This window comes from Mycena indigotica, assembly GCF_014461135.1.
Source record: "Mycena indigotica strain 171206Taipei chromosome Unknown Mind.scaff0008, whole genome shotgun sequence".
NCBI lineage: Eukaryota > Fungi > Basidiomycota > Agaricomycetes > Agaricales > Mycenaceae > Mycena > Mycena indigotica.
Genome location: NW_023503007.1, coordinates 444780 through 514102, shown reverse-complemented (window position 1 = coordinate 514102; position 69323 = coordinate 444780). Strand labels below are relative to the sequence as shown.

Below are 69323 nucleotides of genomic sequence, written 5' to 3'. Positions count from 1 at the left end.
GGTAAACTTTATCCCCTTCGGCGTAATTCGGGTCCGGAGAGTGCTTTCGGTCGTAGTATCTCTTCATCGTTTCCTGGGCCTCTTTCATAGCTTCGGCCGCATCGGCCCGGGCTTCCTTCATTCGTTCGGCAAACACCGTAGCGGCCTCGGTCGGGACCTCTTGCGGGGCCTCGGACCCCTTTCTCGGGTGGAATCCCAACGTGAGGAAGAAGGGCGAGAATCCCGTTGAAGAGTTAACCTTGTCATTAAACGCGAACTCTGCTAGGGAAAGCCAGTCTGACCAATCGCTCTGCTGGAAGTTGCAGAATGTTCAAGGTATTGCTCGACCTCCATATTCGCACGCTCTGTTTGCCCGTCCGTCTGTGGGTGATATGCCGATGAAGATCGAATCTTGATTCCCAGCAATTTGCTCAAGTCGCTCATGAAATGCCCGATGAACTGCTGGCCCCGGTCGCTAGTTACCTCCTCTGGGAATCCGTAATCTTTCCAGACGTGATCGCGGTATAGTCGAGCGACTCCTTCCCCGGAGATGTTTCCCGTGCATGGGAGTACGCGTATCCCTTTACCCAGTCGATCTACGATTACGAGAATGGCGTTGTACCCGGAGGATTCGGGTAGTTGAACGATCAGATCGATTGATATGCGCTGCCAAACTCGAGTCGGCACGCTATTCGGGACCAAGGTTCCTACGGGGCGTCTCGGGAATATCTTCGTTCGTTGGCACAACGGGCAGGCTCGTACGTATGCCTGGCAATCGGCTTGAATGGACGGCCACCAGTAGTTGCGGGTCGTCAGCTCGAGGGTTCGATGCCACCCCGGGTGTCCCACGATAGGGATGTCATGGTGTTGCCGTAGCACTCGATGCCGCAGTCCCATAGCCGGGGGTACGATACCAGCCCGTTCCGAGTCTTGAAGCCGTCGTGCTGTTCCCAGCCTTCCGGTTCTCCGTCTTCCCAGAGCTTGAGGACCTTTTCCTCAGTGGCCGATTCGGCCCGCCGGATCGAGTCCATCAGCCCGTCGCCCTCCGTATGCTCTAGTGTCAGCATAGCGCGGATCGCGTGTTCCTTGAATAGCCCCGCAGGAAGTAGGACGATGTCCTGATTATCTTCCTTTCCGTTGTCGTACCCGTTTCGTCGGGATAACGCGTCGGCCCGCCCGTTCGTTTTCCCCGGTTTATGTAACAAAGAGAAGTGATACTCACTCAGTTCGAGAGACCATCGTGCCTGCCGCCGGTTCAGTTTCTTAGCCGTCATGAAGTATTCCAGATTTTTGTGGTCGGTCCAGATTTGAACGGCTTATCTCCCCCGTTCTGAAGATAATGTCGCCACTCGGTAAGGGCCCGCATGATAGCGAGCATTTCTTTGTCATGGATGTCGTAAGTTGCGCTCGGTGTCGTTCATAGCTCGGGAGAGAAATGCGATCGGGACCCACTTCCCCTCCTGCTCTTGCGAAAGGACGGCCCCGGTGGCGAAATCGGAAGAGTCCGCTTCGACCCGCCATGCCCCGTGATCCGTAGGGAAGTGTAGTACGGGTTCATCCGTGACCCGGTCTATCAAGGTCTGAAAGGCCTCCTCTTCTTCCGGTCCCCATTTCCATGGGCTGTCTTTTCGGGTCAGCCGGGTCAGTGGCTTGGCGTACGCCGCCAAGTCTTTGATGAATCGTCGGTAGAAGTTGAGGAACCCCAGGAAGCTTTGAACCTCTCGCAGGTTACGAGGCCGGGGCCATTCGCGCACGCCAGCGACCTTGATCGGGTCCATGCGAAGTTGCCCATTCCCGACGATCACACCAAGGTATTCAACTTCGTTCCGCTCGAAGTCGCACTTGTCCGGTTTCAGGTACAATTGATTGTCCTTCAGGATCTGTAGGACCTCTTTCACCGTTGCGCGATGTTCGGAGAGGTCGCTAGAGTATATGAGGATGTCGTCCAGGTACACGATCACGCGACCCTGGGAAATCAGGTTGGAAAACAATTCGTTCATCATGGATTGGAACGTGGCCGGGGAGTTGGTGAGGCCGAAAAACATCACAAGTGGTTCGAATAGGCCCCGATTGGTAATGAACGCGGCTTTCTCCTCGTCGCCTTCTTTTATGCGGATGTTGTTGTATCCCCAACGTACGTCGAGCTTGGTGAACCACCGGGCGTTACGTAACTTATGCATGATGTCCGATATGAGCGGTATCGGGTATCGGTTTTTGATGGTGATCTCGTTCAACTTCCGGTAGTCCTGTACGGGCCGTAATTTCCCGTCCTTCTTCTTGACGAAGAAGAACGGGGATGCGTCTGAGGGATTTCGAGGGCCGAATCCGCCCGGTTGCCAAATGTTCCTTGATGAATGCGTCAAGCTCTTTCTGTTCCTCTCCTGATAGGGGAATGCAGCGCCCTTTGACGGGTTCGGCGTCTGGGTGTAGTTCAATGGCATGGTCCCACTTCCTCCGTTCCGGGAGTTTGTCGAAGTCCTGTTTTTCAAAACCTCTTTGAATTCCTCGAGGTAGTGCGCGGGTACGCTCTCCTCGGTGGTTCGGGGCTTCTCGGCAGCGTGGGCGGCGGCGGCCAGTTTGGTGGCCACGCTCTGCATGGCCCGGATGTGGGCGGGCGCTTCGGACCTTCGTCGTAAATCCGGCGTGACGAAGAGGCGATCCCCTTTGCCCAGGGGTTCGTTGTCCTCTTCGTCCCATTGTTCCAGCAATCGGGCCCGCTTGCACTCGGGCGGGCATCGGGTGAAGGCGATCGCCCCTTCGCGCCAATCGATCACGGGGTTGTGCTTCTTGAGCCAGTGATGCCCGATGATCACGTCGCTGTTCCCGGTATCCGTGATGGCGAATGTCAGAAGTTCGGAGTGATCCTGAATGGTGACTCGTAAGCGGGTAACGTGGGTGATCGCCCCGTCGGCGTTGATCGTCCCGTCAGCGTTGTACACTGGGACTGGGTGCGGCAGGGCTTCGAGTTCCAGTTGCGAGTCCTCCGCGAACCGTTTGTGCATGAACTCGGAGGTGGCGCCACTGTCGAGGAGGGCGTCAACCGAGTACCCGCGGAGGTCGTTGACCCCTTGAAGGGTGACGGCTACCCGTGTAGCCGTGGTGCCCTCACTTTTCCGAAAGGGGGGAGCATCTTGCAGTTGTCGCAAGGCTTCGGCTACGTCGGGGGCGTACCCCGTTCGTATGAACTCTTCTAGTTCGGGCCCGTTTTCGGCTCGGCGGGCCGGATGTATCCATTGTTGTAGTTTCGCACGAGCCTTCTCGGGCTGGTCTCGAATTTGGGCGACAAGCCTCTCGGCGCTGGCCGCGGGCCAACTTTTCCAAGCGGGCCTTGGAGTGTCTCGTGTGGGTTTGTGCGGGTTCTTCTTGCGGGCGGAAACGGTGGTTTGCGGGGTTTGTTCGGGGTTGGTTTCTACGTCTGGTCCCACGTATCTCTGGATTGGCAACACGGAATATCGATTATGCGGGTTGTAACTAGAGACACTTGTGGTATACGTCGGCGAGGGCGTAGGTTTCACTCGCGACGATCGCCAAAATCCGCTTTATCCGCGTTATCCTTGACAAACTCGGAGAAGATAGCCCGGATCTGGTTTGCCGATGCGGCCCGGTTCGGGCACATCCGACTGATGTGCCCTTTGTGAGGGCAACCCCGGAGGCCTGAGATCAAGGTCCTGGCAGGGGAGGATCCAAAGAGTGAATAAGGGTAGACGAATACAAACAAGGCTGACCTGGCAGGGGAGGATCCAAAGAGAAGAAACTCTGAGGGTCCACCTGCCAGGTAGCCAACTATATACCGCGCTCTTGATGCGCCAAGAATGATCGTTGCTCCATGCAATATGCCCGCGCCATGTCGCATGCCAGGTCCCAGGAGGATCTTCCTGCAGATCCTGATGCATTACCTACGTTGATTCCTATCGGTGGACAAAACGACGGTCGCTTGGGCATCACGTAGGTAATTGATGGACAGGTGTCTGATGCCGAGATGCGATGGACAGATGCCAAGGTGGGGGTTCCCCTGACATCACCCCCCCCTTTGAATGCGGCGTCTCGACGCATAGACCGGAACGGAATCGAGTCGAAGGTCGCGGAGGCGATGTGTCGTGGCTTGCCAGGGTACTTACGATAGAACTCCGCAATTTTCTCCGGGGCGAAGACACGGTCAAAGCGGACCCACTGGTCGTGCGATGCGTCGTAGCCTTTCCATCTGACGAAGTAGTTCAGCCGTTTATACCTCACCCTTGCGTCCAAGATTTCCTCTACTTCCCACTCCGGGACTCCGTCCTCGAGGTCCGGAGGGGGCTGGTCGTAGCCGGGGCGTCCATCGAAGGGGTCATCCTGGGCGAGCTCGAGCTTGACAACGGGGAAGACCGGGTGGAGCTTCGAGTACCGCGGAGGGAGGTCGAGCTTGTAGGCACCTTTGCTGATCTCCGCGACTATCTTGAACGGTCCAAGGCGGCGATGGGAGAACTTTTCCGAGGGGCGAGTCGTCCTGATGTCAGAGGCATCCAGCCAAACACGGTCGCCAACCTTAAACTCCGGAGACGGAGTGCGTCTCCGGTCGTAGTAGCGCTTGTACTCCTCTTTGGCCTTAGTGAGCGCGGCCTTGGCTTCAGCAACACCAGTGGCGATCCGGTCACGGAACTCGTTCACCGACTCCATGGCGGAACGGACTCCAGGTTCGAAGCCCATGCGCGGGAGCCGTCCCGTGTCCGTCATGAAGGGGACCTGCTGCGTGGAGGAGTGAACATGGTTGTTGTAGGCGAACTCCGCGGCCGGAATCAGCTCATCCCAGTCGTCCTGCTGATAGTTGGTGAAGATCCGCAAGTACTGCTCCAACTCCTGGTTGACGCGCTCTGTCTGACCGTCTGTCTGCGGGTGGTACGCGGTGGACGTGGCAGGCTTGATGCCGATTAGGCGCCAGAGTTCTCGGGTGAAGTCCGCGATGAACTGCGAGCCGCGGTCGGAGACGTACTTCTCCGGAGTCCCATGGTGCCGCCAGACGTTCCGGTAGTAAAGGCGGGCTGCCCCTACTGCATCGACCGTCGTATGACACTCCGAGAAGTGGGCGCTTTCCGAGGGTGTCAACGACGACCATGATCGCGTCGTACCCATGGGCTTCGGGAAGCTCTACGATGAAGTCGACGGAGACGGTATGCCAGCGTTCGGGGCGTTTCCGTGGGGTGCAGCTCTCCATGGGGCAGTCTCCGGAGTGCCTTGGTGCGACAGCACAAGTCGCAAGTTGCGACATACCGGCCGATATGACGGGACATTTGGGGCCACCAGTAGTTCCGGGAGACCAACTCCAAGGTCTTGAAGCGACCTGCATGTCCGGCGACTCGAGTGTCATGACAGAGCTCGATGATGCGTCTCCGAAGGTCCTTGTCCTTTGGTACGACGATCTTCCCTCGGAAATGGAGAAGACCGCCGGAGACGGCCCACTCGTCAGACCGTGAGGAGCGGGGGCCTCGAGCTTGACCTTGAACCTTAAGAAGTTGCCGGGCCGCTAGTGCGACGGGCTCCTCCAGGTCAGGCTCACCGGAGAGGGCATCACGGATGTCGCGGAGGAGTTCAGAGCCGGGACCGGAAACGGAAACGCCCTCGAGTGCGCGGACGTGGAAGAGTTCAGGCCGCAGAAGGACGACATCGGAGTTGTCGGAATCGACTCCGTGGTCGGGTCTCCGGGAGAGGGCGTCAGGTCGACCCATGTCGCGGCCAGGCTTGTGGTGCAGCGTGAAGTCGAACCGGGAGAGGTACAGAGACCACCGGGCCTGTCTCCGGTTGAGGTGCTGCGTCTTCCTGAAGTACTCCAAATTCTTATGGTCAGTCCAAATCTCGACAGGGTGCGCGGCGCCCTCGAGGAAGTGTCTATACTCCTCGAGTGCGCGGATGATCGCGAGCATCTCCTTGTCGTGGATTTCGTAGTTGCGCTGGACATCATTTAAGCTTTTGGAATAGAATGCTACAGGGTGCCACTTCCCGTCCGGGGCGGATTGTGAAAGAACCGCCCCCGTCGCATAATCAGAGCTGTCCGCCTCGAGTCGGAAAGGCCGTGCGTCGTCCGGAATCGCCAGGACCGGTTCCGAGGTGACCGCGTCCTTGATCGCTTGGAACGCGGAGGCCTCCGCGTCGCCCCAAGTCCATTGCTGGTCCTTCTTGGTGAGCACGAAAAGAGGGCGTGCAAGGGTCGAGAAGTCCCGAATGAACCTGCGGTAGAAGTTAGCAAACCCAAGGAACTGCTGAATGTCCTTCTTGTTTTCCGGAGTCGGCCAAGCGGAGACGCCTGCGACCTTGACGGGGTCCATTTCGATGTGGTTGTGGGAGATAATGACTCCGAGGTACTCGATTGACGATTTTTCAAAGTCGCACTTCTCCGCTCGAAGGTACAACTTGTGCTCCCGGAGTCGCCGTAAGACCTCCTGGACAATCTGCCGGTGTTTCCGGAGGTCGGAATGGGCGATCAGGATGTCGTCAAGGTAGATCATGACGTCTCCGGAGAGGATGAGGTCCTGGAAAATGTCATTCATCATCGTTTGGAACGTCGCGGGAGAGTTTGTCAGGCCGAAATACATCACCAAGGGCTCGAATAGGCCTCGGTTAGTCCGGAAAGCCGCTTTCCACTCGTCACCTTCCTTGATCCGGACGTTGTTGAACCCCCAACGGACGTCGAGTTTGGTGAAGTAACGAGCGCCTTTGAGCCGGTTGATGAGGTCGTTGATCAGTGGAAGGGGGTACCGGTTTTTGACAGTCATCGCGTTGAGAGCACGGTAGTCCTGGACGAAGCGGAGTCCGCCGTCCTTCTTCTTCACGAAGAAGACCGGAGACGCCATCGGAGACTTGGAGGGCGAATCCGGCCCGTCGAAAGCCCTTCCTCGATGAACGCGTCGAGCTCGCGTTGCTCAAGGGGCGAGATGGGGTACACCTTGCAGTTGGTGGGCTTAGCATCGGGGACGAGTTCAATGGCGTGGTCCCAGGCCCTCCGTTCCGGTAGTGATCGAAGGACTCCTTGTTGAAGACGTCCTGGAACTCCTTAGCCCAGTCCGGGATCTCGGAGGGCGGAGGGGCAGAGTTCCTGGCAAAGGCTTCGGCCAGGCGCTGTGAGACGGTGCTACCTGCGCGTATCTCCTCCGAGGGACGAAACGAGGTGTAGAAGATGCGGTCACCATCTTCGAGCTGGTCATCCTCGTCGTCCGAGTCCGAGTCCGGTGTCAGATCAGGCAGGTCGGAATCGAGACCGGAGTCGGAATCATCTCCGTCCTCAGGGCCAGAGAGGTCCATAGTGCAAACCGAGGGGAACGGGCCGGAGCGGAGACGTTTCTGAAGTGACCGGAGTCGCCGTAACTCGGTCCGTTCGACACGCTCCTCCTCGCGGCAGGTCGAGCAATTGCGGGGACACCGTGTCATCTTGACCTCCTGTAAGCCTGGGGCTCACAGTTGATGGGATCACTCTTTTTTCTTGCTTCACACTTTCACTGTCTGTATCGATACATACCTCGAATCACCCCACAGACGGGTTCTATCGTCTCTCGGTATCCATATCGACACGCCTTAGTGTTTCCGGCCACAGTAGTGCGCCGGTTTCCACTTTTTTGACGATATTTCACCAATATCACGCTCTCACACAACGTCATTCCGGGCCGGTGATCTCGCCGAACATCAACGGCCTCGCCAAGCCCAATCAAAGTTCACAGTCCGCTCAGACAGTCTCGCCAACGCTGGTGGGAGAGCAAACCACGGTCCACGCCCTCACGCCCCCAACGTCCACCCACACGCTCCCCACTTCACGATCACCCCACGGAAGAACGTTTCCGCGGAACCACGCTCCACAGCTCCACTGACGTCATTCCATTCATCATCCCACCGTCACCGGAAGCAAATCACGCCACTTGCAAAATTTACCCCACGCTTTTGCTTCCCCCCCCTACGTTTCTTGTCCCCAACGACCACTGCGACGCCCCCAAAACCACCCACGATCCTCTACCCCCAACTCCTCCCCTCCGTAATATCCACGCGATCGACACACCACCATGTCCACAAGCTCGTTCCCACTGTCAGCGTACGACCAAGTCCATTTCGCGCGCGACTCGAGGACAATCGCGCGCCGAAGCTGGTGCCCCATCTCACTGGAGGGCGCCACACATTGCCTGTCCTGCGCGACTGGGCCACCGAATGCCGCGAATATGCAGATTACAACAAGGTCAAGGACAAAGACCTCGTTGGCAAAGTGATGAACGGTCTGAAAGACACGTTCCTCTCCGCTTGGGTCCGCACGCAAAGCGAGGCACTCCGGCAGCTCGAATTCGACGAATTTGTCGAGTTGGTGAAACAGCGCGCGATGGGCAATAACTGGGCTTCGGAACAAATGCGTCGCGTCCGCGGCACTCGCATGAAGGACCACGAGACGTGTGAGCGCTTCGTCGTACGCCTCTGCGACGAGAACGACTTGCTGCGCGGCAACACCCTCTGCATGGACGATGAAGCCCTCCGTGCCCACATCTTCACCAATATCGTACCACGACCTACAGACGATCCTCGACAAACACACCGACGAGCTGGCGGATGCTGCAGAGCTCGTAGATTGGCTGAAGCTGGTCTACAAGTACGACCAGGAGCGTATCCACGACAACGAACGCTTCGCCGCCATTCTACGCGCTCAACTCGGACAACCCCCTCGTATCAACCTCACTGGGAATGCCCTCAATATGGTCGCGAACACGGTACCCAATGGACCCCAGAACGCGAACGGAAAGCGTCCCCGCTACGACGATACGCGCGACAGCCCCCGTAAACGTGCAAATACCGCGGACTTCCCCTACTACGGCCGCCAGCGTGTTGGCCCGCTCGATCAGGGTCAGGGCGAGCTCATACGCGCGAACGCGGGCTGCATGAAATGCCGCCGCGTCTTTGTCTGTCACACGGCCGGAGAGTGCACCAATGGCTTCCCTGACCCCAACACGTACCGCATCCTTACCAAGGCTTTCGTGGATCAGGAGCGAAAGAAGCTTACGGCGACGGACATCTCACGCGCGTCGACGCCTTCATGCGCACTCACGAGCCCAAACCCCTTACGACCTCCAACAACTCCAATCGTTTCGCGAATAGCACCTACGGCACGGACAAAGGCAAGGCTCGCGCTGCCCACATTCCCATCCGCTCAGTCGAGAACGTCTTCGACTCGGACGATTCGGAGGACGAGGGCTCGCACGCTTCCTCTGTGAGTGTTCTCCCGCACCCCATGCACAGAGTTGCGGCCACGATCAGCGAGATTGACGCTGTTCCAGCAGCGCCAAGTTCCGCGCGCTCCCCCGCGCCGCCTGTCCCAGATCGAGAACCCCCCGTCGTGGGCGGGAATTCCCTCGTCTGGCCGTGCGTGATTGATGTGCCCAAGTACGATTTCCCGATCCTCATCGACGCGCTCATTGACAACGGCTCAGGATTAGATATGGTTGATGCCTCCGTTGTTTCTCGCCTTTCCCTTCCCACACATACTCTCTCTCGACCAGTTTCCTTTGGTCTAGCACTTGACAAAGACGAAGACTTTACCGCGACGCATTACGTTAAACTGCAGTTACATTCACGCGACAATTCATATTCCTCTCGTTCCGCTCGTTTCCTTGTTGTACCGAATTTGTGTAAAGACTTCATACTGGGCATGCCGTTTCTGAGACGTAATAAAATCATTGTAGACCATGAACTAAGGACTGCGGTCGATAAATCCTGTGCATATGACCTACTGAACCCTGTGGCGCCTACCAGGCCTAAGCCGAAGAAAAAATTAAGAGAACTTTTCAATGAAGTGCAGGCTAACCGTAAGAGTGTTGCTGCAGAATTGCGTGGAGTTTGCGAAAAGCGCAAGCAATACCTTGAAGAAAATAGTTTGTTTGAGTATGTGAAACCAGTGAACATTGTAGCGGCTGTCCAAGAACGAGTACAGGTGTTGGCAGAGTGGGAGCGTTTGAAGCTCCGCGGCGAGTCCATTAAGAACGACTACCGGAAAATCTTCGAGCCAATTCCACACGTCAACAACCTACCCACGGACGTGCTCTGCGAAATTAGTGTTAAAGACGCTACTCAAACATTGTCGAAACGTAGCTACCCGAGTCCACGCAAATACAAAGAAGCGTGGAGCACACTGATTAAAAAGCATTTAGAAGCGGGACGCATCCGCCCTTCGAATTCACCCTTTGTCTCTCCAGCAATGCTTATCCCCAAAGCTGATGTTACAGTTCTGCCCCGCTGGGTGAATGACTTCAGATCTGTCAATGAAAACACGATAACAGACTCGTTTCCTTTACCTCGGGTGGATGATATTTTGAATGACTGTGCAAAAGGAAAAATTTGGTCAAAGATTGATTTTACAGACTCATTTTTTCAAACACGCATGCACCCCGACTCGATAAAGTATACCGCAGTGGCCACCCCGCTGGGGCTATATGAATGGCTAGTGATGCCTCAAGGACTCCGCAATGCACCTTCAATCCAGCAGCGTCGTGTAACGGCTGCTTTGAGGGATTATATTGGAAAATTTTGCCACGTCTATATTGACGACGTGATTATTTGGTCACAAACAGAAGAGGAACATGAACAACACATACGCCTGATTTTTGCAGCCTTAGAAAAGGCTTCCCTGTACTGCAATGAGAAGAAGACTCAGTTATTCTGCTATGAAATTGACTTCTTGGGTCATCACATATCACGGAGAGGTCTGGAACCAGACAAATCCAAGGTGGCCCGTATAGTAAACTGGCCAGTCCCTAAGTGCTCTACACATGTAAGGGCTTTCTTGGGAGTGGTCCGTTTTGTGGCCCAATTTTTGCCTAATCTGGCTAGACATACTGAGGTCTTGACTAAGCTCACTCACAAAGAGGCGGACCTGAATTGGCCTGGTTGGGCTAGCCATCACCAGGTAGCATTTGATGCGATAAAGCAGCTGGTGATAGGTGTGGACTGCCTTACGACGATTGATCACCAGAACATGGGTGATAACAGGATTTTTGTCACGACGGACGCAAGTGATACCCGTACGGGAGGTATCCTGTCTTATGGTCCTTCCTGGGAAACAGCACGCCCTGTCGCATTCGAGTCGATGACGCTAAAGGGCGCCCGAACTCAACTATCCAGTACATGAAAAGGAGCTGTTAGCTATTATCAGGGCTTTGAAGCGCTGGAGGACAGACTTGATAGGTGTACCTGTGCAGATATACACTGACCACCGGACACTGGAGAATTTTACAACTCAGCGTGACCTTTCTCGGAGACAAGCAAGATGGATGGAGTTCATGTCTCAATTTGACTTGAAGATCATATATGTTCCAGGGGAGATAAATGCGGGAGCTGATGCTCTTTCACGTACCGAGTTTGGAGACCGTTTACCAGAAGACTTTGAAACTCTTGACCGCCGCCAGAGAGACCAGGTAGTGGCGGCTGTTTTCCCTGTGTTCCAAGCTTGTCAATCTATTTCTTCAACTAGACTGCGGGGCTTGGAACACCCTCAAAGGGTCAATGCGATACTGAATATTACCACCGATAATGAATTGCTAGACTCTATCAGGTCGGGCTATGCCATGGATGATTGGACAGTTAAGCTGCAGTTAAAGGTTGGGACACTGCCAGGACTGAAATCTGACAATGGCCTGTTGTATTTGGGTGAAAGACTGGTAATCCCAAGAGCCAATAACTTGCAAGAGACGCTGTACAGACTTACTCATGATTCCATGGGCCACTTTGGTTTTGACAAGTCCTACGCATCCCTGAGGGACTCATTTTACTGGCCAAGGATGAGAGAGGACCTGGAGTCCAAGTATATCCCTGGTTGTGCCGATTGCCAGCGGAATAAGTCCTCGACAAAGCGCAAGGCTGGTCCGTTACACCCGTTGCCGGTCCCTGACGCTAGGTGTGACTCAGTGGCAATTGACTTCATTGGACCCTTGCCTGAGGACCATGGTTTCAACGCTATTGTGACAATGACAGATAGGCTGGGGTCGGACATCAGAGTATGCCCAACAAGGACGGATATAGACGCGGATGACTTTGCGGAACTCTTCTTTAATAACTGGTACTGCGAAAATGGACTACCACTAAATATTGTTTGCGACCGTGATAGATTGTTCGTCTCAAAGTTTTGGAAAACTCTGTGCAAGCTCGCAGGGGTGAAGCTGAAGATGTCTACGGCTTACCACCCAGAGACAGATGGTTCGAGTGAACGCACGAACAAGACTCTGATCCAATGCCTACGTTACCACGTAGATGCTAACCAACTAGGTTGGGTTCGGGCGCTACCCAAGGTCCGCTTCCACATAATGAACTCTCTGAATGCCTCTACGGGTTTCACCCCATTCGAATTGAGATTTGGCAAAACAGCCCGGGTTATTCCCCCGTTGCTCACAAATGGGATGGATGATAACTCCAGAGAGGCCTTTGATGCAAAAGCATTCATGGAGCGCCTCGCAGAAGATGAAGCACAAGCTAAAGATAATCTCATATTAGCCAAGGCACAACAGGTGGATCAAGCCAACAAATATCGTATGGAAGATCCTGACTACAAAGTTGGAGATAGAGTTCTGATTGACACTGCTAAGAGGAGGAAGCATTTTCTAGGCACAGGTTCGGGCAGGGTGGCCAAGTTTATGGTCCGGTCAGATGGTCCGTTCAGGATAACTGAAGTGCACAAAGAGGCTTCTACAGTGACTGTGACCCTTCCTGCCGACTCGAAGCTACATCCTGTGCTGCACTCCTCACAGATCAAACCCTTTGTGGAGAACGACGCAGAGTTGTTCCCGGGAAGGGAGCCTCTCGAACCTGCCCCAATAACATACTCGGACGGCGTGGAAGAATACTACGTGGGACGCATTTTGGAGAAGCGCACGCGCTACCGCAAAAGTTCAATATAGAGTGCGCTGGCATGGTTATGGAAGGGAACATGACTCATGGGTCGATGCTTTGGAGCTAGAGGACTCTGACCATGTGGCGGCGTTTGAGGCGGGACTTCCTCAAGATGATATCACAGAAGATTTCTTACGTCTTCAGGCAGCTAATCCACCCTTAGCACTCGACATTTCCTCAAGTTCGACTGAAGATTCGCCAAGTTCGCTTCCGTCAACACAACCCCCGACAGCTGACTCTCGCGAACCAGCAAAACGGGCACGCAAGAAATTCGTAATGCCTCCGAGGGAGTTACCACTTCGGAGCCGGACAACGGATGGAAGGGCGACCACGTCTGCCGCATAACCAACTCCGGTTGTATGTGAAGTGCTCGCAGTTGGTCTGGTAGAGGTGCTGGGATTTTTTCTAAGAGGGGGGGAGGGTGTAAGCCTGGGGCTCACAGTTGATGGGATCACTCTTTTTTCTTGCTTCACACTTTCACTGTCTGTATCGATACATACCTCGAATCACCCCACAGACGGGTTCTATCGTCTCTCGGTATCCATATCGACACGCCTTAGTGTTTCCGGCCACAGTAGTGCGCCGGTTTCCACCTCCTTGGTTTCCCAATTGATCTCTGGGTTGTGTTTCCGCAACCAGGAGTACCCCAGGATGAGGTCTTGCTTGCCAAGATGGGTGACGGCCAGTTGAACTCATTCGGCATGGCCTCTGTAGCGCAGGACCAAGTCTGCGATCTGTTTGATGGAGCCGGCATCATTAGGGGTGCCGTCGACATTGAAAACCGGGATCGGCTGATCAAGAGTGCGGACCGGAATGCCATTCCGAGCAACATAGTTCGTGTCAATGAAGTCGGAGGTGGCACCACAATCGACAAGCCCAGAGAGCGAGAGCTTCAACGCACTGGTGGTGGACTCTAGCTCCAACGGGAGGTGGAGGGAGTTCGCCCCAGGGGCAGCGGCAACAGTGTACTGCTTGGGCAGTTTCTTTTCCCAGGCAGTAAGGCGGCGAAGGACAATGACCGGAGTCGCGGACGGAGTCGGAGACGGAGCCGGGGTGGGGGCAGGAGAGGGTGTGTCTTTCGTTTCGGGCTCATTGTAGGGCAAGGAACTGCATTCATCATACAAGGAGGCAAAACGATTTATAGACGCGAACGAGGGCACACCAGTCACTCGTCGCGGGGGACAAAATCCTCTCCGGCCATCGACTCCGCTGCCGTCACCAGCAGGGCAGCTGTGTCCGTGTAGCGGGCGATCAACTCCGCTAACATCTCGTCACCGAGTTGTTGGATCACCTCGTCGAGGATGTCCATCGAGCGGACATCGGCGGGGAGGGGGCAATCCCGGCGAGATGGTTTGGGTCGCCGCACCTGAAGCAGGCGCGACGAGGGGCACCCCGAGCCCTGGTGCGATCCAACTCCATAGGGACGGGAGCTGGAGGCGCCGGAGCGGGGCGCGGGCCGCGGTGGCACAACCGGAGCCACCGGGCGGAAAGGGGCCGGAGCCGGGATGCGGTTGACCGGAAACGGAGTCCGAATCAAACCGCCAGGCGTCTTGGGGGCGGCTGACTTGATCAGCTTGGCCCGGACCAGGGCCTCGTATTGACGGAAGGCCCGGGTGCGCCAGCTAAGGTAGTCCCGGAGGTCCGGGGGGTCGTTCGAGGACGTGATTCCGTTATTGATCAAGGGATCAAGTCCATGGCGGAACTTGGTCACCTTGACCAACGCGTCTTCGAATCCGGCGAGGTCCATCAGGTCCTCGAAGTCGTCAGTGTACTGGTAGACATCCTTTGTGCCCATGTGATAGGCGGAAGTCTCCAGCTTGGAGAGAGCGTGATCTTGCTCGTTCTCCTCGACGAACCGGAGTTGAAACTCGGAACGAACGAGCCCCAGGACGGAAACGGAAACGGGGCTTTGCTTCCGTGGCGCTCCGCCCATTGCTGAGCGGGTCCTTCTGCCATAAACGACATGGCATAGCGGACGGCCTTTTCCTCGCTCGCCTCTCCGTTGACCACGAAGGCCTCAGGGGCAAGGCGGGCGTAGGTGCGGACCGCGTAGAGGAACGCTGGGCCGCGTTTCCGGTCACCGTTGAAGGTGAACGGGGGGTTTGGTCGCAAGACCAATTTTGAGGCGAGGTTAATGTCGCCAAAAAGGGCTTCGAGTCGCCCTGGACCGGAGTCGGAGTCGGAATCGACGTCTCCGGCGATGGTGTTTGGGGTCCGCCAGCATTATTAGCGGCGGCAGCGGCAGCGGAAGCCTGGTTGGTGAGTAAAGCAAGGGCCTCAGTTAGGCTGTCAATTTTCGCCTCGAGTGAGTCCAGCCGGGCGTCTGCGGTAGGAGTGACTCCGGACGGCATGACAGGTGCGGGGACCACAGGAGTAGAGGAGGAGGGGACAAGTGGCAGGGGCGGTGACGAGGGCGGAACGGACTCGTACTCCGAGCCTGAGTCAGCGCCGAACCTGGCAATCTTGTCCGGTTGATCCCGTAGAGAGTTTCTTCTGCTGTGAGGGCAACCCCGGAGGCCTGAGATCAAGGTCCTGGCAGGGGAGGATCCAAAGAGTGAATAAGGGTAGACGAATACAAACAAGGCTGACCTGGCAGGGGAGGATCCAAAGAGAAGAAACTCTGAGGGTCCACCTGCCAGGTAGCCAACTATATACCGCGCTCTTGATGCGCCAAGAATGATCGTTGCTCCATGCAATATGCCCGCGCCATGTCGCATGCCAGGTCCCAGGAGGATCTTCCTGCAGATCCTGATGCATTACCTACGTTGATTCCTATCGGTGGACAAAACGACAGTCGCTTGGGCATCACGTAGGTAATTGATGGACAGGTGTCTGATGCCGAGATGCGATGGACAGATGCCAAGGTGGGGGTTCCCCTGACACCCTTCCTGGCCGCAGTTGTAGCAGCGAGTGCTGCGGGCCGTAGCGGGGGCCTGGGCCCGGTCGATCTCCATAGGTGCGGGCCCCGTCGAAGGTCCGGCGACCGTGGTTGCCCCGTTTCCTCGGGGTGCGGCCACGGCCGGTCCGGCGGCGCTGATTGCTGCGTTTCTCGGGCCCACCCGTTGAACGGGTTGCGGTTGCTGAGCCCGCTCTTGGCGGGGGCGGGGGCCGTCGGGGGCGTTTTGGCCCGAGGGTGGTTAACCTTGTGGCTTTCGTCGAAAATGCGGTAACGGCGGAGTGCGCCGTCCTGCTTGATGGCCTCTGCCTTCCAGGCCTCGTAGGTGTCGGGGAGCGTGTCCTTTCGGTAGACCGCGTTCGTAACGCCCCGGAGCATACAGTTCTTGGCAACGCGAATAAGGTTGACGTCGTCGTAGTGCGCGACTTTGTTGAGAGAGTCGAGGACCGTGAAATAACTAGTTGCGTCCATGTCTTTGGTCTGGACGAAGGTTTCCATCTTCTGCTGCGCGATTTCGGCGTGAGCTTCCCCGCGGAAGGCCGCGATGAAGGCTTTCTCGAAGCCTTCGTACGTAGTATAAGCTGCGGCGGTACGGAGCTTCATGGCTTGGGAGACGTTTTCCTTCCACGTGACCGCGTTCCCTCCTTTGATGTAGGAGAGTGCGTACGAAATCTTTCGTACCTCGTCGTTATAAACATTCGGGTTGGCTTCGAAGGCCAACCAACAATCGGCCAGGAAGGCGTCTACTTCGCTGGCGTCGCCCGTGAACTCCTTAGGGGGAGAGACGGTCACTCGTGTGTTTCCCCCGTGGGGCCGATGAGCCAAGTCCTCTCTGGCTTGGCGGAGCAGATCGTAACTCTGCATGACTCCCTGCTGTACAGCTGCGTATTCCCCGTTTACTCGGGACAGCTCGGCCTCGAGGACCACTTGTCGATTCGTCAGGGCGGTGTTTTCCGCCTTGAGTTGCTCCATCTCCTGACTCGTTCGGAACAGATGGGCGAACAGGAACTCCTGTTGTTCGCTATGGCCCAGGGCCATGAATCGGGCACGTTCGTCCCCCTGGCTTGCGGGGGTGCCCATCGTACTGTCGTGCTCGGTAGACATTTGTCGCGCTTCTTGCGTTCGTGGGGGAGGCTAATATTCTGTCAGCGTCGGGCTCGGGCCGTATCGGGGCGTCGGGGGGTCCGACTTCGGAGAGGTCTGAGGAGCACGAGAGATGGGTATTCGCCCGGAGAATAGACGATATTAGCCTAGCGACTACATCTTGTAAGTACGACTTTTATACGCTACGGTATTAGGGATGGATCGGATGGGCGCTAGGCCCCAGGGCGGATCGGATGGGCGCTGCGCAGGGTCGTAGGGGTGAACGGAAGGGGTTGGAAGAATGAGGGGGCGTCCAGGAGGACGGCGGTATACGGGCCCGTGCGGGCCCGTTCGGGCCCGTGCGGCCTTACGGCCCGGACGGCCCGACCCGAACCGTGACACTTAGTACACTTGCAACCTACCAATTATTGCAAGTTGTTAACTGCATCTTTTGTTTTTATGACTGCAACCTCAATTTTTTTGGGAGCAACTTTTGTCTACTATAACTACAACTTCAAACATGTTGACTGCAACTTTTAAACAACCAACATAAACTCTAAAGTTGTTGGCTGAAACTTCCCTCCTACAACTACAACTTGAACATCTCATCCTGCAACCAATCCATGTCTTCTACTAGTAAAAAACATGTATAATACTTGGTAAAGAAGATAAACTGGGAGTTAAAGAAGCTCATTTCGTGTACCACCAAATAAAATAGAATAAATAAAATAAAGAAGCTCATTTGTTTAATCATTTTTAATAATATATTCAATTCAAGAGGTAGATAGCTTTCCTAAAAGTGCATGAGATATTTTCATGTATTTTACCTGGCATTCAGCCTCGGAGAGACTATTGCCTACCAGCCGACAACTATCTAGCCTATTACCAGGAATTTGAAATTAGCATGATTGTAGCTCAAATTGATGGCTATGACCACCTACCAATTCCACTTATCCCTTCATATTAGAATGAACGGCCCAGTGGGCCGCGCATTCTAATATGAAGGGATAACCTTGAAATGCCTATGCTGCAGTAAATACTGCTATAAAACCTCTATAATCCCAATAACTTTGAAACATAAGACCTATGCTGCAAATGCAACAACTATGCTGCAATATCTCCAATAATTTGCTTGATTATCTTAAGGTTGACCAAGACATCACCGCCTGTAGTCACATCAAACACTTACCAAATAAGGAAATTTCACAAGTTTACCTTATCGTCATGAAAGAAGTCATTTTCCATACATAGTAGGTGGGTTACCAAAAAAGGAAAGGCTTTCGCCCTCCCCTCATGTCAGAGATAACATCATTTGATTTGCAACCATTAAGACGGTGGGTACGGTAAGGAACTACGACAAAGAAAAGAAATCAAGACATCTAAGGCTAACTAAGTCCAAGGATCATGCAACTGCCCGAACACCAGGAGGTCCATTGCCTTTTTTGCCCGTGACGAAGGCACGCTTGGCAATACTCGTATTCACATTCGCGTTGGCAAAGGTAGGGCGCGGTTTGGGGCGATTCACGTTCGTGTTTGCCAAGGTAGGGCGCGGTTGGGGGCGAGCTCGGGGTTTGTTACCCTTACGCTTTCCCATCTGTCGCTCCAAGCGACGCAAGGCCGAGTCGCTCTCATCGGAACTCTCCTCCTCGACCCGCGCCTTCTTTGAACGACCACTTCTACCCTCATCACCCATGTCTCGCTTTCGCTTCGAGTTCTTGCTTTTGCCCTTGTCCTTCTCACTTGCACCCTTGTTCTCCTTCGAGTTCGAGCCTGATTTCTTGCGACGTGGACGGGTTTGTTCCTGGGCTGCTTTGCGCGCCGCTATCGTCCGCGAAAGCGCCGTAAGCATCTTTCGCTTTTGCTCGATGGACTTCGAGCGACCATCACCATCCTTCTCCTCATCCGACTCTCCCTCCTTTTCCCCATCCGACTCTCCCTTATCCAATGATTCCGGTTCGGACTCGTCATCTGAGTGAGTCACCTTCCGCTTCTTGGATCTCGGTGCGCGCGTGCTACCCATGTCGCTTCGTTGCTTGCGACCCTTCGGAGCAGGTATATCTCCACTCTTTTGCAACGCTTTCAACCGTTTCAACTCTAATGCTAGCCCCTCCTTGGTCAAGCGCTCCCATCGACAGCTTTTGTCTTGCAAAGCCGCGTAGATCGTTCGCGTGTCGGTATTATTCTGCAATGACATGCGCTTGAACGGTGTTTCCTTGGGCCATTTGATTGTTACACTGTGGAGGGCAACAATTTTGTCGGGGGAATGTGTCGAAGTTCATGCGAACAGGCTTGCCGACAATGTCATCTAACTCGGATGTTAGCAACTCAAGATAACCTTGAGATGGAGGTAAACATACCCAACCCGCGTTGTATCGTCGCTGCCGCCTCAACTCTCATTTCCGGGACAGTCGGCGCAGTGATTTTCCCTGGTACTGCGCATGAGTTTCCGGATAGCATAAGGCGATAGAAACCCACCCTTCTGGCGAGCAACGGCCCATAACTCAAGTAGCGCTGAGATTTGGGGCCCATCCTTCTTGAAGATCTCCATAAAAAAGCGAAGCGCGCCCCCAGATTCGATGACAACCGGGACTGTGGTGTCGTTGATGTGTCCCCTTGAGAAAAAAGGCAGCCCCAATCATGCCCGTACGCTGCTGGAGACTCTGGAACTGCGCGGGTTAGCAATGAAATGATATAATGGAGATGGGCTTCAGCATACCTCTTCTGAGAACCATTGAAGAGTATCGAGCCCATCCATGGCCGCCGACTTGTTGTCGGCCCGAACGCCCGACTGGTTAATCTCTCGTTCTTTCGCAATCCGCGCAACAGCCTCTGTCACTTCTTCCTCCGTAATATCGTCGAGGAGCGAAGGATCGTTGGCAATCATTCGGTGAATATCCTTCAATTTATATTTTTCTCCAACGGCGCGACCTTTTCATGAAGTCAGCTGTGTGCGAGTTGAAGTCAGGAGGACGTTGACACCATACCTGCATTAAGCTCTTCCATGATGAGCTTGACCTTAGCATTGTGACGGCTAACGGCGCGGGGTTTCTTTACCCTTCTTGCTGCGTTGGTGATACGACGAAGAACCTCCGCTTGCACGACACCAAACTCTTCCGCGAGCCGTGGAACAGCTTCCCCGCACTGGTCGAAGCAGCAAGTTGATTGCATCGTTAAGACTCTCGCTCTTCTGCGCCTTTAGAGCCTTGCGAGCTCGTGTCGAAGCGCGATGATTGGCGGCTTTCTTGACATATCCACGGGGGCGTCGGGGAATGATAGGGCGGTCAGGATGGCGGCTAGCATGGGTCGACGTGACTTCAGCAACCAGGGATATATCCTCCCAATCCTTGTCATTGTCGTCCTCGACAGGATCACCAGCAGCGTCGTCGACGTTCATGTCAGGCGGTGGTTCAGGGTTCCCAGTCGACATAGAGCGAGCCAAAGTAAAAGCACTGCGTAGTGGGGGTGAGAATGAAAGACAAGTGGCCACTCAAATTAGTACTGACCGACGTCCACAAACGTAAATGGCGCCAGTGTTTCAGCTCTGCCCTCAGGGTTCTTCCATAATGTGACTGTCGGTCGGAGAATGTGCTGATGTGAAGGTCAGCTCGAGGTGAAGACGGACAAACAATGTGATTTGACATACGGCATAGAAGGTAAGTTACTGCTAAAACAAGACTACGAAGTCACACTTCCATGACGGCGCATTCGAGCTTGGAGGCTCGCCCGGTTGTGAAACTCGATCCTTCCACTCTGAAGCTCGTCGAGGGCTGTTGCGCTATAGGCCTCTCAGCGACAGGCAGAAGTAAGATGGTAGAATACATACTAATCACGATAGATGTTGCCTGTCGATGAGTTCCATGCAAAGATTGTCTCTCGATGTGCCTTCTGCGCCTCGGACTCAGAGGCCGCGAATAGTGGAGTCGCCACGCTGCTAACGGATGCTACAGGAGTAGCGAGCGGAGCTTGTCGAGGTATAATATAACGACTTTGTCGTTGGCCAGCGGTGGAAATAGAGTCGTCGAAGTCAGATTCTGCGATCGGGGGGAGCGATAGAGTCGTTGGAGCTGGACCGGCGGTGCAGATGATGGCGGAGGCATGCTTGGAAAGTTGCGACGCAGGCAGAAGGAATCGTGCCCCCGGGGGAATGTCGTCAAGTCCAAAGGCCTTTTTGGTGGCTGTTTTTACGGACAGTGAAGAGGATTTGACGGAGGATTTGACGGAGCTTAGAGTAGCAGTCGTCGTTGCCGACTGGATGATTGCGCCAGCTGGCAGCGACTGGATTGCGCCAGCTGGCACCGAAGGAAGGGCCTCGTGGAGACCGGTTGTGAGGTTGTCGTGGTCCAACGCACAAAGAAGGTTCCAATAAGAGACAAGGCTGGCCCAAGATGCATGCCCGCTGACTTTGTCTCGAGTTGCGCCGGGGGCAGATAATGCGGCACTGCTATCGATTGCGAGTCAGCAGGACGGTATACTGCATTCGCAACACCACATACAGCACAGAAAAGGCGCCAACACCCGGGACCAGCCAAAAAAGAAGTTTATCGGACTCCTCGTGGTTCTTGAAGGAGTGGTAGTTGGGACTGGGGAAGAATGGAGGTTCGCAGAATGCAGTTTCCCAAGAACTGTTTTGAGTACTATGGAAATGTTAGCCGTAAGAGTCTGGGCTGAGGAGAGAGGGAAGTGCTAACGGGTCCGGGTCCTTGATACGCATTCCAGTCGAGGGTCGTCGCAAACGATGGTCAAGTGTCTGTGTAACGCAGTCACAAATGATCACACAGAGATGGACGACAATTTACTAAGTATTGGTAGATGCAAAGTATATGTACTTGTTATTCTAATTTAGAGAAAACGCAAGTAATATAAGCGGCACATTCGACGAGCCAAAAAAACGAGATGAGATCCATACACATATCTTTCGCGCGTACCTGCTTGGTAAAGTGAGTCGTGTTTCAATAAACCCTCCCACTCTTCGAGCAGCTCCTTCACCATGTCGCGAAGCTCGTTCATCGAGCGCGGAGTCAATCGCTTTGAGGTGCCCAGCTTCTGGCGGAGGGTCCCTTCAAATGTGTTTTCGCGACGAAGAAGAAGTCCGTCGATAATGCAGCACAAAGACTCGATATCGCAGGCCTCTGGGGGACCATCAAGCTTTTCGATAAGAGTCGTATCAAAGGGAGGGCGCTGAAGCCAATGCTGGAATGGAGCGTCGTTAAAACTGTCCTGTTGCGCGTCTCCAAAGGCGTAGCGTGTTGTATGAAGTTCTGAGCAAGCCCATGCTTCGACAAGAGCCGGAAGTGAGAGACGAGGCAGGTGTTTGGCCTTTTTGCGACTATGGCGTTGCTTGCTGGCAGTGATACGGACAGAACGACCACTGAGAAAGTAGATTAGCCTTTTGCAATGGAAAAACAATGTCCACTCGCCGTTCGCTACTGTCATATTTATGGTTGGCGAGGCGACGAGCACATAACTTTTGCTCGGGCGTGAGGTGTTTTGCTTGTCGACCCATGATGAAAGGTAGCAGAAAGGCAAGAGCGGTCTAGCGTGACCAATCACTACTACTCTCAGGACCACCAAGTAATCCAGAAATTACAAAACATCTCATTTACACCCAGAAACTAATGAAGTGTATCCGGGCAATCTATCCAAAATGTTTATCCAAATATTAGAGCTATCGCACCTCAAACGAGTGTAAACTCAACGATGTATTTGTGTCCGACTTTTATTTCGGACAGCTGATCGCCAAGGCAAAGCGTAGGGTTAGGGTTAGAAGGCAATTGATTCAAAAGCTCCGCCTGTGACGATAGGCCACAGGCACAAGTCAAAAATGAAGTAGCGGGAAGAGGAAGGAAGGGGGAGGGATGTGAGTAGGTAAAGAGACCATTGGATATGTGTAAAAGAGGCCGTTGGATATACGTAAAAGAGACCGTTGGATATATGTAAAGAGACCGTCGGATATATGTGAAGGAGAGGATTATTCCAGACCCATGTGTATGTATTTGCAGCTATGAAGGGAGGGAAGATAGAGAGTAACAGATGGATGGGAAAATGTAGGGGGATTGTCGTCGTCGTGTCGCGTCCTCGGACGGTATGCTTGTCGGTGCAAGGTGTGGTTTGGGGGAGCACTGAGGAAACGAGAAGCGAGGTTAGAGAAGATGATATAAAGAAAGGTATGAAAACACACCATTGGGAAAGCGTTGGATACTGTGCGAAGAAACGGATTCAGACGAGTAGATGAGAAGCGACTCGTTGTGAGCTGGCAGCGAGGCTGGACCGCCCTGTTGGGTTGGACAAGTACGAGGCCAGCCCAGCTAGAGAGTGGTATCAGTGGATGGTGGACAGTAAGCAGTGCCAGGCTCACCGGACACCGTCGAGGAGTTCGCAGCAGAGAAAGATTTGGTGTGACGGCGAGTCACACAGTCACCCTTGTTGCTTGCCTAAGCCACGACGAATTCGCGATGCGAAGGTCAAGGGCTAAGTCGAGTCGAGTGCTCCTTTTGGGGAGCTCTACTCCCGCCCCAGCCTTGTTCTCGGTATCCGCCCAGCGAAAGATCCTCACCACACAAGGAGCGAAGGAGTATCGAAGGAGTCTGGCCCAGCGTGTGGATGCAGACAGGGAAGGTTAGTGTATTTTGTTGTCTCAGCTGAATTCAGCGAGTAACGTTTGTTTGACTATAGTCATGGGTCGACAAGCTTTGGACACACTGCAGACCCTCCAAAATCTCGCAGACGATGACGAATTCGACCCGTCCGACCTTTCATACCAAAACGTGGTAACACTGGGCAATATTCTCGACGGCACCCAACAACCCGAGATCAGTCATGCTGGAGGAGAGTTTGAGGGGATAGAGGATACATTACACTCCAAGTGGGTCGTCATCGTCTTGCCATTTTTTTTTTTTCATTGATTCACTTTTATTCTAGCACCCCACGGCGTCGTGACTGGCGGACACGCCGTGAAAGCACGCAGAAGCGTGTGGAAGCATTCAGAATTCAAGCCCCGGCAATGCTTCGAGCTTACTATCGATTTTGCGCTGGCGACAACTCGACAATTCCACTACCCGACCAAGACGACGCAGACCTCTATGTTGCTACTATTGTCGACATGTTTGGTGAGTTTGACATTGTCTTCAGCTCAATCAGCTTCCCATCTAACGCTATATTTCTCAGAAACAAAGTTTCGTGCAGAGATATGGCTTGACCCAACAGCCGGTGGAATAGCACCGGCGCTTGTTGCTCGGGGCCTCTTTCCTTGTGCACCGTGGACCCCGACGCTAGTTTTCACCCGACAAGTGATGGAATTCTATCGTGTGGCGCATGCTCGCTGCCCGCAATACACAATACAGGCATTCGTCCGCACTTTAAGTGATCTTCATGGGGTATGATAACATTACACATCTTTTGGCGCAACTAATCTTTGACTGCTAGATTCCCCATCGCCCCTACCTATTCCAGCAATTTTCAATTGCCTATGACGTCTACCTGGACTTGCGAAGACGTGCAGAGTCGCAGGTGTTGGCCATCTTGCAGCGCAACAACAGCGCATGGCGTATCAAGAACGTCTGCCCTGCGTGCACTTACAAGCTCCACGATGAACCCAAACTCAAGTTCGGGATGCTGTTCGCAATGGACGGTAATGACTCGTTGAAACGAGTGAAGCGGAAGGAGCTGACGGATGATGGGGAAACATTCCGAAGTAAAGAGCGAGTCGAGTTTCGGAACGCGAGCAACGGCTATTTTGTGTCGCGGGAAAGAGTAAACGAGTTCGCCAAGGTTCGAGGCGGCACAACACTATCGTCCGATGGACAGGTCAGTCTTCTTATTGCTCGCTTTCCTTGATTGACTTGATTTTTAGGCCAACAAAAACCCTTGCGCGGAGAGATGGAAGAACATCAAAAATGAGGTTACGGCAAAAATGTGGGGAATGTTCGATGAGACGGGCATATTCTTGTCGCTCTGCCGCCACGGCTTTGTGATTGTCGGGGCGGATATGGTGCAAAGCGGGGAACTGTAAGTCTCATCCATATCTATTAACTATTCTGATGAATTACCATAATAGCTCGAAGTACGCCCTCGCTGTTGTCGACATCATTCTCCAACTTCTCGAAGACGACGATACAGGAGGTGGATACGACGTTGGCTGTAACCTGGAGACGACAATCGCCAATAGCAGCCTCGGACCCTTGGCTGCCGAAAAAGGGTTTCGCTGTCTCGTCGGGTCTTTTCATGGACACGCACATAACCGTCGGTGTCAGCTGAAGTTCCTTACGACGTACATCGAGGGGTTAGGTCTCGAAGACCTCGAGACTTTGGAGCGCTTTTTCTCCAGGTCCAATGCTCTTGCCCGAGCCTGCCGCAATGCAAGTGCCTTCCATCGGCAACAAGAGATCACAACATACTTCAAGCATGTCGACGCGTTCGAAACTTATGCGACTCTCAGTGGGTTTGTCCGCTTCAATTTAAATCACGCTAATATTGAGTGTAGGTAAATTCATATGCGACAAACTACACCCAAGCTCTCGCGATTATCAAGGATGAGCCTACCCTCCGAGGACTCATGGCGGAGGAAGGCATCAAGGACGTTGACGATTTCTATCGAGCACTTGAAGAGGAGAAACAATGCCTTGAGGCTCTTCAAGCCGCTTCGGTCAAGAGCGCAACACCATCGATACGTTATGTCCAAGCGCTCCAGAAGCTTGAAAGCTCAAGGTATGTACACCCCCCAATTCCTGCGTTGTCCAGCTAGCTCATTCATGTATTGTGTAGTCAGCATCTACGCGAATGTCGTAGTGCTGTTCGTCGAGCACGTTCTGACGATGCGACATATACCCCCGGGCGGACAAAGGCGGAAATCGATGCTCGTCATGCCGAGGAGCGGCACGAACGCGATATAAGGATTGTGCGAGAGCTAGAAGTCGAGCAGGGGATTTTGGAGCGGTGGAAGCCTGTGGACGCGGCGTATGTGGAGGCGGCACGAGATGCGTTGAAGATGGAGTTCACCCAGGCCCTGGATCGCCTTGAGCTTTTGCTGGTCCAACGCATTCTCGAGTTATCTAAATTGAGTCAGTCAGGTTTGTGTAAGTGGTTGGTTTACACGCTTAAGCCTTCAACTGACATTAATCCAGGTTATAAAATGCGAGCACACTTGTCGAAGGCAGTCCAAGTGCGATCTAAGACTATCAACCGAGCCCTTGAGCTGTATAACTCACTTGCGCCGCTTCAAGACCCACCAAGACCCCAAATTTCCCCAGACGACACAATCTCCCGAACATTCCTGGCCGACTTTGACCTCTTGCGGGACAGTACCACGAACATCCAAAATCAACGCTGGGCCCGGCCAGTTTATCGTGAACTAATGCACCGTTACTTCAAGACGGTTCGCGCTCGAGAGGAGATTTTGCGGCTGAATATAGAGATACGCCGACTTCTTACCTGGATACGAGATGACTACGCATTCATCAAGGAGGTTGAGCGGAAGTTACGGGATGCATCGGGGAAGTCTCGAGAGCAGGTTGCTGATGATCTTCTACTTGCTGTGCAAGTTTCGGAGTATGCGTCGCAACGACACCGCTTTGATGAGGCCCATGTTGAGCGATTCAAAGCATTGGCAAGAAAGGAGGGGTTCAGTGGCTCTCTTGAGCTGGGGGAAGCAGTTAGACCTTTCGGGACACTGAACGAAGTGGTCGATGTTGATGGACGAAGCATCACATCTTTCCTAGATGACCCAGATCAAGACCCGAGCACTTTGGTGGATGATGCGATGATGGTAGATGATGAAGTTGACGAGGAGAAGGCTGATGACTCAGATGATGAAGGTGACGAAGCCGAGGACAATTATATTTCTGACATACTGTACAATTTGGGAGGTATAGCTTTTGATGAGGAGGATCGTACATAGTTAGGTGTAGCTTTCCTTTTTTGGTAACCCACCTACTATGTATGGAAAATGACTTCTTTCATGACGATAAGGTAAACTTGTGAAATTTCCTTATTTGGTAAGTGTTTGATGTGACTACAGGCGGTGATGTCTTGGTCAACCTTAAGATAATCAAGCAAATTATTGGAGATATTGCAGCATAGTTGTTGCATTTGCAGCATAGGTCTTATGTTTCAAAGTTATTGGGATTATAGAGGTTTTATAGCAGTATTTACTGCAGCATAGGCATTTCAAGGTTATCCCTTCATATTAGAATGCGCGGCCCACTGGGCCGTTCATTCTAATATGAAGGGATAAGTGGAATTGGTAGGTGGATATGACTTAGTTATTATTATATATAGTTATCTAAAACCCTCTTTCAGAAATTCCCAGTTTCTGCTTCCACTAGAATTAAGTTAAAAAGTTGCATCATTCTTGTTGAAAGTTGTGTTATGAGAGATTATCAGGTAGGTTTATATATATATAACTTGCAACTTTCTATGCACAACTTCATGACTGAAAACTATTTGTCTTTTCAGCAATCTGATAGGAACAAGTTGCAACTTTCAAGTATCCTGTTGCAACTCTTGATATAAAACTTATAACTTTGAGCATGCATATGCATATGGAACTCAACATCTGCAAGTTGTAACAGACTTTTGGCAACTATCAACTTTATACCACTTGTTTTCAGTTCCTCCATTCATATACCATTAGAATTAATTCAGATCGTGACATTTGATTCTATGGCCAGAGTTCATCAGATCTCAGAAGTTTTGAGACCACCATTATTCATGGTCCATATTGACCAGATCTTAAATTTCAGTGATGTACTATGAAGGAAAATTTGATTACAATGATTCAATATAATCAGTATGTTTTTACACTTGCAAAAGATTATTATTACAATCTCACTTATACTTTTATAAAGCTGATCATCCCCTCTCATCTAGCTCTGTCATAACCATCATTTATAACTCCTGTCCTTGTCACAGATGTAACAGTTGATTCAAGCATAAAGGACACTTATATTGTAACACATACTAAACAATGAAATCACATCCACTTTTTGGTGCAGAATAATGGGCCCAAGAAAACATATTGGGAAATCCTTTACCAGGAACCTCTTCAGTAAGTTCAGCCATAACAACCAATTTGCTGAGGTTGAATGACAGGTTATTGCTGAGGTGGTGATTAACCATGAAGACGACACTCACAAGGGTGCCCCAAGGGGGGTTCAAGATCCTTATCAGGCACATGGGGCAGGGGGTAGGGGGGTCCCCGGGGGGTAAAAAAAAACTTTTTGTATATAAAAGATTTGGGCCTTATATTGTAAAGACACTGAAAATATAGTGTATACACTCTAGTTTCTATAGTTCACAACTCTCATACTTATATCTATATACTTTCATGCCCAAGAGCTTGGATAGCCTACTCTGTCATAGGCCCATCACCAGGTAATTGATGAGAGATATGGCCTGCCATGTGTGTTTGAAGGCTTCAGGTACATACATACCTATACATATATATATACACATACATATGTACAAAAAATTTTGCAAAAAAAGTTTCACAAAGATTGAATTTTTTATCCATTTTTGATCGCATCAGTGGTCACATGATGCTGATTGTGAGAATATATTACTATATATGGTAGGTGGGGGGGGAGGGGGGGTCCCCAGAGGGTCGGAAAAAAAACTTTCCGACCCTATATCCATGTTTTGAATGTTGAATGTCACAAACAACACCAATTCAGAGGATGCCAGTTGGCCAGTGAAGGCAAGCAAGAAGCACCGTGAAAGGATATCGTAAAGATGATGGAATTCGAAGACTGGGGTACAAGACGAAATCTACTCTACTTATATACACTACTACCATGTGTTTACCATACCTAATACAAGAGGCAATGACATCATACTTTAGCCATGCCTTTACGTGCTGTCTGCCTCATGTCCAACTCCACGCTGTCAATCAACATCAACATCGACATCTGATGATCCAATCACCATCTTATCGTCCATCTTATCTCCTCCTTGTCTTATCTTATCAACCAGGGCCAAAATAAAAGGTTTAAAAGGCGAAGAAAAAGGTTTCTTGAACCCAGGGTTTGACATTGAGCCCCTCTTGGGGTGCCCACAGGAATTTTGCCACCTCCATACTAAGGCAATTTTGGATGTATGAGTGGGCACTTGAGAGCGGGTGCTCGTGGGAACGACAGTGGGGGGGGTCCAATCAAGTGTATATAGCTGGGGAGGAGAGCTATATACTTATTTATATAATTGGTGAGCAGTTTGTGAGCAGTTAGTTGTTTGATCGTGCAATATAATAATTACATGGTGAATGGAATTTCTCAACAGAAATGTATTGGGATCAAAATCTCAAATGAGGTTGGCAGACCAATTTTTATTATCAACCCACAGAACCTTCTCTGTTTCACAGAGTTGGGGATATTATATTGGTCTGGAGAAACTATTGAATCATTTATCAGGTTTACTTAGTACCATGATCACAATATAACTATGTCTACTGAGTGGAAGGAGAAGTGTAGTAAAATTTCTCAGACACCTTATAGCTCCTGTAAATAAATTTAAATTCCCATAAAATAACTTTTCTTACTTCCTCTGTAAATAAGTATCCTATATAAGAGGCTACTTGACTACTTGGAAACATTACATGTATTTACACTTGTAGTCATGGAGGAGAAAGTTGGAATCAGCAACTGAAAAGCTGTAGTGGCTAAGGGAAGAATTGTAGTTGTAAAGTTGAATATTATAATAGGAGGATAAAAAGTTAGAGCCAATAAGTTGTAGATTGTTTGCATAGATAGCAAGTTAAATCCATTCCTTGACTTTGAGCATGTTGGAACCCTTGATTGAAAGTTATACCAAAGAAATCTGAAAAAAAAAAATCAAAGATGTAAAATTCTTTTTTTTACTGCCCATATACCTCCAAAAAGTTGTATCCATTTGTATCAAATACTTTTTTACAGTATGTTCCCCCATACAGTATACCAAACCAGAAATCTGCAGCTAGCTTTTGTAGTAAGTATCTTCACTTTACAGGTTTTAGCAGTAGAAGCACCATTTTGACAAAGGACCACTACAATTGTATACTATTACATCTATATTTGCTCCGAGCTTGTAACGATATAGAAGACACATCTTTCAACAGCGATTACTTCAACACGGCACACCACCCGATGACCCGGTCAGCAACACGCTGCACGAGCTGCTCGTATTCCAAGTTACTCCCCCGAATGAACAGCCCCGTATGCGCGGCGACCTCGTCCGCAACGCCGCCAATCATCACCTTCTCCCACCTGTCCAGCCCGCCAAAGTACTCGCCGAGGCCGTTCGGGAGGACGATGAAGTGATGCGACTTGTTCTTTTTCTGCTTTTTCTCCTTCTTCTTATCTGTCTTTCGCGGCGGGCTGTCAGGACGCTCTACCAAAGAAGAATTTGCGATGGGAGGAGTGGATGCAGTGGACGGCACTGAATCGACGGTTTCGACATGCCCCAACGCTGGATCCTCTTCGTGAACGACGGGCTTGGGCACTTGCGTCCAATAGTTGACCCACAGTCCGTCTTGCCAAGCGACCAGGCGGGTGTAGCGGTCCTTCAGGCCGCTGGGGTCAAACATGCTCGAGCCGAACTGGAAGTATTCGACCACAATGCGCTTGCCGGCGGAGAAGGGGTCGTTCGAGTGCTTTTGGAGCCAGTTGCCGACCTTCCCGTTGGCATGGTGGGACAGAAAAGAAAGGGTTTTGTCGAGAATGGGCGACTTGCTGCGTGGTGGGGGTGAAGGCAATGGTGGATCAAGAGAAGTGGGAGGGGAGGTCAAGGGTTGCGAATGCGAGCGCTCTCCTGGCCAACTTAGTGGCTGGCTTAAATCACGATGAGCCTCCACACACCGTCTATCCTGCTCTTGAATGTCTCCCAGTCCTCCGTGACTGCCCTATCCACGATCTGGACATCTGCATGCTTGTTCACGTCCGCCTCCTTGGGATGCTTCTCCTTCGTTTCCTCCAGCTCTTTTGGAAAGAGCGAGGCAAGACCGCTGACGACGACATGGGGGTGCATTCCCAGATATGGGACATCGAAGGCGATAACACCAAGTATCCTGCGTGACTTGGCTGGGCCGGCGTTGAATGAACCGGTTGCTGCATCCGCTGCGAGGAGACCGCCCATCGAATGTGCCATGAGGATGACTGGCCCGGGCGGCTGGGTCTTCAGCCTGCAGCAGTTGATGTCTTGTAGGAGTGTTTGTTGGGGAGGGTAACGCACCATGCAAGAAAGTTGTGAGTAGCCTCCGCAATCGGCTTCCGGCTCTTGTATGTCGGGTATAAGCTCGACTGGAACTTGATAGTCGGGTTGGTAGGGGAAACGACGGTGGCAGACAGGTATTCTTGGAGGTCCTTCGGGAAAGACTACATCGACGGGTGTTCAGCCAACGCGCATGGTGGAGGCAACTGCAGACACACCTGGAAACTCGTCTCATCGCCTACACTGGATTAGCGCGGGAGGTAGGCGGCAGGCGGCAGGGACCTTGGAAGCCGTGAATGTAAACGAGATGAACTAGAAGCTGAGGACGATGAGCAAGAGATGGTTGGCCTCTAGGCGCTCACGTACTTCGGTCATGGCCGTTGAGGAGAGGGAGGGTAACGACTGTGACGTCAGCCGATCTACTTTCGGTTTCTTCCATGTACTGGCGAGAAGCACTCGTACCTCTACAAGACGTATAATCCTTACCATTGAGTCAAAAGCTGTCGAAAGCTTGGGCTGTGCGACGGTGCTAGTGCGCGGCTGTGACATTACTCAAGCTTAAGTGCTCGATCCTTACTCTCTTGAAGTTCTTCTCCCTCACCAATGACGGACGCAAGCCACATTCCCTCTGGCTCAATGCCCATCGACAAGCTCTGTGTCTGGCTCCAGAATGCGAAATCTTCTATTCGGGACAGCCCCGTCACCGACGTTTGCTGGTGGGCGGAGTCCAATACCATGCTCAAACACCAATCCCTTGTGCTACACTTTTCGCATGGCGGGAAAGACTACACTCTCATCCTGGAGCGCGCGGGCAAGGCAGTACTACAGCCATTTCGGTCGGCCCTGGACACAGCCACGTTCACGGAAAGGAACGCAGCAAAGAACAAGATGCTGTGGAATACGCATCAGCTGCTGTTTGCCCTTGTCACCCACAAGAATATCCTTCCCAAAAGTAAGAGCATCTATATACTACAGTCCGGTCTCCAGCTTCTAAATCACATAGGCTCATTCTTCTTCAACGCTTTCTCCGACTTCCTCGATTACAAATGGTCGGGACCTCCTCTGACCCTCGGCCTCCTTCCGCGCTATCTGACTGTCATCAGTGCCCAAGCACCGCGCTACAGCATAACACGAACTAATTGCTACTGGTTTGCGAGGCTGGTGTTCCACGTTATCGCCCTACGACATTACTCTTTCATCAGTAAAAGTGCACAAAAGTCTTTCAGGTCTTTTAGGTCTTTGGGCAAGACCAAAAAGACCTGAAAGACCTGAAAGACTCAAAAGATGCTGGGTCTTATTCCAGCAGCGTCCTGGTCTTGGGAAAGACTTGAGATCTTTCCCAAAGATCCCAAAAGACACAATTAAGACCTGCTTTAAGACCTGCTAAGACTCTTAAAGATGCAATGCAAAGAGTGAATAAAAGTAATAAATTCAATATAGCTAATACAATTTGATAACTACGCTCACACTACCGCTCTACCGGGCCAGGGCCGGGAATCGTTGACCGAAACGCAAGCGCTTCGGCCAGTCCAACCCCGAACGTGAGGGACACAGAAGAGGCGGGCGGGTCAGCGGGAGACAAGCGCTGGCCCGTGTGGGCTGAAACCTTCACGGATTGCAGGAGCAACCCGTCTGCGCCAAATCCTGCATTCTGGCGCAAAAGGACCGAAAATTGGTGGCATGGTAAGGCAGGGAAGGCAGGAATAGGAAGTTGTGGCGGGCGGGAACGCGTCGGTCGTTGGCCGCCGTTTTCACGTCGTTGGGAACGGAGGGAGAGGCGGAGAGGTGGGTAGAATTTGGCGGGATTTGGCCCAGGAACGAGCGCAGGGTGAGCGGGACAGGTTTCGGTCCAGTCTGACTGGTACATCGGCCGACGAGCGGGAACGGCGGGAGTGACGAGCTCGGTCTTCGGTCCTCGGGAAGCGGAGGGGCGTCCCGGACGCTCCTCCGAAGATGGCGCGAAACGGGCAAGAATCGCTTGCGGTAGGTGGGGAACAAGTCTTGGCTGAGCGATGGCGTTCAGAGCAACGATGATGATATAGTGATCGGTAGGCGACAAAGGTCTGGGAGGCAGTCAGAGGATGTTGTAGGAGAACACCGACGACGTACAGAGCCAAGGCTCGACCATACAACAAGCCGCAATCCCCTCCAGCTAAGCTACAGCACCTTCGACGTCGAGCATGGCCTTAACCATCAGTGGAACACCTAGAGCGAGTTCGGAAGGTGTGGAATGTTGCTGTCTAGGTTTCAAGTTGTTTCGCCGTCGTGGTGGCCATTCAGACTTGAACGAAGGGCTTGAGAGTGCATTCGCAGCCTTCCTTGCTCTGTCAGGCATGAAAACTTGCCATTGAGGGGGGAAGGCCTTGTGTATTGATGGAATTGAGGTTTTCGAGCGTTGAGGAGCGGAATTGAGGCCATGGGAGGGTGCCTATGGGGCGGGAGATGAGGGGAAAAGGAAGGAAGAAACACGGTGATGAGTCGCCGACAGCAATCAGCCATCTGTCATTCACATGGCAACATGATGGAACATTAGGGCCTTATTTTGATGGATGACTTGGGACTCGTGAAAACAGTTTACAGCTCAATAGTTGCAATAAAGCCTTTTAATTCTGTGTAAAACTGCAGACCTTCCAAACCTATTGACTTATGATATACTCCTCACCTTCTCACACCTATGCAAAAAAATTTGGGTTTGTTGACTGCAAAGATCATTGTAGAATAAGACCAAAGATTGCTTTCCAAGACCAAAGACTGCTGGCCAAAGACCAAAGATTGAAAAGATCTGTTCCCCAAGACCAAAGACTCTCTGTAAAGACTAAAGATCTAAAAGACTTTTTGACACTTTTACTGATGTTTCCCTTCGTTGCCTCGTCCATCCCTGCACGCACCTACGTCTTACCCCGGACTGCGGACAACCAATCATACGGCACCTCTCAAATCAAAGAGGCCGACTGGCTGCACCACGACCCGTCGTCAATCAGTCTCGTCTTCCGTTTCCTGCACTACGAAGAATGGCGAAACGGAATACTCATGTTCCGCCGATTGGCAATTTGCACCGCCGTGCTCTTGTCGCTGACGGCTGTCGGAGCGACGGGATACGCATTCTTTTTGTTTGCGCGGGGGGTGCGTCGTGGAAAAAGTCCGTCCAGCCAGCGCCTGGACACCGCAGATTCTGTGCTGTTGGGTGTGCTCATAGAAATTATGCTGGTGCTTCCGCTCTGCATATGGCTGGCTGGCGCACTGGTGCGCTACGTTGTACGGCTATTGACGCGCCTATTAGTTCGGCAAGGGACATCGAAAGTTGTGAAGATACTAGGTATGTTTTCTCGATTGAAGCTCGCATTTCGCAAAACTTACACCTCTTTCTTCCAGACCGCACGGAGGATCCGGATAGCGCGCGGGGGGACTACATTCCACCCGTACTTCCGTTGACCGTATCGCCAGACGGGCCGCTGAGGGACATGCCGCGTTCGGGGGGCACCTACCAGCGAAAGACGATGCGTATTCACAGAACGAAACGAGCGAGACCGCAGCTTTGGAGCAATGTACGTCCGTTCGCAGCACCAAATGATCTCCGAGGTACTACTTAGTTGGCACAGGAAAAACAAGTCTATGAGGGAACAAAGGCAGAGTACCTGGCGGCATGGGAGCCCTTCCGCAGTCCCCAACCGCGCAGTATTCTCCGAAGGCCATTATTGCCAGTCGCAACACGATAGCTTTGCAATAAGCTTGACCACAGCGCAAGCTGCAGAATGTAGACTGTTTGAGAAAGCAAGTACTTAATGTCCGACATTTTACAGTTTACGTATTTCAAGTAGGCTTGTGACGCTGCTCGTCGGAAACAAAGGGACTAAATACTTATTCAATATGTACATTCTTTATTCAAGTTCATGCAATCCCGGGACTGGAAATAGTTTTACAGGCTTCTAATATACCGCCGCCTTATAATCGGTGTAGCCAATCGCGGGGTCAGTCCCCTCCGCGCCGTAGAGATGCATCCAGTCGGGCTCGTTATCGAGCGGCTTGCCGTGCTGTATCCGCTTGGCAAGGTCGGGGTGGATGAGCCAGTTGACGCCAAAGAACACCGCTTTCACAGCGTTGTTCCCATCGCCCACATACGTCTCGGCGTCCGCGACCTGCAGCCCCGAGTTGAGGAAAAAGTGCGTGCGGCCCGAGGCGAAGTACGACTTGAATGTCTCCACGACATCGAACTGCGTCGCGCGCAGCTTCCCGTCGACCTCGTTGTCGAGCACGGGGTTGTATTTCGTAAGCACGACGTAGGACAGGGGCGTGGGAAGCTTGTCGATCTGCTCGAGGAGGTGCCCGAATGTGGCGACGGTTTCGTCGAGCGGCATGCCGACGTCGTTGTACCCGCCGGTGGGGGCCAGTTTGATGGCGACATTTTCGCTGTAGACCTCCTGGCACGCAGCGATGACTTCTAGTGCGAAGCGCGAGCGGTTGGCGGGGGAGCCGCCATATGCGTCAGTGCGCTTGTTGGCAGTGTTGTCGAGAAATTGGTGGACGATGTAGCCGTTGGCGCCATGGACTACAGCAATGAAAATCCGAGAAATGTGGGGGGTGGTGCTCACTTTCAACACCGTCGAAACCCGCAGCCTTGGCGTGCTCCGCCGCTTTTTTGAAGAGCGCAACGACCGTTTTGGGGTCCGCAAGCTCCGTCGGCTGGTGATTGATGTCGATAAGACGTGATCAGGGTGAAGAAGCACGTACGACGACATATCCAGGCTCGTCCGCGAGGAATCGGAACTTGCCTCCCCTTGCAGCGATTGCAGAAGGGCCATATACGGGCTCGCCCGCTGCCTTCTGCTCCGGCGCGTCGGGGTGGGCCAGACGGCCAACATGCCACAGCTACTTCGGTCAGTTGTCGTCAGCACCGGGTTGGGGGTGCCTCACCTGAGCGTAGATCTTACTCCCGGCAGCATGCACGCCATCAACGATCTTCTTCCATCCCTCAACTTGTGACGCGTCCCAGAGGCCGGGCGCTGCGGGCCATTCAGTGCTGGTAATGAGGGTCAGCGAGCCAACGATGGCAAAGGCAAACCACACACCCTTGACGGGTGACGAGGATACCCTCAGACACGATGAGTCCGGCACCACCCTCCGCGCGCTGGACGTAGTAGTCGCGCATTACATCGTTGGCGACTGCCCCAGTGGCACGGCTACGCGTCAGGGCACTCATTCCTGCATGATCAGAAATAAGCCAACAAAAACAGCTGGAGACACACCGACGCGGTTCGAGATGGTGACCGAGCCGACCTTGAGCGGGGTAAGGAGGGCGGACATGGTGAATACGACTTGGGTGAGGTTCAGGAAAGGGCCGAAGGGCGATAACATCCCTCGCTTGCACTATCGATCCTGCTTTATACCGCAGATCTGGCGTCAGACAGCCGCCGTGGGAATTCGACTGCGATTCGCGATTTGTGATGCTCGAGGGCGGGCGCGGCACTTGGTCGAAATGTCTATCGCGTGTTCCACCACAGATAATTTGCCGACCAGTTCATTTCGATTAGACAGGTTTGCTTGCTGTATTCAATAGGATTATAGCGCGATGCAGGAGATGGTTGATAATGGCTCACTCAGCAAAATCGATGGCGTCAGCCGCAGCGCCTAGACGTGACGGTCGGCGCATACGGGAGCGGTGATCCGCAACCGTCGAGTTACGGAGGAAGTCAAAGTGGTCGGCGACGAGGAGAAAGGCGACAGAACCAGACAGAACCGCACCGGACGATGGCCAGCTGGTGTGGCGCTCGTGTTTTTACTCTCTTCCAGTCTGCCAGTGCCCCTCCCCGACAGGCGACGAGTATTCTCCAAGTTTCCCGACGAGGACAGGAAAAGCGGCGGATCCAAGATGACGAGAAAGAAAGCCAGAAAGCTATGGCGGCCCTCGTCCCACATGGAAACAACATTGAAAACCAATTGTGGTGCCAAAAGACAAGCAATGGTTTGGTGACGTCTGACGTCACACTCCTTACTCTCAGCGCCGCCCATGACTGAAGTCCGTTGACGAGCTGTGAGCCTCCAGTCAGCTCTCCCTAATCTTCATTAGCTTTATTGGCTCATCCAGTTTACATTCATGCCTTAACAGTCCCTGTCGCCTGTGGCTTTCCGACGTGTTGATCCAATGCAGGCGAAGAGATGAGTTTCCAGGTAAGTCTGTTAGTATTCTTCTCTATTGGACATGTCAATACCCTCTCCCCAGTCTTTTTCGAATACAATACCTACCCAACTATTGCGGAGCCAACCACAAGTGACTTCCTAGCATGGTGTGTGGTGTTCCCCAACCCGGTTTTCCGAGTCCTTAGCTTCACTCCTTATACCGACTCCAATTCTCCAACAGGCTGAAGATGCACGGCGACTGACTCTTTCAAAAGGCCGGGCCAGTCAAGTCCCGCGGGAATCAGGATACTCGTTGCTCGATGCGCCAGATCTCGGACATAACCAGAGGAATCTGGAGCTCCATTGCATGAAAGTGAAACGAAAACAAGCTGGCAGATGGTCATATAGACGAAGAGACGTTGAAAGAGCACAATAGACGGTACGTGTCCTTGGTTTATCGACTCACTTGCTGACTTCACCCAAGACGTGGGTTGCAATTGCATTGCTTGAGCTCATTTCGAAAGACCGGGGGGAAGCGCATGACGCGCGGATGTAAACCAACATGTAGACGGCCAGATATTGACAAGGGTTGTCGGACGACAGTGCGTGTGTTTAGCCCATGGCCCCATCTCCTTTGCTAACTTTCTCAGTCAAGCACGGCTGATGTCAATATAGCTTGGTGCGCTACCTTTGTATTTGATGAGCCTGGATCCTAACATCTTACCAGACGACTTCAAGGAACAGCGCCTCCATACCCACAATATATTCTTCGTCTCTGCCGCATTTGCCATAGGGCTTTCAATTCGACCATGCTGCGGCTTCTCGGAGCCAAACTGGTTGAAGACCATCGTTTACCCACCAAGTACCACCCACGTCTTCGAATGCATCTCCTCTCCTTACTCCAGCTCGTGGCACTCGACATCCGTGGCCGCTTTGACATCCGTGGCCGCTTTCTACCTGGATTTCACTCAAGGAGATGGTCCATTTGACATCGTACTTGCCTTGTACTTGCCTCGTCTCTTTCCCGAGAACCGGTGATATCGGGTCGCAGAGTTGGCTTGGTTTTAGTGGGATGTTGGGGCCTGCTTAGGTGGCTCTGGTGGACGCGGCCAATGAAGGCCGCAAACAAGCGCATTCCATTGCCATTGGGTATCGAATTCCATATCTGTGGCACGATGGCCCTCCGCACTTTTTTGCCTTGGCCGTGTGACTCGAGCACGGAGGTCATTGCACAGAGTTTGTTGATGTCAAGTCTCGTCCAAAGCTTTCCCCAGCTTTGATCATCCTCACCAACACTCTACATTATCATCCACACAAAGGGCCACCAATGTCAGCATCGTCCGGATCCTCAAGATCGTTCTTATATCTCACGAACCTCTAAGCGTTACTGAAGACTTTTAGACCGCTTTTTCGTTGCCCTACCTCACACTAAAACCACTTCTTACTCAATGCATTGCATCGTTTGCTGTACCCACCCTATACTTCGGCCCTCTTCTGCCCCTACCAATTATTGCCGATGGCATACATTCTATGGAGCACTTTCCCCTTCTTTCCCAGATCTCTTACTCTTACTTCGTCGACTTTATGGACACTCCTGTACAGTTATTGCTTTCGACTAAGACTCCTGGCCCGGCCGTGGTAGAACGATTTGGAGCGAGTGTTTGCCCACGAGCACCATTCTCGCGTCATTCAAGGTATATATTTGCTCATCGGCGGCTTCTCCACTCTCACCACCAATGCCTAGCCTGACACGACCGACTGCGCCTCACCTTGTGCCGCCGCCCCCCACAGCCGAGAATCGTTGCGTGAACTCTGTCTTACCATTCTTCTCTGGAGGTTTATCTTGCAAATAGTTGACTATGCGGAGTTGCCGATCATCGACATTTCACAATTGAAGACGGCCACTGACGAGGAACGACTGAAGCTCGCTGTGGAGGTCCGGGATGCGATGCACGTTCATGGTTTCTTCTACGTTGTTAATCATGGCTGGTCGCCGGAGCAGGTCCCTTTCGTCGTTGCCCTACTTATTCATTAGCGGCTGATTGCCTATTAGACAGCGAGGATCTTCGACATTGCAGACATTCCATTCAGCGCCGTTAGTGCAGAGGAGAAACAAGTATATGCCGGAAGAATGAAAGAGGTGGGGTCGTACCAAGGGTACAAGCTGCGTCAGTATTGGGTGAGTTCGAGCAGTAAAAAGATATAAATTCATGATATTTACTTACTTAGCACATCGACAATGGGGTCCACGATCAGCTTGAGCACTATAATAGTAAGCACTACAACATCCCCGATTCCTTTCAAAACTCAGTCTGCAGTCAATCGCGACATAACCAAACGCGGCCACCCAGAAGCTGTGCGACCATTCCTGCCCGAAATTGAAGCTTTCGCCAGGCACAGTCATTTCGACGTGCTGCACCCAGTGTTGCGACTGCTCGCGTTGGGACTGGAACTGGCGGAAGAAGAGCTGGTTGACATGCATGGGTTTGATGCCGTCGGAGAGACGTATGGTGGGTCGTGATTTCTTCGGCGCTGGTCATTACTCAGACACCCCTAGTGCGGTTCATGAAATAGTATGTTCCTGGTCTACCGGACCGCGCTTTCGCTGATTTGGTTCAGTTATCCCCGCAGTCAGGAAGAAGAAATGAAGACGAACAATGTTTGGCTCAAGGGCCATTCGGATTTCGGCACGATCACGGTGCTTTACAGCCAGCCAGTTGCCGCGCTGCAGGTTCTCGGGCCCGATAACAAATGGCGCTGGGTCCGGCACATCGATAATGCGATTGTGAGTTCTTCTTTCGAGTTATCTTTAGAACTAATCAGAAGGAGGGAAGGTCATCAATGCGGGAGACGCTCTCGAGTTCTTGTCTGGCGGGTTTTATAAGGCAACGATACACCGGTGAGCACGTATCGCTCTGCCTCCATTGCTATCAGGATTGAAAGAATCCTGCCAGCGTTGTCCAGCCGCCTAAAGACCAGCAAGCGCTCACTAGGATTGGTGCCTTTTATTTCGGGATGACGGACGACGCGGTAAAGCTGGCGCCGTTGTCTCATAGTCCGGTACTTCAGCGCGTTGGGTTTGTCAGAAAGGTTGCCGATAAGCTGGCGCCGACCATGGAGGAATGGAGGAAGGGGAGGACCAGCGCGTATGGACAGAGCGAGCTGAAAGCTTCAGCCCTCGGGAAAACCGTCGAAGAAGAGGTTATCAACGGCGTAGTCGTCAAGCATTATAGCTGAGACACAACAAGGCCCAAAAAAGTAAACTTTTTCGCGGCTGATCCGCGTGATTGGCGCATGGCATTGCACATCACAGATCTTCGGTGCTTTCTCAGCGGCCGACCATGTCTCGCTGTTTTTCCTTCTCCCCGTTTCCCGTCATCTCACGGGCATTTAAGCCCTACCCCCACCTTTCTCTCTTCGACCACCATGCGCACCGTCGCGTCCGCTCTTTCGCTCTCCCTCCTCCCACTACTCGTTACAGCAGCCTTCTCCCCAGTGCGCGAATACAAGGGCCAGGACTTTTTCTCGCAATGGGACTTTGACGACAAGATCGACGATACGACTTGGGGGAACGTCACCTACCTTGGTGCCCCGGCAGCCAGCGCTGCGAAGCTCGTCGATGTAAATGCGGCGGGCAATGTTATCATCAAAGTGGACAACACGACGGTCATCCAGCCCGCCTCTCTGGTCCATCGGAACTCGGTGAGTACTGCGTAATGGAAAAGGATGTACTCAAGGGGACAATAGGTGCGAATAACTTCCAAAGACACCTATGGCGTTGGGAATGTCATCATCGCGGACTTTGTCCATATGCCCTACGGTTGCTCTGTCTGGCCTTCGTTCTGGCTACTTGGGCAGGGTGCGGAGTGGCCCAATGCTGGCGAGATCGACATCGTCGAGGGTATCAATCTTTACGAGAACAACCAGTTCTCGTTGCACACCCCTGCAGGATGCCAACAGCCGGATAGCGTCAAGCAGGTCAGTACTCTGGCTCTGCTAACAGCTTTTGCTCATGCGTTCCAAGACGGGCAGAATTCTCTCCACCAACTGCGAATCCGTGTCGGGCACTAACAAGAACGGGTGTATTACGGAGGAGACCAAGCCCAACTCCTTTGGCAAGGGCTTTGCGCAGGCTGGCGGAGGAGTTTTCGCCCTCCAGATAGATGTCACTGGTATCTTCATGTGGTTCTGGACCGTGCGTCGCTTTTTGGTCTAGTTTCTCGTTGTCTGACTTGACCTCCAGAGAGCAGAGATCCCCAAATCTATCACGTCGTCCACGTCCACCTCGACACTTGACCTCACAGACTGGGGCAACCCCAGCGCCGCCTACCCCGCCGTTTCGTGCAACGTCACCGAGTTCTTCAAGCCTCAGAACATCATTCTCGATATTACCCTGTGTGGCCTATTTGCCGGCGCTTTGTACTCCAGGACCTGTCCCGGCAACTGCGTGCGTTTCTTTTACTCTCCGTCCATTCGCGTCACCGACACCATATAGGTCAACGACAACATCATCGGCAGCGGCGCCGGCTACAGCACCGCCTACTTCGAGATTCCTTACATTCGGGCTTACAGTGCGGCGGCGGCGCCAGTGCCGTCGGCTTCGTCGTCCCAGCCCGCAGCCTCGCACGCGCCGAGCCCTTCCGCCGGGGGGAAACACCGGCGCTACCGACAACAGCAACAGCAGCAATAGCACGGGCACAAATAAGGGCACCTCTGCGGCGTTGGGCGTACATGGGTCGTTGGTATGGGTCTGGACAGCTTTGGTTGGCTTGGTCGCGGGCGTTATGGCGGTGTAATGGGACCCAGGTTCTTTCTTCTTCTGGTTGCTGCAACGGACAGGTAGTCATTAGCATTTGGTCGGTTTCGATCCTATACCTAAGCATACTATACAATATTGGTTTATAGAGGATGTATTCGTAGTCAATCGCAAGTGAGAGTGTCAAGTAATACGGCTTTGCTTTGTCAAGCTCGCTGCTCGACTGTGGTGGGTGTGTGCACCATATGTAATGCAGACTTGACCCGCGATGGGAAAGTCGGATGGGCCTTTCCTGCTGGAGAGCCAGGGAGAAGAGGGATCGCCGCGTGTGCCGCATTCGCCCAGGCCCATGAATTGCATGTCTATTCTGTTTTAAGTGCTAATTTTCCTAAAATGACGAAATCCAATTATTTCCCCATCCTCGTCCAACTGAGTGTCCAACCCTCTCTCCGCCAACTCTATCAACCACTTGCAGGCCGACTGCAAGGCGAGGCCGTTGTCATTGCGGATTGGTCGTGGTAAGTTAATCCAAACATTTTTCGCCTTCAACTGCTTCAGAACGGTTTTCATCAGCCCCCCCGGGCCCTGCGTGTCACCAATCTTGATGGTCGGGTCGCAAATCAGATAATGTTTACCGGGGCTAGCCGCCCCGGGTCGTCGTTGTGGGTCGTGGACAACGGCAACGATAAGCGTGTGCCATGGCTCGGCCTCCCAGTTGGTTGTCGTCTTTGCAACGATAGATGGCGGAACGAATAAGAGGCCGAGGGTGAATGCCTTTAGTGTGGGCTTTTTTAGAGACGACGCGACGCCATACCGCCTAAGGGAAATACTCCTGATCCGACCCCAACTTCGTTTCGCTACGTCGCGAAATAGCACCGGTATTGTGATAATCTGAAACGAGGTTAGGATTCTACTTGGAGCCTTGACAACTTAAAAAAGAATACCTCGACATCGCGCCCCGTCTGGAAGACATGTTCCCTCAACAGATCTAGGAACCCAAAAGCATCGTCAGCGTTGCGCTCAATGAGTTGAGCAGCGCAAAAAAGATGGTCGGTTTCGGGAGTTGGGGCAAGCATTGGCCAGTCGATGACATCGAGGCGACTGTGGCCATTCAAGTTGGGATGTGCGTTGTCGATTAGGGCAGAGACTTCGTTATCAACCTTCATTATGGTGCTCTTGTCGTGGGTCTTGGACTGGTCATCTCGGTCAGAATCGCGCGCCACCTGCGATGATGTGATAGCACGACGCCGCTTGTCACGACGAGCGTTCAGGCCCATCGAGGCTGGTTCCCGTGTTGCCTTGCGCTTCCCCTGAAGCTTGCCGTCTGTCTCAGGCTTTTGCCAGTGCTCGTCCTCAGGCTCGCTTGACTCGATAGGTGGTCGGCGCCTTTTTGGGGACACGTTGTCGTTGTCATTTGGGGGAGACTGCGCATGCGCCTTGCCTTGATTTTTGTGCAGAGGTGTATCGTCTTGGGTATCGTCATCGTCATCGTCATCGGAGGCTTCGGAGCTGGAGTTACTGTCAGGCAGCGGAGCCATCGGCGGCTTTGGTCTGTGACGGGGCTTTCGCTGTCCAGCGACATTGGCTTTCTTCCGTGGCCCATTGGAGTTTACTTGACCGAGACTTCGGCGAAGCATTTTGAGCGTTGATCCCAGGGAAGTCACAGCGTGATGCGTGACGCGTTCTTCATCTCATCCTCCTTATACATCCCTACAGTCGGTTCTCGCTACGTCATACTCAAGACTTGCGTCGGACTTCTCTGTGATAGTCCATCCAGCTTGGCCATGTCCGTTTTCTTTCGACGTTCTGAGAAGCATGTAGATGAAGTTGTGGAAATGTCGTAAATGCCCTCTTGCTCGCTCCACCCAATCAGCAACACAATTTTACTTACATTATTCGTTCCCGCTTTACCCCCTATCCCCAAAGATGTTCTACACATATATAATGATATATTGCCGTTACAGCCATTATTTGCTATCTACACAGTATCTTGTCCGTTGTCTTACATTACCTATTGCATAGAGCTTGGAATACTGGGCACAGTGTTCTGTGCTAACCTTTGCGGATGAAGGGTAATAGGAACATCTCGTCGTGGCGGCCGCGTTGAGCGTATTTCCTCAAGTTCCTCTGCCCTGAGTTTCGCAAGTGACCTGAGATATTGGGGTCTAGTCCCTTCATAAACTTGCTTGTCCTACGCAACATAAGCTTCAGTTATCTACCTGTGTGTGCCCTCACGTTGGTCCATGGCTGCGGCATCTCCCGCTTCGTTCGGTGTATCCGCATCGTGTACTCTTGGTGGAAGTTGCCCGACCGGCGGAGGTATCGCGGAGGCCCTTTTTTCGCGAGCGAGAAGGGGAGCATAGGCGGAATGTAGTCGCCACGGGCAGACTCTGGGTCGGCGCTCTCTGCGGAGTATATTAGATCGAGAGGACTTCTTGCTGCATGGAATCTTACCAAACAACTTGACCGCCTTCAGAGTTCCTTGCCGGACCAGCAGCCGCGTCAGGGCACGCACCAGCCAGCGCACGAACTTGGGCCCGAGGATGATGCAGGCGGGCAGCACAACCAGCGCCTGCGCTACAAACCCCAGGAAGAACGTGTTCACCGTTGCCACGCGCTGGCTAGCTGCGGTGTCTGAGGCGTTGCGCCGCATAATCTTGCCAACCAGCGAGAACCCGTATCCCGTCGCGCCGATGATGGTTAGCGAAAGGAGGACGGTTGTGCCGATGGCCATTCGGCGGAACATGAGTATGCCGTTTCGCCACTCCTCGTAGTGCAAGAAACGGAGAACAAGGCTGATAGAGGACGGGTCGTGGTGCTGCCAGTCGGCCTCGACAATGTCAGCGGTACCGTTTACTGTGTTGTCCGTAGTTCGGGGAATGACAAAGGTTCGTGGGCGTATAGAAGAGGCAACAAGTGGGAAAGAGTAGTGTCGAATGGCAAGAATGTGAAAGACGAGGCGGGCGAACCAGTAGCAGTTCTTGCTTGCGAGGCTGTACCGCGGGGCTTGCTCGCTGATAGCTTTCAGGTACTGCGGAAGCAAGCCCAGTGTTAAGGGCGGACCGGACCATTTGTAGTCAAGGAAGTCGACAAAAGCCTTGTATGAGAAGGCATCTATAACTCCAGAGTCAACCAAAGCCATTTGAGAGAAAGGAGCGCCATACTCTTCGGTAGAATATCGCGATTAGCAACGAGTGCAAACAACAATCGATGGGACTTCCAGAACACCTCGTTCTTCGTGTCGTCCACAGTCTTGAATGTCCCCGTGTCGATTGCGGAACGGAATGGCCGCCAAATCGCCTTTCCGGCGCGCTCCAAAACCAGGTCGTGGGCCGTTCCTTGATACCAAAAGCGCAGCACCAAGGATTGGTGCTTGAGCACGGTGTCGGACTCAGCCCACCAGCAGATGTCAGTGACGATGCAGTTCTGGATGGCGGAGTCGCAGCTCTTCAACCAGAGACATAGTTTGTGGATGGACAGCGAGCCAGGGGGGAAATCGGGCGAGAGGGCTGCCTCCATGGTAGTCGGAAGAGAACATGCTGCTACGCCCGACAAATGTCATGTCATGGTGTTGCACAGCCTCAGGCTTAGACTTTTGTGGCTTGAGGGCTTTGGGTCCGAGACAGCTATGCTGTAGCGATATGGTTTCAAGAGGAGGCTGGGGAACGCGACGTGGTGAATGACTAGCACGGGCACGGCCCAATGTCTCCGAATCATTGGTCTTTTTCGAAGTAGTATTCGATATTCCGGTAGCTGTTCTCAGACTACAACTCTTTCGGAACTAGATAGGATGTATTCGGAGCTATGGCATATCGTAGGAGTAGTGGAAGGAAGGGCGTCAACATGTGGTTTTGGGTAAGGGGGGAGACAGTGCTTTGAGAAGGAATAAGCGAGTGGTGGCGCTCTTCAAGAGCACTCCTAGCGGAAGAATGTGCAGAGGGGTATTAATTCATCGTGACTTTCGAGCGTTGGCAAGAAGAAGCCTTTTTTTCGTTTCCACATGGAGCATTCAAGTTTGTTGAAAGGTATGGAGCGAAAGCCCGAGAGCGATAGACATCGAGACAATCAGCTTGGGGGACCGAAGGTTGCTTGAAAAAGACTCACCTTCGCCACCAACCCTTTTTGCTTCAAGTTCATGTCGGCTCCCTAAAACTTTTATTGTCATGCCCAGCCCGGTCAATGGGGACAAGAAAGTAGCGCGAGTAGTCGAACACGAGTAGCCTATGGGGGCATAAAGGCCTTTGTCATACACGAGTAAAAGCAAAAAGCGCGTGGAACTGCGAACAACGGTAAGTGAGGAAGATTGTCCACAGAAGGGGGGGTTAAGCCGACGCACAGCGGTTGTCCCTGGAGTGCCTCAAGCGGTCATCTCAGTCCTTAATCTCAATATTGACGAGGGGATCCGACTCCGAGGGGCATCGAAACAACCCAGGGAATCCATGAAGCCTCCATCAGGGAATTTGCGCGTTCCCGGTCAACGTTGGCCAGCGCTTACCAACACCATCAGCATGACCAGGCTGGCGACCCTGTTGGCCAGCATTGGTTTGGTGCTTACCAAAGGCACTCACTTTCACCAACGCTGGCCACATTGCCGCCAACTGGCGGATTTTGTGCCAAACTGCACCGGTTGCGCGGTATTCAATCGCCTCGGAAACAATGCAATATCACAAAGATGGTGGAGAAAATGAATAAATTATATAAAGGAGTACAGAATAAGATATTGCAACCGTAATCATGGTGCAGGACGGCAACCAGAGAGCCATCCAATGGATGATATTTGTGTAGTATCGATGCAGACACAATTCTGTGCGGCAGCGTTAGGAACAGCAAGTAAGCAATGGCCTGACACTCACCGATATCCAACCAATGTCCATCCCTTCCGGAATCCCCCTCCCAATCCCCCTCCGCGCCAACTCGCAAGCGTCGATTGTGGTCGGATGAGACGATGGCAGATCTTGACTTGTGACATGTTGATGACCCTTGACTTGGTTGCGAGAAGCGGTTTGAGTGCCAGCTTGCGCAGCCTTGAGGGTGGTTTGAAGGAGTCAGGTGGATTGAGGTGTGCAGCGGGTACTTGAGAGCTTGAAGACGAGGCTTGAGCTTGCGGGAGGCATGGAGTATTGATAAACCTCCGTGGTGTTTGCTCGAAGAGAGGGTAGATTGTGGGGGGGAGGGCAAGGATGAGGGAGGAGAGGACGAGAGGGGGAAGAATCTGAAGATGATGGGCAGGAACAACCCATGAAACGTGTGACGACCCGATCAGATTGTCAACAGATCAGTTTTCATCACGCCATCGATGCACGTGCCGATACTTTGGACTTAGAAAGATTTCTTTGCCGTTCCTCACTTTGCAGGCAACGGCGGGTCATGTAGCCCTGCTTCGACATTTTTAATTGACAAGTACAGTACAAGTATGCTCGTACGTAGATCAAGCCAAAGTCGTGTTACAGAGCAGTAATAGACTACTTACTTGAGGACCTTGAGTGTCGGACTGCCGTTCCGGGCAGCCTGGCAGGATCCTTGACCATTGCCGGTCAGCAGTCGACCAAGCTTTTACCAGCATGGCACCGAGTTGATCAGATAGGCGGCGTATGATCAGCGCTTGCCAAGTGGTCGCCGAGTTGATCTCAGTTGATCAGCGGCGCCAGCGTACATCAGTTCCGTGCAAATTCCCTGATGTCAACAAAAACGAGTCAGCATGGACTGGAGAGAAAAACATTAGACGTGACATACCCAAGCCGACACCTTGCGCAGCCGGACGGGCAGACTCTTTAGACGTACTTAAGTGCTGCGCTGTCTGGAACGTTGTCGCACATCATTGCAAAGATGATGGTGGTCGAGAAGAGAAGTGTCACAGTTTGTCCGTTTCGAATTCAGTCTATCGGCAACAAATCCGCTTCACTGTAGTAAATCATCTCGTATAACCTCCAAAATAATGAACGGAAAGATTCGTCCCTGCAGGGGATTGAACACTTCACTCGTCAAGCTTTAAGTACTAGCTTTACTTATCATGATCATGTCAATGATGCTGACATCATGAGCGCCGTGAAAATGTTCTTTGCTTCCTCCTATGGTCACCAAACCCTATGTCGTGTCGGAACGAAAGAACGCTTCTCGGGAAGACGGGCGCTACAATGACCACCCGCCCAATGGTCTGCGTAAACGTCGACCACGCACAAATCCGATAGCGTCGCTCGAAACACCCGTCAAGCGTGGGGTTGCGTCACATCTCCTTCCCACTGCAAGTAGCTGGAACTATTTTTGGTGCACTCAGTCACGGCCGACGACAGTGCAGCTGGATGACACTGCTTGTCGATGACGATTCCGAAGCCTGGTGGACAGACGACATCCGATAGCGGGGGAACATGGGCAGCCTCAGCCATGTACTTAAGCTAGCAGGTGCCCGCTAGTTTTCTCCAATTCACAATGCTTTTCGAGATCCTCATCCCAGTCGCAGCAACTTTCACTGCCTACGTCGTGGCACATGCCATCTCAATACTCTATCACAATCTCACCTCTCCCCTCCGCCGCATCTTGCGTGGCCCCCCAAACCCAAGCCTTATCATGGGTAACTTTATGGAAATTGCGGTCAGCCTTTGGTCTCTGGGGCATATATTCTAATCTAACTTGGGATAACAAGGACGACGCCACACAAACGCGCAAATGGCGCGAAGAGTATGGTCCCAATTTCCTGTTCCATGGCCTCTTCAGCGTAAGCACACTTCCAAGCTTTTGGTTTTGTTCTTGATACTCAATATCGGCAGGCGTCCGAGCTCTTTACCACGGATCTGAAAGCCCTCAACCATATCTTCGCCCAACACGAAATTTACCAGCGCCCAGAGAGCCAACGTGATCAGATTCGTCGACTCACGGGCGAAGGTCCGTCTTCCGCATAGCATACCAAACTACATTTCCTGACGCAGGAGTAGGTTTACTTTACGCCATCAACGACCAGCACAAACTCCATGTACGTCCTCAACTTTCCCGAGAATCAGCAGATTTATTTTATCTTCAGCGACGTGTCATGGTCAGTTCTGGTGGCTGCAAAAGACGCTCCTTACCCTGTTCATACAGAACCAAGCATTTGGCGTCAACCAGATTCGGGCTATTACCGAGATTTTTGTCGCAAAGGCTATCCAGGTATGTATTTACTGGAGGTTCTGGGGCAAAGCAGGCTGACAAGGCAATTCAGCTTCGAGATATCTGGGCAAACGATATTACTACCGAGAAGTCGGCTGCAAATGGCCATACTGTCGAGGTCCTTTCTGGACTACGCAAGATGACGTTGGATGTCATTGGTCGTGCCGGTGGGTGGCTCTTAGCTGGTGCATAAAATAGCTGACCTGTATCTGCAGGTTTCGACTATGATTTTGCTGCGCTTACTGGCACTGGAAATACGGAACTCGAACAGGCCTTCACAGACCTCTTCCACGCACCCAACTCCAAACTGTATGGGGCAATGCGTCTGGCGCAAGGAATGATGCCCGTTTTGAAACTCTTCGTGCGCTATTTTTATGGCTAATCTGAATACTGCTTAGTCGTTCTAGCCTGTTCCCGGCCAACGTGTTCTCAACTCTGCCCATGCACGGATGATGAAGATTGGCGGCGAAATTATCGAGGACAGCAAAATGAAGCTGATGGCCGAGAACGATGGCTCAGGCGACAAGACGGCCGCGCTAGGTGGACGACGGGATGTACTTTCCATCTTGCTGAAGGCAAATATGTCGTCCGACCTGCCCGAAAGTCAGAGACTCAGCAATGCCGAGGTCGTAGCACGTCAGTGCACTCACTTTTTTTTCTCCGTGCTATAATGACCGAATTCACGCAGAAATTCCGACCTTCTTCCTTGCAGGGCACGAAACGACCAGTTCAGCAACCGCTTGGACATTGCATGCACTGTCGTTCAACAAAGCTGCTCAAACGAAATTGCGTGAAGAGCTTCTTTCTGTCGGTACAGACGAGCCAACCTATGATGAGCTCAATGCCCTTCCTTATCTGGAGCAAGTCGTTCGCGAGAGTCTCCGCGCGCACTCTCCTGTGACGATAATGCAGCGCGTCGCAACTGCTGACGACGTTATTCCGCTCTCGAAGCCCGTTATCGATAGCAAGGGACAGGAACATTGGAGCCTTCCGCAAGTGTTTTCATACTATTCTTTGACGAGAAGACTAACGAGCAGCATCCATAGTATTACTCGCGGCCAAATGATCCAGCTCCCAATCTGGGCAGTCAATACCTCGAAGGACATTTGGGGCGAGGACGCCTTAGAGTTCAAGTACGGTCTATCAAACTTTCTTCCAACTGTTTTTGACTATTTTATTCCAGACCCGAACGTTGGGACTCCGTTCCGTCAGCCGTCAGTGGTGTTCCCGGCGTCTGGTCTCATCTTTTCACCTTCCTTGCCGGCCCGCACCACTGCATTGGTTTCCGCTTCTCTATCACGGAGTAGGTGGTTTTATTCCTCGTCTTTACTCTCTAACGAGCGATTACAGGCTCAAGGCACTTATTTTCACACTCATTCGAGCATTTGAGTTCGATCCCGCTTTGCCCGAAGGAAGCATTGCGCCGTTTACGGCCGGGCCTATTCAGCGCCCGTCGGTCCATTCACCGGGCGAATCGCTCCACGATGCGGTCCAGAAGTCGGGCCTGCCACTTATTGTGACTCCGCTCAGCAAGGATTTTTAACTGTTAGACTCTCATGTTGTATATACGCCGTAATGCAGAACTAATTGACAAACTTTGGAGTAACTTGTCGAAGCTTTTCGCTGGTCGGTGATGTGGCGCATCACGCTGTGATGCGTGACTTTCTTCCCTTCATGTCCTCGACCGACTGCGCTTATACGTCTTCCTCCGAGGTCAGTTCTTGCTACTTCTCATCTCAGGCCCGTATTTGACCATCATATCATAGGGCCTCAACCTTCTTAGTTGTTTCAACGTCAGTCCTTTCGACACCACGTAGCCAGAAGTCAAGAGGTGAACAGAGATGGGTCCTGTTCGGGACTATTACTGAAGTGCGTGCCCATTTCCTTCCACCACTGTTTTCTCAATCTTTTATATCTTTAGTGGCCTAGTGAACTCCCAGTTTGACGACGCAATTTCGCGGTGGCTGTCAACGGGCAAGCAATGATTGGCCACGTTTCCAATCCCGAACGACGCTAGAGGGGCGATAGATTTGGCGCACCAAAAATGAGCACGTTCAGTTCATCTTGTCATACCCCTACAATCTCATCTGCCTGCAGGGACGAAAGCCGACCTCTCCTTTCCTTGCCACATGGGTCGTCCTGTTCCTTGATGTCCGTACGCTTTTCTCTTGGCTCGTCAAGCTGATATGATATACAGTTTTGTCCTTCGAAGTCTGTAATCGACTTGGGAACTTGTTCTCGTTGGACGGGCAGAGTAGACCGTGTTCTGGACTGTAGTCACTTGGTTAGTCGAAGAGCCAGGCGAGTAAATATCTTCTCTACCGTCGATTTCTGCTTACTCTTCGCAGTGACTTTCACGGTTTATCATCGTTCCCCGTTATTCTGCCCCTGCGAGGGCTGCTACCAAAATGGCACCACTTTTGGCGGGAGGGGCAATCGCTATGCGTGTTTTTTTTGGGGGGGGGATTCGGCTGCTCTACGTCTTGTGGAGGTAGCTGGGTAGCATGAGAAAGCTTTAACAGGAAGAGCTCCGGCCAGCAGCTTCCAACGACCCATCACCTATCTTGATGTCTTTCCTGGTATGTCTTGGGTATGTCTTTCACGCATTCATAGATGGAGTCTTACTCTCCTTCCAGAGTACCTTACCCTTGACCTTTCGACCCATACGCTCCTATTCAGTTCTTTCAACGACCTGACATGGATGGTTACGTCGACACCGAGCGGGTAGACCGGTAGGTTTTTATCTGTGTTGGGACTTGGATTCTCATATTATTTTAGAGGTTTCGAGTCAGTTGTTCAAGCTCTTAGTTTCCGTTTTGTTTCTTCCCAGTACAACCCAATCCATTCAAATGAAGATCAATTCCTCTTGCCTTGGCAGCATTTCCTCGCTCCAACGTTAATGCCAATGTCCACTTGAGGACACCATCCCGATTTGGCGAATAACTTCCAAAGACCAGCCGTTGTGGCGAGCTATATCTCTTTCTCCCGCGACTCGCAACCTTTTCGGTGAACACCATTTCACGCACACGTCGACTTGGCCATGACGCAGCACATGTTGCTCAGATGATGTCCGGATGAAGCTATCGGCCGTCCTTACGCACTGTTCGGTCCCTTATAGGGGGAGAAACAAACACCTTGCAGCCATCACATCGCTCGAATGCTTTACCATCAACGCGCCCGCGAAGTCCGCATCTGGGCACGCCAGGTTTCGTCATATCCTCGCCATCGATGGCCTGTCCTGTTCATTGAGGGCGGTCAAACAGGTTTTACCTGTCATGGGCGGCGTATCACGGACGATGGACCGAATACCGAATGCTTCCCCACAACGCTTTCTTACCCTTTCTCGTCGCAATTACGTTACGGCTTCACTCATGACATCTTCGACCTACATTTGAGGTCTTCATTGCTTGAAGCGGCATTGGATGTGGTCAGCTGGAGCTGTTCCGTCGAATTTTTCATGCGCGAAGTACTAGTTGGGACCAGGCACCTATATGTTATTCATACATTCCTGCCATTGTCCATTGAACGAAAATCTCTTGACACAGTCTTCGTGATTCATACTCTATCTGGCCTCTACATCTACATCCACCCGCCACCTACGATACATACGACTGGACAGCGAATTGTGTACCAAACGTTGAAGTTGAGGGTATTACACCGTCCGACGCTCAGGCTGAGCCGCATCGACAATGTTAACCATCACAAGGACAATCCCATTCAATGATTCCAGCGCAGTCCCCGTTCTTCGTGCGCTCGCCGAGACTGGGCTTATGTTATCACCAATATTCGGGTGAGTTGTCACTTTTCGCGCAGTATGGTACCAATGCTCGTCAGCCACGGACACACACTCCTCTTCAAGCCAACTTTCCACCGCTTTCGTCGATTACAGACCATCCACATTATTATTATCACTACTACTTTGTGTTTTCGACCCATGCAAGCCGCATTTTACCCATTCAATTTTCAGGGTCGAATTCCCGTGAGACTTTGATCAATCACGCCTCTTCAAATTCCCTGACTCCCTGATGCACGCTGCCCTGCAAATACGAGAACTGCTGGATCTCATTTGCACCGAATTGCGCCTGTGCAAAACCCGCCAAAGCGCAACTAGCCTGGCCAGTCTTGCGCGGACATGTCATAGCTTTATGGACTCCGCGTTGGACGCACTGTGGTTTACCCAAGACGGTGTTGCCAACACTCTCAACGTCTTCCCTGCCGACCTGCTTCGATGCATCAGCTCTGTGGATGGTGGTTTTGACCTGGTTCGCGGCCTCGCTCTCTGCTTCAATCCGGGTCCGGGTTTTCTAACCTTCTCGCAGTACCTCCGCCGACCGATTTGGCCGCACGATCTTCTTTACGCGCTGAGATACACACGACGTATTCGCCGCCTCATTTGTCCTCCACATCAAGAAGCTTCCCGTTTGCCGGCTCAAGCGTACGGCTTACTGGCGGAGGCCTGCTTTCTACACAAGATTGCGTTGTTCCCAAACCTTATGGAACTGAGCTGGCATATAAATGGACCTTCAAGTTGGGTGCCCAACCCTGATCTCACCTTCCGGAAGGAGGCCCTCTTTCCTAGATTCATCCTCTTATCTGCTGCGCGTCTCATGCGCCTTCGACTATGGACCAACCAGCACTCGATCTTGAGATTCTTGCTCCCTGTGGCCGACAGGTTCCAAACGCTCATGCTCGAGTACTACTCCCTCGCCGCATACCCAAAATATTCCGAAGTCATTCCCATCGCTCTTCGACTCTCAAATGTCCACTCACTATCCATCGGGAATTTGGATGATGCTGGCCTCTCCCATATCGCACGTCTTCCCTTGCTGGTCGAGCTGTCTCTTGCGTTTCCCAATCCAGGAATCACCGCTCCGGGTCACCTTGGTGAACGAAGCCTTCCATTCAAGTCTCTGCGCAGCCTTTGTCTGTTCGCAGGCATAGATCATTTTAGGGTCGAAACGCAATATTCTCCTGAGGACTCTTACGCAGTCGCTATTCTCTCATACTTTTTGCGAGCATGCGATACCTTGACGCTCTCATCGTTCATGGTGGACATAAAAGGGTTGGGAACTGAGACCATTACCGAGGTGGTGGATATGTTCTCGCAGCGCTGCGCCGTAACCCAGCTCACCCAAGTTGTCTGTCAGATTGACTCCATCTACAATGCACGGTTTCAACCGCACCCGTCATCGCTCATTCGGCCTTGCCTGCGCTACAACGATCTCCGCTGCCTCCAAATCGAGATAGGTTTTGGTTTGTGCGTGGACGACGAGTTGCTGGGGCAGCTCGCATACACGCTTCCCCTCATAGAAGTCCTCTCGCTGGCCAAAAACATCGCATACCAAGACCAAGAAGAATTCGTTAGCCTCAAGCCCAATTACGCCCCATCTTCGTATCCGAAATCTCTGGTTACGCTGGGCGGTCTGAGGGTTCTTGCTCAGTGCTGTCTTCATCTACGCGAGCTGCGACTTACCATAGACGCCTCCGAATCCATCTCGCCAGAAACGCGCCCCCCAGGCTTGGCCACAGTTCCGCCGTCGAGTTCAAGTTGCCCCCTCAACGTCTTCGATATTGTCGAGTCGTCTATTGGAACGAGCCCATGGCACGCCGTCTGGTTCCTCGCGATAGTGTTCCCCCATCTGCAAAGCGTGCGGGTGGTCAACGTCGAGCGGTCTGCGGAGGATTTGTATTTTGATGAGCCTGACGATTACGAAGAGATACTTACAGGATATGGGGAAGTGTGGCAGCAAGTGAGCGACTTGCTTCCACCAGTCCGCGATATTCTGAAGGAGCGACCGACTAGCAGCTGGGAGGACCTGGAGGATGTTCTTGGCCACCTTTTGCACACTTCGGGTTCGGAAGAGGAAGTGGAGGATTCTTAGACTCGGAGCTTTCTCCTGTTTAGCCTACTAGAGATTCGTAGTGCGTTTCCGATACTTGGATTCACTGGATTCACTGGCAAAATCATTTCCATTAAATAAAGTACGAGTAATGCACCAGATTGTTATTTCTCAGTACGATCCAAAGAGAAAACCGCCATCGAAACCAATCGTGCCTTGCAATTATTATGAACGGTCGTTAAAATAATCATAAAAAGAGATGCACTTATAGCTAGCCACGGTGAATGCCATGCGAAAGCAGCTTCTGTCGTATTATCCGTCACTTTACAAAAGAGCGAGTGTCGCGTTCCAAGTGGTGATTCGAAATTTCGGATTCGCTCAGTTGCAGGACATGGATAGTGAGTCGATGACTCTTGGCTTGTTGCGCTGACTAGGTCATCGTCCAATTATATCGTTCTATTCTCGCCTGCTGGTTCGCCTCGGGTCCTTGTCTGAAAACGTCTCACCAACACTGCACACATTGAGAAGCCACAGATGTTGCCGAATCCATAAGTTGAAGTCGTTCAGAACCTGCTATGTCGCAAGTGAGTAAGAGAAAGCCCGCAGAAACAACACAACACACCAGCTATCACCATTCGTACCCTTCAATTCAAGTTCTTTGGTGTCATTCCGTCTTGCAAAGCCGCTCTAGTTGAAGCCAAGTTGAAGCGGAAACAAGCTGATAAAGCGCGTTAAAAAAGATTGAACCTGCAGAATAGGGCATAGCCTACCACTTCCACAGAGCTCGCGTCTCCGCCAACTTCCTCGACTTGGGTTCCTGGCTTCAGCGAGGTTATCAGAACCACGACCGCCTTTTGGAAACCCCCAGGCACCACAAGCCACCAAGGACGGCCGCCATCTCTGTTCTCTTTTGATCCTCGTAAGCCCCAAGATATCGAGGGCGGTGGTCCGCGTCAGGTGCTACAGAAGGGAAAGGTTAGTGACGGGACAATTCGGAGTAGGTAATGACTGCTTACCTGGCTCCCAGGTAAAACGGTCCTGAATGCATTGCAAGGCTTCCGAGGAGAAGAGGAGTACGACAAGCGTTGGCGGAGCGCGTTATCGAAATGCGCTACAGAGAAGGGCGAGGAAGACTGAAACTGGACTGCTCAGTGGCGGTCGAGGTACAGGAGGACTGAATTACATAGCGGTGGCAGTTCGTCCCTTGTGCGCAACTTGGCCATCGGTGCTGCCGTCGGAAATGCAGGTGCCAGGGAGTGGTGGTACAGGTTAAGATGAAGATGAATCTCGGTCACAGTCACCTGCAGCCCTCTCTCTCAAACGACGATTTACAAGGAATGAACCGGGCTCAATTCTTTCTCTCTCTCTCTCGAAACGACTCCCAATCTCAGCTCCAAGTCTTGAACGGAGTTTAACGGTGTTCCTTAGACACAATATCGAGTGCTTGGTATCCAAGACCAACACGGCTGAATGTCAAGTCAAATTCGTCAAGTCCGAGACCGTTCACGAGAACAGAGGCTGAATACATCTCCCACGCAAAGGACATAGAGTGCCTTGTACGCAAACCGTTCCAAGCTCCGTCGCGGTCTGCTGACCACTCGATAGAATTCAATGCGATTCACGTCATTGACGGAAAGCCTTTCGAAATGGTATCTGGAATAGACACCTGCTGACGCTGCGACGGGCCAGCTTTCTCCCACCGCCAAGGTATAAATGGTAGGTCTCGACAAGGTATTGTTTGCGTCCCTCGTCTCTGCCCACATCAACTCCTCAACTTCGCTTGCCCAGAATGTCGAAAATGCGCGCAGTCGTCTACGATAAGCCGTTCAAGGTTACGGTCCGCGAAGTCGAGAAGCCCAAGATTCTTCATCCCGACGATGTTATCGTCAAAGGTACGAGCCCAGCCACACGTTCCAATATTGCTCACGATGTTGCTAGTGACGACATCCTGCATTTGTGGGAGGTATGTCATCCCGCTTTTCTCCCATTATCTACTGATTCGCGTTGAAAAGTGACTTGCACATGTACGAAGGCCGCACCGCTGCTCAAGCAGGTATCGTCTTTGGACACGAAAAGTGCGTTCCGTTAGCTTGCAAAAGCCCATTCACTAACTTTAACTTCAGCATGGGTATCGTCGATGAAGTCGGGTCTGGCGTTACCGTACCTGCTCCCTTCCCTATCTCCCGTTGTCATTCACTCTCGTTCACAGCTTCTCAAGAAGGGTGACCGTGTCGTCATGCCCTTCAACGTAGCCTGCGGTCGTTGCGTCAACTGCGAAGAAGGTCGTTCTGCTTTCTGCACTCTTGTGAATCCTGGTTTTGTACGTGTACAACTTAGTCCCGCGGAGCCACTCTTATCATCGTACAGGCTGGAGGGTAACTATCGTTTGCCATTTCTTTTCATGTTACTTACCCCGGTTACAGAGCTTACGGGTGCGGTACCTTTTCTCGATCTGTCAACCAAGCCAACGGTTTTTCTCCAGCTACGTTGCAATGGGTCCTTATCCTGGTGGCCAAGCGGTCCGTTTAATCATTTTCCTATGCATTCCTGCCAATCTATTTCAGGAATACGTCCGCGTTCCGTTTGCCGACTTCAATGCCCTCGTCCTCCCCCCCGGCACGGAACACGAGGAGGATTTCGCCCTTCTCGCTGACATCTTCCCCACTGTAAGAAAATTACGCTCTGCTCGGACTTGACTTTACTTAGTGCTCTTAGGGCTGGCATGGCGTTCAGCTTTCTGGCTTCCGCCCCGGCGAATCTATCGTCGTTTTCGGTGCTGGCCCTGTCGGGTTGATGGCCGCCTACTCTGCCGTTCTTCGCGGCGCTTCGGACGTATATGTGGTCGACCGTGTTGCCGAACGACTGGCCAAGGCGAAGGATATCGGGTGTACCCCCATTGATTTCGGCAAGGGTGACGCTGTTGACCAAATCTTGAAGCTGCGTGGCGGGTGCGTCTATCTGCTGATTACAGTGATAATATTTGTCTGACCGGAGGAGTAGAAAAGCAGTTGACCGTGGTGTCGACGGTGAGCATTTTCTTTTATGTATTGGATTGTGCTAACAGCGTGCCAGCTGTGGGTTATCAGGGTAACTCGTTCTTTTTTTTCGTTCGCGAGGCTTCTCACTCTTTCAAGCCACAACTGGAGACGGCAAGACCGAGGTCCCCAATGCCGTTATTGAAGCCCTCGTTCGCGTCGTTCGCCCAACAGGTGGACTGGGTATCCCAGGGCTTTACGTTCCCAGCGACCCAGGCGCACCAGATGCCGCGTCAGCTAAGTATGTCAATCACTTATCCATATCCTTCGGTTTTGACTTGTTTCCCCCAGAGGCTATATGAGCTTCCCATTTGGCAAGCTCTTCGAGAAAGGACTCACCCTTGGCACCGGCCAATGCAATGTCAAGGTGCGTCTGATTTGGTGCTGTCCTTTCTTTCCTCAGACAACCTGCAGGCATATAACCGCTACCTCCGCGACCTTATCATTGCCGGCCGCGCGAAACCATCGTTCGTCGTCTCGCATAACGTGTCTCTTGACGAAGCAGCCGATGCCTATGACAAGTTCGACCGCCGTGTGGATGGGTATACGAAGGTTTTGTTGCATCCTTGAACGGGTTTTTATCCATGTGGACAAGTGTAACTGTAAATGTAACATTAAACTTATGTACAAAGGGTTGACCTGACCGAGTACTTGTCTCTTGAAGTTAGTTGCGAATAGGCATCCGAGCCGGCATTTCAAGACCCGACTCCGGTGTCACGCGCACGCTCCCTCCCTCCCTCTTTCCTCCACTATCTACCATGGCAGCCGACCTCTCCCAAGTTGTGGGCCACGAACTTGATCCAAAGCCCGTATGTTTCGTCACTTTGCTCTTCTAGTCAAGCTTACACTTCCTGATGCCAGGTTTCTTGGAATCAACGCGACTTATTAACCTATGCAGTCGGTGTCGGCGCAAAAGCGGAGGATTTGAACATTGCATATGGTGCGTGGACAGCTCTCCAGAAGTCTTTTTCTTCCTAACACCCCCCGATAGAGCTTCGTAGGTGCCTCTTGAATCCACGACACGACACAAACTCGCTCTGACAGACAAGTCATTCGCCCCCCTCCCGACCTACCCTGTTGTCCTCCCCTTCAAAGGCGACTCGCCGGAGCTCAACAACTTTGCGAAGACTCTCTACGCGAAGCCCATTCCGTCAATGCCGCCCGTCGACCCGAATCGCGGTGTGGGTTGTCAACTTTCGTCTCCGTTCGGTGGATTGACGTGTTTTATAGGTACATGGCTCGCAGTCTATCGAGATACTGAAGGACTTGCCGTTGGTTAGCGGACCTGGCTGGACGTGGACGACCAAGTATGTTGGTGTGGCCGAAAACAGTGCGTGTTTCTTCTCATTTTCCTGCGCTGACTGACTCGGTTTCCGTCAGAGAGTGGCATTGTCGTTACCACAGAGAACACCCTCCTTGACCCAAAAGGCGTTGCCTACGCCAAGCTCTATGTGCGTTATAGTCACCTGTATTTGACATACCCTCATTCTGTTTGTAGAGCGCTTCCTTTAACCTCGGTGCCAAAGCCCTTGGGAAACCTTTCTCCAAATACGTCGCTGGCCCACCTCAGAGCAAGCCGATCCCCACAGACCGGCCCGCCGACTACGTCTTCGCCGACCAAACCACCTCAGAACAGGCGCTCATTTATCGCCTCAGTGGTGACTACAACCCACTGCACATTGACCCAGCCGTCGGAAAAGGCACTGGGTTTGGCGGGGTCATCCTCCATGGGCTTTCCACCTTTGGATTCGGTGCGCGCGCGCTTATCCAGACCGCCGGTGGAAACGACCCGCGGAGTCTGAGGCTGTTTGGCGTGCGATTTACATCACCGGTCAAGCCGGGCGATAGGTTGGAAACGTCTGCTTGGGAGGTCGGAAAAGGGCCAAATGGGACGGTGGAGCTGGCGTTCCAGACGAGGAATCTGACTAGCGGGAAAGTCGTGCTTGGCGGGGGTGTTGCGTTCGTGCGGAAGTTGATAACGAAGTTGTAGGGTGTCCACTTGAAATGACTAGCTGTTGCGACTTACGTATTCTGTTTACCCGTAGTAATCGGCACTTGCCCCTTCTCTCCTTCCACTCATGCATGCTGCTTTGCGGATACGCGAGCTCCTCGACCTGATCTGCACAGAATTGCGCCTGTGCGGGACCACGAAGAGCCGGCATGGGCTTGCAAGCATGGCCAGGACCTGTCACACCTTCACAGATTCGGCTTTGGACGCTCTGTGGTATTCACAACCCAGCATCCGACTCTTCCAGCTCATTCCCAATGAGCTGCTGGGATATGAACGCCAGGATGATCTGACAATGGCTTTAGTTCGCCCTCATTTTCCCAGCACTTACTGTTGTCTGACTTTCTCCGATTATGCAGCAGTTTCGCCGCCCAATTACGGCCCAGGACCTGCTTCATATTCTGCGAAATACGCGGCGCATCCGCCAACTGACCTGTTGTGGTCGTTACCGCGCCCATGTGTATCATGAATTGGTTTCTGCCGTTTACTCATGCCAAATTGGGTTGTTTCCCGCGCTGAGGGAACTGGTTTGGAAGCTGCCTTTGAGCAGAAGTGGGCCGAGGCAACACCCGTTCTGCGAGACTTGCGAACATCACATTGCCTTCTTCAAATGTATTCTCGCATCCGCTCCGCATCTACAGTCCCTCCGGCTCATTCAGGGACAGCATGAGCATTGCGAAAACTGCGACAGTCGTCTGAAGTCGGCTCTCGTACCGCTCCCTCTCTTTCCCGTTGCCAGCAATCCCGGGGAAGTCAAAGTCGATTTCTCAGCGCATATCAACTCCGGACTACTAGTACAGATAGCGGCTCTTCGAGTTGCCAGTGGGCTTTCCGACATTCGGGTGCTTTCCATAGGCCACGATATCAGTGACAGCGCCCTTTCCCATGCCGCTTCTTTCGCGTCGCTGAGCGAGTTGTAGGGTGCTGTGAGTAATTCATTTTGAATTACTCACACCTGTTTCGAAATCGGTTTCGAAACAGGCCCGTTTCGAAACAGTTTCGAAACAGGTGGCCCAGGTTAGGTAATTCTCTCGGCCTGCACACCGCCGCCGGCCGCCAGTAATCAAGAACTGGGGAATGTTCTTGGGTCACAGACAGTGGGTGTCAAAGCCGGATCCGAGGGACTGGGGCCGGCTGAGCCATGTGATTGGTGGTCGCTAGGCCGGCCAAGCCGAGCTCCGGGGCGCCGCAGCCGTGACAGTCACGTGTCGGGCATCCCGGGCCTGTTTCGAAACCGCTGTCGACCCCAGCGGAATTCAAAACTCACACCTGTTTCGAAACCGTTTCGAAACGGGTTTCGAAACGGCTTCAACTCACAGCACCCTCGCGAGTTGGCCCTTTCATTTCCTCTCAAAAACGAAAGGCCGGATTGGGGTCGCCTTGCTGAACGCGCTCTGTCATTCAAGAACCTGCGCATCCTCACACTCTCGATGCCCGTGCCCGGGACCGGAGACTCTGATAACAAGTCGGCATTTCAACCGCTCATTTACTTTCTCGGCGCCTGTGGTACCCTTATGCTCTCCTCGTTCGCGGTCAACTTGAATATCGGAGACTTGGACCGAGACATTGGAGTTGAACAAGTCACTCGCATATTCGACATTTTAGCGCAGCGCAGCGTTACCGTATCACCTGGAGACCGCCGACTTGAAGTTGCTGCTCCACTTACCGAGCTCCGTTGCTTCATTACTGCCAGTGCTTATTACGAAGATTCCAACCCTGTTCCATACACACTCATGATTGACCCCATTCTTCGCTTCAGTATGCTGCGGGAAGTCCGAATCAAGATGGGATATACGCTGGACATCGATGATAAATTCTTGGAACAGCTTGCGAGGTCATGGCCTTTGATAGAAATCCTCTCGATCGCCCACAATAATACCCCGCCACACTCGGACTCGGACTCGGACTCAGACTCGGACTCGGACTCAAACTCAGACTCGGACTCGGACTCTTCGTCAGAGCACTGGCAGGACCGTGCCAGTGACTTGGATCTTATCAATCCCCAGGTCACATTGTATGGACTACGGGCTCTCTCTAAACACTGCTGTTACCTGCGCGAACTTACGATCTCCATTGATGCCACCGTTCGGGAGTGCCAGCGGGATGGATCGCCGTTGGAGACTGACGGCCTGGTGCTGACTTCTGAGTCCAGGTGCCCGCTGACAATGTTCCATACGGCACAGTCTTCCATCGGCTATTCCCCCTGGCTGGCGGTTTGGTTCCTAGCTATGGCTTTCCCTCAGCTTAGAAAACTTGAAGTCGAAGAACTTCAAGACGGTAACTGGGAACTGTGTGACAGTGAGAGGTATGCTTATGTGTGGCGCCAAGTCAGCGAGCTTCTTCCTGCGGTTCAGGAAGTGCTTCGAAAACACCCAAGAATGCGGCACAAACAATTGAAGGACATCCTGGACCGAGAAGATATTTTCACTGACTCCGACTCGGACGACTCTGACTCGGAAGACTCTGACTCGGAAGACTCTGTAATAACCCACTGTAGTTAGGAATTCCTACTAGTAGCATTTGAAGTGGCTGTAGATAACAACAGTCTTCAATGAATCCCACTGGGCAAGTAGCAAGGGTCAGACTTGGAGCAATATGCGCTTGCATGTCCATATGACTGGGTCGAGAGCACAAGGTGGTAATAACAACAACTTCAATATTCGCACCAACGACAAGGGAGCTCTGCCTACGAACGGAAGCGATGGTCATCACAACTACCACGAAACCTCGATATAGGTTATTTGCGTAGTTGGATTTGTCGAGAGGATCAGATGGAATGCACGGAACTGAGTACGAGTGAGTATCTGCAGATACAGACGAAGACCATCCGCATACCTCTTCTTGCACGCAAAGTCAGAATGGCAATGGGCACAATGACTCTGAGGAGCTCATTATTTTTTTACGGTAGCCACTCCTATACTGTTATGCATATTTTCGTCAGAAAGGTGTGGAAAGAGCTATTAGAACCGCGCACGCTCGTGTAACAGCTTAACAGGGCCGCTCCTGGTAAGTATAATGATGTTTGAGTTATCGATGGTGTGCAGTTACATAGAGACTTGAGGAGGTTAAGCAAACGCAGAGACAGAGAAGAACACGCACCTAACCACTCTGTCCGACACTCGCAGAATGGACGCAAGGGGTTCGGACATGACATGTAGACCGGAATGTAAGACAGTCTCGGGCTTCCCAGAAGGTACGGGGTTATCCACACAGCGTGTTCAAGGCGCAATTGAGCGGAAAATGTAGGATAACCTGCTGGTATTTGAGTAAGAATAGTCGCAAGGGAAAGTGTGGACACGAACTATCTCCAAATCGAGTGAAGTATCTTTCCATATGGGATTCATCCAAGGCTGGAATAGCGGTGGAAAGCTGACTTGAAGAAGAGTATCCGTGGCTGACAAGCATTGGCACCATACTGCGCGAAAAAGTGACAACTCACCCGAATCCACCCATTCACGCTAGCGCCTCCACGAGCCTTTCATTCATTCGAGAAAGGTCGACCTGAGCTCGACGACAGGACATTTACATCGAAAATGTGGCAGGGAATGGCTTGAAAGATATCAAGACCAGGATGACGCTGGAAGTAGTATACAGACTTTTTTCACCCTCCTTTCCGCTGCAGTTTGAGTTTTCCGGGGTAGCGGCTGCTATGGACCATGTCGGAGTGGGTATTGAGAGCAGAGTGAAAGGTGGACCACTTGATGGTCATGGTCGAGGAAAAAGCCGCAGGCTGAGGGTTGGCTGAGGGTGTGACACGCCTCTTCGTCAAATTCGACATCTTTGCTACATATTTACATACAAAGGGTGGTGCTACCGACTGCAGAGTTGGGTAAAGAGGGTGAAATGGGATAACAAGAAACAACACAAGTCGGAGGAGGCTCAGTGGAAGAACTCTACCTCCTTTTCCTTCCATTCCTCGCCAAGATGATAGTCGATGACCTGGAAGCCTAACGCCGTTGCCTTTGGAAGTGCGACCCGCATCGCCGCTGCATACGTCGCCAGCATTCCACTGTGTACGGGATCTTCGACAGGTAATGTGTACTTCACGGTCCTATTGGTAGGCATCTTGCGGATGCGGGACGTGTAGAAACGCGGAACACAGCAGCTGGTGCGCGAGGGAGCGGAAAGGAAAGTCTCCAGGAGGGTGTCTGTCATGTTCGCGAAGTCATCGAAATATTCCGGTTGGCCCAGCCAGTGGTTTAGCGAGCCGTATTCGATGGACATGTCTGCACGAAGACATACTCGGGAGAGCAAAGGCGCATTGGCTAGCAGGACTGACATGATGTCTAGCACATCACTCGGAGGATCCAAGGCTGGCCCGTCGCTTGGGTTCTCGAAGTCGATCTGGAGAAATCGCAGCTGGGGGAGAGGCGCAACTCTAAGGTCGGCGATTGCGAATCGCTGTTCGTCAACTTCAGACACGGATTAGCTAGTCAATGCCGCTTGGACAGAACAACATACCAGGTATTTCAATGGACAGATACTCCAAGGTCGCACCGACGGCCACACAGAAATCATAAACCCGAGATCGTATGGGTTCAAAATCGGGGCTCCAGTCTTCTGTGTCAAAGCCAGATGTATCAAGGACCAGAACACGCAAGATTTTGGTGTGTGGAAGAATGAATTTGTACATTGCTGGGTTGCTGATGTCAAAAATGCCCATTTTGAGTCGATGCGTGTCTTGGGACGGTACCACAACGGGCAAGGTCTCTTGTTCTTTTTCGAGGGTGAGCCATGGAAGCGATAGGGTGGGAATGGCCCTCAAGAAGGGCGTTATGAATGAGCGCGGGACTCGCTGGAAGCCTCGTAGCTCGAGCTGCCGCAATGTCCCGCGCGCAACTCCATCTTGGATGAACGCAACGATCGCGGTTTGTAATAAGCTTCCAGTCCAGGGAGACGAGTGCCGGTTGCGGTGGGTGGTCGATATACTTGCGGATTTGACATGCGGAAGCTGCTTTAGTATCTTCTCGACAAACTCGTCGAAATCGTCTTCCAATGCTCGGATCAAGAACAAGTCCAGGGAGCAGACATAGCCGGCCAGGTGCGGGGACTCATCGAGATGTGCGACAACCACATTGGCGGAGCGATCGTACGAGGTGGTGCCATTGTCCACGCGAAGATGCTTCCAGAGTCGGCGCTGAGCCGGGCCACGAAACATCCGCGCGGCCACACTGCATGCCTGAAGCGTCTGAGTGTCGTGGATAAAGCTGAGGATGTGTTCTATGAGTTCGGCGGCAAGATGTCTGGTCATGGAGGATGTCGACGTTGATGCAGCACACGTGATGATGAGTCATGATCGGCGGACGCGACGCGACTTGTCTTTTGCCGTCATCTCAGAATCGTTCCAGAACCTTTTCCCCCCAGCAACAGCGATGACCAAGCCGAGTAGACAGTGCTCACACTACGCTGGACGGACCCCGGCTTGCGCTGGTCACAAAAATGGGAGGAGATGGACAGATGAACATCTTTACCCCCATGGCTGAAGCAAGTGAGCAGAGTGTTATGGCGCAGCGTATGTGGCCCTCGATTCTCTGTCCTGCTCTTCGTTGATGAAAAACCTTCGCAGTAATCCTTGAGATTCTCATCGGGTCGAACTCGGAACCACCAGTGCCCCACCAAAGCAGCAGGCTCGTTAGCCAATGTACTTAGGACTTGCAAAACGCAGGCTTTGCAGTCTGAAACGCAAGCAAAGAGTGTAATGTCCCAATGTCAGTGAATCAAGCCTTGAAGTCGTGCTTTCCGCTCCGCCATGCAAGGGTGTTCCAAGGATGAGGTGCGTAGCCATAATCTTTATTTGCTTCCTTTCGCTAACCAGCAATCCATGTATAGGTCTTCGATGCAAGCGCCAACACGTCCTTTAACTCAGCATTCTTGAACTCAATTCATCCGCATCTTTTCGCCCATTACTGTCAATCCTCATCGGTCCGAGCTTTCCGTCAGGATGTGGAGAAGACTACCAGTATGCCGCTCTGCAAATCTTCGCCTCGAAACCCCTCCAATTGGTCTCTATGGATCCGGGTGGCATTCGGTATGTGCGCTGTATTCTGCGCTTACAGGCCCTCAAAGCTTTTTTTAGGGTTCCATACAACGTCGCATCGGAATACCTCCTACCCGTGGGTCAACTTTCAATATTTCAATCCGGAAGGTAGATGAACTAGCATCACTCAGTCCAATCTATTAGGTTTGCATCGACGAGCATTGTTTTCCTGTGCACTTAAACATCTGTGTTATTTCATATTATGATACCTTTTCTTCCCTCTCGTTCGTACACGACACCACCTTTTCGATGACCCATGTTCGTATCTTCACTGTTTCTCCTACTATTTGCTGACTATCCACTCTCAGCCTCTGCTCTTCGAGTAACCATCGATACGCAATTTATGTGTACTCCGAGTCGTTTAAAGCTTATCGATCTGGGACGCAAGTCTATTTTGGACCCTGCAGGGTCGAATTACCGTGAGACAAGTCTAGGTCATGAACGCCTCTCCTTCTTGACCCTCACGATGCATGTCGCCTTGCAGTCGGAAGCGATCCTTGGCCTCCTTTGTACCGAGCTACGGTTGTCGGGAACCCAGGCGGACCGACATGGCCTGGCCAGTCTTGCACAAACCTGCCGTTCGTTCGCGGAGCCGGCGTTGGACGCACTCTGGTTCACCCAGCCCGACATTGCCAATGCTTTCAAGCTTTTTCCAGAAGACCTCCTTGAATACGAGCCCCTTGACGATGGTGGCTTCTTTTTGGTTCGCAGCTATCTACGTACTTTTGCGATGCACTTTTCTGACACTGGGTAGCATTTTCGTCGACCCATCCGGGCTGAAGACCTGCTTCACATCTACAACTATACACGCCGTATTCATGAGCTCACCTTTCCCCCCTATAATAAGAGCGGCTATCAAGGCCTGGCTCCAACGCAGTATGTGCATCTTGCGATGGCTTCCATGTTCCTCTATCAAATCGAGTTATTCCCAAACTTGACGGAGCTGTCCTGGGAATCTGACGATGCCTGGAATGTTCATAATGTCGGATCCGACGGACCATTTCTCTTTTTCCAACAAACAGTCGCGTACCATGCTCCATGTCTCACACGCCTTCGACTATGGACGAACTTCCGTTGGAACTTGGAATTCATTTTGCCCGTTGCCAGTACGCTTCAAATGCTCGCGCTCGAATACTGTTCTACATACCCATGTTACCAGCAAGTAAACCCGGTTGCCCTCAAGCTCTCCGATATTCAAGTGCTGTCCATCGGTAACCTGGATGATGCTGCTCTTTCTCACATTGCACATCTCCTATCGTTGACGGAATTGACTCTCGCCCTGCCCGGCCAGGGGATTCCACCTGACTCGGGCTACCTCAGCGAGCGAACCCTACCCTTCAAGACCTTGCGTGTCCTCAACCTTTGTGTAGTTCCAGGAGAACTACGAGCGCCTCAAACTGCTCGCGGGCTTGATGCGCTCTTATATTTCATCCGTGCCTGCGACACATTGACGTTATCATCGTTTACGCTAGACATCCAAGAGTCCGGCGCATCGGGTGTCACCGAGGTCTTCATTGCCTTATCACAGCGCTGCTCCGTGACGCAACTCACCCAGATATCTTGTGGCCTCGACTCTTTCGACAAGGCGCTATTCGAACCGCATCTCCCCTCACTCGTTTACCCTCTATTGCATTACCCAAATCTTCGTCAACTGCAAATCGAAATCGGTTTTGGGCTGACTATCAACGATGCATTGCTTGAACGACTTGTGCATGCGCTACCCTGCCTCGAAGAGCTCTCGCTGGCCAAAAATATCCCCTACCGTGAACAAAAGGCTATCAGCCTCCCGCACCCAAGCCTAACGGTTGACCTCTACATCTTTCCCTACCACGACCCAAGGTCGCTCGTCACACTTGGTGGCCTGACAGCTATCTCTCAGCACTCTCTTCGTTTACGCGAGTTGCGTCTTTCCCTGGATGCTTCCAAACTCGAATCGCTCGCTGGAGGCCAGGCCCAGGTTCCTGCTGGCGGCTGTCCACTTAGGGTATTCCACGCCGCCGACTCGCGCATTGCCGCTCCATGGCCGGCGGTCTGGTTTCTTGCGAAGGCGTTTCCCGAGCTAGAAAGTGTCGCATATAACAACGTCGAGCGGACTGCGGAGAATAGACTTGGAGAAGCCAGCCCGGACCGGCCGGATGCCTACGAGCGAGCTCTTGTAGGATACGGGAAGGTCTGGCAGCAAGTTAATGACGCCCTTCCCGACGTTCGCAATTCGCTCGGCGAGAAGCCCAACAGTAGCCACGAAGAGCTGGCGGAGATCCTCAGCGGCCTCAGAAATCTGGCTATGATTTAGGGTCAGCACCAGTAAAGAGAGTCGGCTGAAGGGGTTGTCAATGCGAAGCAGGCCTAACAAGCGGGCCGGGTTGGAATGTAGAGAACTGTTGACCAAGATGCAGCGAAACTTAGAGCATACATAAATTTGTTTTGTTAGAAAGTGTAGCTTCAGCAGTTTCGGTTGCGAGTGTATGATATTACGATTTGGTGTGTGAAGGGTCGGTGGTCACAGATAACACATCCTGCCTTCCTCTTCCTCGACAGCCATGGGTATCATGAGCTCATGCATGTCGGTGACGCTTCCCCGACCGCTATGCCTCGAGCTTACTGTACCCTTTACAGCCCCAAGCATCCTCGAAGCATATCAAAAAGGAAATAGCGAGCGAGCTCAAGTAGGAATCAAGGACCAGCAGAAGGCAAAGAAACCTCGTTCGTCGGCCGGTCTAGCTGGACAACCGAGCTTCCGACGACGACTATATCTCCCGTGCGGCCGTGCCCGCATTCAGGACAGAGCAGCAAACTCAATGCCGCAGCAGCGGTTCGTGATTGCCCACTTCCACATCTCCTCACTCAGACATCTACAGGTTACCGTGGCCCTACTCGGCACTCTCAGGCGGGACTTGCTTCGTATTTCGGCTACTACATGTAAAAACAGGCCGCTGGCTGGTCGCGTTTCGGGCAGCCCATAGGTGCGTTATCATTCAGCAGCTGGTGGGATGGTCCCTCATTTAAATTACACTTTCTCAGATGCTGGCTGCTCTGCTTCCTGCCCTTCTCCAGCCCACTTGGGACAACGGTCCTCCTTCAAGTTCTTCACCACATTCTTCTTTCCAACGTGGCGGTTCGCACTGCGCAGATGGATGGGCAAGAATGCGACCAACGCCAGCATTGTCTTCTTGTGGACTAGCAGCTGGGGGACGGAAAACGAGAGGCTCCGGTAGTGGGAACAACATGGAAGGCAGCATCGAAAACTGCTCTGTTTCTCGCGGCGGACCCGACCTCAAATTGTCTCGCTCTCATTTCGTCCTCGTTTTGGGGGTTTGGGCCAGGCGTTTTTTGAAGGTTCGCTTTAAATTATTTTGAGGGCGCATTGGGGCAAGCAACTTTTCTTCT

At 52.3% G+C, this 69323-nt stretch overlaps 11 protein-coding genes across 11 annotated transcripts; 6 read left to right on the top strand and 5 right to left on the bottom strand.

The window, feature by feature from the left end:
* Positions 1-29918: 29918 nt before the first annotated feature.
* On the bottom strand, positions 29919-31381 carry MIND_00910000 (uncharacterized protein; the record flags this gene model as incomplete). Its single annotated transcript, XM_037365737.1, has 6 exons — positions 29919-30607; positions 30655-30977; positions 31028-31170; positions 31225-31244; positions 31289-31325; positions 31373-31381. 6 exons carry the CDS (start codon positions 31379-31381, stop codon positions 29919-29921), a joined length of 1221 nt encoding a protein of 406 aa, XP_037217149.1.
* Positions 31382-34932: 3551 nt separating this feature from the next.
* Positions 34933-36349, bottom strand: MIND_00909900 (Oxidored-FMN domain-containing protein; the record flags this gene model as incomplete). Its single annotated transcript, XM_037365736.1, has 6 exons — positions 36250-36349; positions 36073-36205; positions 35918-36023; positions 35735-35872; positions 35596-35686; positions 34933-35552 (listed from the first exon to the last, which is right to left on the bottom strand). Exons 1-6 carry the CDS (start codon positions 36305-36307, stop codon positions 34933-34935), a joined length of 1146 nt encoding a protein of 381 aa, XP_037217148.1. The 5' UTR covers positions 36308-36349.
* Positions 36350-38650: 2301 nt separating this feature from the next.
* On the top strand, positions 38651-40357 carry MIND_00909800 (Clavaminate synthase-like protein; the record flags this gene model as incomplete). Its single annotated transcript, XM_037365735.1, has 10 exons — positions 38651-38814; positions 38865-38920; positions 38974-39122; positions 39174-39299; positions 39350-39392; positions 39439-39630; positions 39678-39693; positions 39740-39905; positions 39955-40019; positions 40075-40357. 10 exons carry the CDS (start codon positions 38651-38653, stop codon positions 40355-40357), a joined length of 1260 nt encoding a protein of 419 aa, XP_037217147.1.
* A 57-nt stretch (positions 40358-40414) lies between these two features.
* Positions 40415-41810, top strand: MIND_00909700 (GH16 domain-containing protein; the record flags this gene model as incomplete). Its single annotated transcript, XM_037365734.1, has 5 exons — positions 40415-40822; positions 40868-41098; positions 41145-41315; positions 41364-41567; positions 41616-41810. The coding sequence occupies 5 exons, from the start codon at positions 40415-40417 to the stop codon at positions 41808-41810; spliced, it is 1209 nt and encodes a 402-aa protein (XP_037217146.1).
* Positions 41811-42248: 438 nt separating this feature from the next.
* On the bottom strand, positions 42249-43525 carry MIND_00909600 (uncharacterized protein; the record flags this gene model as incomplete). Its single annotated transcript, XM_037365733.1, has 2 exons — positions 42821-43525; positions 42249-42767 (listed from the first exon to the last, which is right to left on the bottom strand). The coding sequence occupies exons 1-2, from the start codon at positions 43511-43513 to the stop codon at positions 42249-42251; spliced, it is 1212 nt and encodes a 403-aa protein (XP_037217145.1). The 5' UTR covers positions 43514-43525.
* Positions 43526-43887: 362 nt separating this feature from the next.
* On the bottom strand, positions 43888-45395 carry MIND_00909500 (uncharacterized protein; the record flags this gene model as incomplete). Its single annotated transcript, XM_037365732.1, has 4 exons — positions 43888-44067; positions 44112-44281; positions 44331-44990; positions 45041-45395. 4 exons carry the CDS (start codon positions 45393-45395, stop codon positions 43888-43890), a joined length of 1365 nt encoding a protein of 454 aa, XP_037217144.1.
* An 11107-nt stretch (positions 45396-56502) lies between these two features.
* Positions 56503-58461, top strand: MIND_00909200 (Glutathione-independent formaldehyde dehydrogenase; the record flags this gene model as incomplete). The annotated part of the gene is made up of 17 exons (XM_037365731.1): positions 56503-56505; positions 56577-56587; positions 56645-56748; positions 56795-56819; positions 56869-56931; positions 56980-57016; positions 57066-57176; positions 57224-57231; positions 57280-57288; positions 57339-57375; positions 57421-57522; positions 57572-57804; positions 57857-57882; positions 57929-57943; positions 57991-58132; positions 58183-58258; positions 58306-58461. The coding sequence occupies 17 exons, from the start codon at positions 56503-56505 to the stop codon at positions 58459-58461; spliced, it is 1158 nt and encodes a 385-aa protein (XP_037217143.1).
* A 188-nt stretch (positions 58462-58649) lies between these two features.
* Positions 58650-59881, top strand: MIND_00909100 (Peroxisomal dehydratase; the record flags this gene model as incomplete). The annotated part of the gene is made up of 7 exons (XM_037365730.1): positions 58650-58700; positions 58753-58831; positions 58883-58888; positions 58936-59072; positions 59122-59221; positions 59272-59342; positions 59390-59881. 7 exons carry the CDS (start codon positions 58650-58652, stop codon positions 59879-59881), a joined length of 936 nt encoding a protein of 311 aa, XP_037217142.1.
* Positions 59882-63778: 3897 nt separating this feature from the next.
* On the bottom strand, positions 63779-65150 carry MIND_00909000 (uncharacterized protein; the record flags this gene model as incomplete). The annotated part of the gene is made up of 2 exons (XM_037365729.1): positions 63779-64311; positions 64361-65150. 2 exons carry the CDS (start codon positions 65148-65150, stop codon positions 63779-63781), a joined length of 1323 nt encoding a protein of 440 aa, XP_037217141.1.
* A 498-nt stretch (positions 65151-65648) lies between these two features.
* On the top strand, positions 65649-66052 carry MIND_00908900 (uncharacterized protein; the record flags this gene model as incomplete). The annotated part of the gene is made up of 3 exons (XM_037365728.1): positions 65649-65672; positions 65729-65927; positions 65976-66052. 3 exons carry the CDS (start codon positions 65649-65651, stop codon positions 66050-66052), a joined length of 300 nt encoding a protein of 99 aa, XP_037217140.1.
* Positions 66053-66402: 350 nt separating this feature from the next.
* On the top strand, positions 66403-68229 carry MIND_00908800 (uncharacterized protein; the record flags this gene model as incomplete). Its single annotated transcript, XM_037365727.1, has 2 exons — positions 66403-66639; positions 66691-68229. The coding sequence occupies 2 exons, from the start codon at positions 66403-66405 to the stop codon at positions 68227-68229; spliced, it is 1776 nt and encodes a 591-aa protein (XP_037217139.1).
* Positions 68230-69323: the final 1094 nt, after the last annotated feature.